This window comes from Mercenaria mercenaria, chromosome 11 (assembly GCF_021730395.1).
Source record: "Mercenaria mercenaria strain notata chromosome 11, MADL_Memer_1, whole genome shotgun sequence".
Classification (NCBI taxonomy): domain Eukaryota; kingdom Metazoa; phylum Mollusca; class Bivalvia; order Venerida; family Veneridae; genus Mercenaria; species Mercenaria mercenaria.
In genome coordinates this window covers 2132462-2196248 of record NC_069371.1, presented here as the reverse complement: position 1 = coordinate 2196248, position 63787 = coordinate 2132462, and the positions used below count along the sequence as shown (strand labels likewise).

The window sequence follows — 63787 nt, the reverse complement described above, 5'->3', positions numbered from 1 at the left end:
TCATTCTCCGGCCGTCGACTACACATGTTAAAAAGAAACTTTATTTTATCTTTATCTTTTTTTTTTTTTTTTTTTTGGATGGCAACAGAGGAGTCAGAATGTAAATATTTGTATCTTATATACACCCGATGTTAACGTAGGAGTTGACAGGTAAGTATTGATAACTAAAATATACGTTTGACAACGAAGGAGTCAAACTTAAAATTTATAGCTTAAAAACACAGGGACTCAGTACCGTAGCCAGACACAATTTTTAACCGAGGCAGTGTAGAGGTTTCCGGGTATCTCCTCCCCTGAACGAAATTAAGATATATGAGCGATTTTCTGCGTTTTCTGGTTGTTTTAAAGATTTATGAAAACTTGTAAGTGTAATTTGTTTTATTTTAAAATTCAAAAGCCAGTGGCCGTTATCCTATGTCAGTGAGAGTACAACACTGAAGAACTTCCAAATCATCAATTGGTACATTTTTCTTAACGATCATTTTATTTTGGCCAAACTTGTCCAAGATTTAAGTTATTTATAAATGCGCACTAAAGCTTCGTTCGAACAAATTAAATCCAACAGCAAACAAAGAATCAGTTGAACTATTGCAGTTAAGAGTGTCACCAGTTATTTTACTTTTTCCACAATTGAGTTCGAAGTGACTGCCTTATACAGTTTAATCCGAATGGCTATGTATATGTCATCCTGCTATTATTTATCTTTATGTTTGTACATGGATAAGATATAAAAATCTGAGCCGCAGCATAAGAAAACCAACATACACTCAGTTCCAAAAGAAAGTGTGCACTTAGTTTTCTGTTATTTTTTCTCGGTTATTTTCATGAAAACTTATAATGTTTGGTATCAAAATTTAAATCAGTTCGTAAACAAATTGGTGTGCATTTTAGATTTTGAGTTATACTTGAGAGTTAGTGTATGAAGAAATGGAACAAAAACGTCGGGGAATTTTTTGAAATATTTAAACTTTCTTTTGGAACTGAGTATAGTGCATTTCCGACCAGCATGGACCCAGACAATCCTGTGCATCCGCGCAGTCTGGTCAGGATCCATACTGTTAGTTTAAATATATTCATTCCCAAAATAAAGAACATAATCATATTGTTACGTATGACATACTGTAGTGAAGACAAAAAAACAGGAAAGGATAAGAATGAAAGACAAGTCTTATAGAAGTCTTCTCCTTCGCGAAATATAACTGTATGAGCATATTAAGCATAATGTTCGCTTTCAAACCCTACTACAATCTGACAGACCGTTAGCAATGAGTATGGATTCTAACCAGACGCTTGCGCATGCAGGTCTGGATCCACGTTGGTCGCAAATGTACTATGTTGGTTTCCTCATGGCGCGGCTCAAATAAGTTAGGCACTTTCACATCTACTATAGTGCTACAGTAGCAGCTGACATGAGCTATGACGGCTGACATAATTCTAAACATGAATTTGTTTATTCATTTATTCATTTTAAATCCTTCGAAGTGTCATCGGACTTAATCTTTACACATAATTATAGCCTTTAGTATGTTCGGCTTGCCTGCCAACTTTGATCTACCGATCCCTATTTTATATTATAACTAAAGATACAAAAATGATAACGAATGCTGTGTATTTTGTTGCGAGCTTCATACATGTATCAGTGTAATGCAAAAAAAAATACGAATGGCGTGAGCTGAAAAGATGGATATTTACATGAAGTCGTTTAAGAAACAAATTATTTCTGTATAAACAGGCATTTTCTTCAACGCAATATTTTTAAATTAAAAAAAAATATAACGACTGGCCACATAGATCGTAAATTAACTTTAAACAACCTTTTGTAAATATGAAATATTTAAGTATTATTATATCGAGCGACAAAAATACCTGGTTAGACGATCAGATTTTTAAAACGTATTGAAGTTAACAAAAGGGTATATATATAGCGAATGATTCAATAAAAGACAACATTCAGCTAAACCAACGGATATCTCAATTTTAATGTTATTGCATACAATGGTATCTTTATAATACTATCTTTTACAACTCTACTTGATCAATTTGTTAAACTACTTTTACAAATCTTTCTATATATTTTTTTCAAATAATGTCAATTCGAAGACTTTCAAAATGCTACGGAGTATACATGCTTATTTCAGAAAACATCATGGATTATTAGAACAGAACAGAACAGAACATAGGTTTATTTTGATTTAAGCATGTACAGCTTATCATCAATAATACATACATATTACAATATTACACAAGCATGCAAATGGCAGGAATTGCATATTAATAAAAGGTGATACCCTTATATATATATATATATATATATATATATATATATATATATATATATATAAAGAAACGTCAATAGCTCACGTCAATACCAAGAAGTCTTATCACGATATAACATTGATCATACTGTTCCGAAGTTGTAATGCCTTGATGGTGTAATTTGCTAAACGGTACAATAACTTTTTATTTTTGCTGCTTAATAGTTCTATAAATTTAATCATACTAGGTCTTAGTGTATAATATGTAGGTATATATTGTTTTCTCACGTCTTTATAAGATTCACATATTAGATTGCAAATCAATTTAGCGTGTTATTAATCAGCCCCGTGATTTGGTCGAGTAAATTTTCATGCAATGAGTGTAATCAGTCAACATTTTGCAAACATTAGTTGTCTGTTTCATCTATTATATCACCGTATACACATATATATCATAGACTTATCGTTAAACTTAAATACACATACCGAGAAAAAGCAAAATACGGTTATATTTCAGTAATTCGGTCGAAAATGTGCTTCCGTGGTATAGTCGGAAAAAGTCTCTAACACATAGATCCTAAATTTTCCATTTTTCGCGCATTTGCGCGTAAATCGGGGGCTAAATGGGCATTATTTCACCCGTGGAATGAATTTTACACTAAAATAGGACACTTTTCATGCTAATATTCGCATGTTTTCGAGTTGTTTACTTGAAAACGAAAGTAGAGTGTCTGCGGACCGCTTTCTGAAATGCGGCAATATGAGGATACCTGACTTCAGACTTCAGTTGACTTTCTATTCAACACCCCTTTTTCTTTACGTTTTCTTGAAGCAAATGTATAGATATCTTGTGGAAAATAGGTCTACGACGGAGTGAAAATCTAGAAAATGTAACAAAATTGTTCTGAAGTAGCTGAATTTTTTATGAAACAAAGAACAATTTCTTTTATTGGTATATCGATTTCTCACCATCGGCCTGTCTGTTTATCGTTTTGATCGGTCGCAGCAGGAAGAGGGAGAGTACAGTCGTTCATAGGTTGACAGTTAACGCACTTTGTATGAAGATATTTAATTCTAACACTAGTATTTAAATCGTAGAAGTTTATGAATACGATTTTCTTGTGTATTTACAAAAAAAAAAAAAAAATGCGCAACATATATGAATTTTTATCTTGTTTCAGTAAAATAATTATGGTAGTGGTAAAACTCTTTTCAACTTCGTAAATACTCCCAGGTTTAAAATCACACATAAAATTTATTAGATTGTTACTATATGATATTGTACAATTTATATGACCTGTCAAAACATGTTCCCGGCTTTCATTATACCCGTACGATTTATTTCCCTTGACATGAATTTGCTGTACATGACTTGTTCAAAGGTTAAATGTGATAAATGAAAATAACTGTTGTACTGTTCATATTTTAAAATGGGGTGTCGAAAAGGCAGATCTATACAGAGATGTTATAGATATACAACTTTATTTCCTCCAAATCAATGAAGAGTCACATATGATAATACAAATACACAAATATCAGTATAAATACAGAGGGACTGTTATTGCATTTATAAAGGAAAAGCAGATCAATTTATAAAGACAGAGTACAGAGCCTCTGTGTTATTTACAAAATTATTTAACGTGGTTATCATATCATACATCAAGATATATATGTTTCATAGTATTTCCTTAAAAATACACACATCTTGAGGCTAAATACTAATGCACATTCTTCGTTAACTACAATAAAGCAATAAAACCCCATTGGCGTTAGCTTCAAAAAGAGCGAAATAGGGACGAAAGCGAAGCTATGATACAGGATTATTACCTCACATGTTTTAGCTATTTTGCTTATATTGTCATTCATACAGATTCATGACTGTAAAACAGTGTACGTATTAAATAAATGTCTTAAATATGATGCTAGAGCACACATGATATCTGCGTATTTCTCAGGGGTAACAACATTTGTCAGTCTATTGTCGACATATCCAAGTAGATACTGTAATTGTAACAATCTGGTTACATTGTCTGTGATCAGTTTATGAAATTCTTCAGAAAGAACTGAAATTTGTCTTAAGAATGTATCACGTATGGCTTTAAGACCAGAATTTTGACAATGAAACACTACATGAGAGATATAGTCATTATATGCTGTATCACAAACAAAACAAGTAGTTTCTATATTTGTAACTGGTGTACAACATAATTGTGCCAGGAATGTCATGAGTTCGATACTGTCTGGTTTCATAAGCGCGACTCGCCAAATGTTTGAAGGCCAGTGTCAGTTCAGAATGCACTTCTCGGAAACTGCTGAAATCTGAACATACATTCATACGCTCCATCCATTTCGATTGTTCATACAAAATCAGTGAATGTTTGCAGGTTTTTTTTCCCCAAGATATTTTCGACGGAAAGCACATAGAATGTTCAAATTCAATCAAAAAGTGTTCTAAGTTGTATTTGGACAGGATACGAATTATATCTGGCACAAAACCAGCATGTTTCAACGAACAGTTATTACGATATTGAAATAATCTGTTTAATAACAATTTTAATACAATGTCTGTGGATTTCATTCTACAAAGTGATCCGAGGAAATTCAGTTTCTGTTGGTCTATGTACGTTTCTATGGATGTGAATCCTAGGAGGCCCTTTACCATGTCTGAACGTGTTCTGTCTGGCAGCGACTGTATACGTTTAAGGCAAAAATGGTGTGTTGCCTCCATATGACGCATGTCGCTTATGTTGATATTGTTCCATAACTCACAGCCAAAAAAAGCTTTCGGAAGAACTGTCGACGTGTCGCGCAGATGTGATTGGATTGACCCCGTATTTATATACAATTAAAACTGAAGAGAGTGCCTCTAGCGACTTGGCGTACATTGTCTACGCTAGTGGGTGTTTTACGAGTTTTGCTTTGGGTAATGCCGAGATGTTTATACTCTGTAGATACTTGTAACGGTGATTTGCCATACATTATGATTGTCTCTTCGTGACGCATACGTTGTTTCTGATTATGGATAAGTACTGCACATTTCCTCGGGTTATAAACATACCGCCATTTGTTCGCGTATCTATAACACACGTTTAGAAGATCAGACAGTCCCTTTTTACTGAGTGAAATCAACACAATGTCATCAGCTTGTGTGGGTGCGCAGACTGGTATATTGTTTATTTTCAATACACCAGAAGATTCGCTTAATTGATTCAGAAGTTCATCAAGGAAAACGGTGTACAGAAACGGAGCACATATACTACCTTGTCTGGTGCCCTGCATGGTGTTGAATGGTTGCGACACGTGTTGGAACGCGAGAACTCGACTTGATGCTCCATTCAGTAAATTTTGAAATTTTCTGAGAGCTTTTCCTTGTATTCCGAAGTTGAATAGCTTATATATCACACCATCGATCCATGTCATGTCAAATGCTTTCATCGCGTCCATAAAGCATGTATACGTGACGTCTCCACGTTCTTGACAGTAGTTAACGGCTTCCTGATAGATAAACGAGGCCATTTTACACGACTTTCCCTTCTGGAACCCGTGAACCTGGTAAAGAATGTATTTATCCGGAAAGATAAAGTATTTCTTGATATGATACAACCGTTGAAATACCGCCTCAGCATCATTGCAACAAGTTGTTCATAATTATTTAGATAGTCCCACCTATTTTAGTCAGTTGGATCGTGAAATCTGCTCGCAAGATCCGGTTGGGGTTCAGTTCGTTTTATATACTGTGATTTTGTTATACATTTTGACAAAATTTGCTACATTATATGTGTATTGAAGAAAAAAAGTTTTATCAAACGAATTTCTCCTGCTATGCCAACGATGTAAACAGGGGGTCATCTCATTTACACGAAAATTACTTAGATAAAGCAAAGAAGTATAAAATTTATTTTAAAGCTCTTTGAATAAAGTATCACTAATCATATGTTTTTCGTCCGATATTTTGGTAGAGTGTAAGATATTGAAAAACATATAATTAGATATACATGTTTCGATTTATGGCAGGCCATAGGCCTACACGGCATAATGTTATAATGTAAGTCTATGGGAAAACTATTGGAAGTTTCTAGGGGTAGGATCCGTACCTCTAGAATCTGATTCCAGAGGTACGAATCCGTACCTCCAGAGGTACGAATCCGTACCTCAAGACAAACCTGTTAGGGGTTTTCTAGGGGTACGGTCCTCCTTTTTCTAGAGATTTAGGGTTATTTATATCTTAAATTTTGTTGAAAATGAAATAACAAATAAGACTTAACCAGCGTTCACTGAAAAACTTTGATCTAAATGGTTTACAGATAGCTCTACCAGTGTTCACCAGATTTAGCAAGATCAAAGAGCTATAAAAATAATTTGTATTCCATAGTTCTTTGGCAAGATATAATGATAATCAGCACGGAACTGATTGATTAATGATCAATTAACCGATAATAAGTAAAAGAAACTGTTTGTGAAAACGTCCCTTGTATTTACCAAAAAGCTATAAAAATAAAGTATTTTTACTTCTTTGAATTTACCAAATGTGTGGAAAACATACAGTAAATACTGTACACTAAGGATTAATTATCATTAAATTTAAGTTCATGTTCAGCAGAATTATATTTGGGGGACTACGGTAATTTACAATAAACATTTAGTATAGGTTAGTGTTTATTAATGTGTATTTACAAAGTTTAATCAGCTACGAGCAGCGCAGCTGCGAGGCTGATTAAGTTTTGTAAATGCACATTAATAAACACTAACCTATTTAGTGTTTGAAATTATTTTTTGTTCTGGATGACGTCAGAGCGAATAAAATCAATAACTCACCTCTTGTCCGTTCTATACACATGACTAACCTGATTAATAAACTACTGCAAGTTATTGCTGATTTACTAAAATAAATTCCCCGAAAATTTGAAAAGTATTGCAATGCCATTGGACAAAAAATAATTTCAAACACTAAAGTTAAAAAATGATTTGATTTATACTACACTGAAACACAACAAAAACTTTTGGTCAATTTGTCACATGATAGGTGCAGAATTAGTTCGCATAAAGTTACTTCCCTTAGATTGAACTTTGCCATTTGTAAGGGAAAAAAACGCGGATCTTTCAACAGATGATGTTTATCAATTTTGTTCGGTACCAGTTTAACAGAACAGTGAACGGCCACTACGGTTAAATGCTTGATGACAAGTTATTTTACCATCCGACCAGTTCAATGCAGAGGATGAAATTGTTGACGGTCTGGTAATAATTTTTCAACAATGTTAGAACAATTGGGGTGGCGTTCCCTTGCAAACAGAAGGAATGATGCCAGGCTACTGATGTTTTACAAGATTGTCCATGGACTGGTTGCAGTGCCAATGCCATCTTACATTTTACCTCCTACCCGGTTCACTAGACATATGCATTCCCTATCATTTCGGCAAATTCAAACACCCTGTAGTTATTACAAGTTCTCCTTCTATCCGGCTACCATCATACTCTGGAATTCTTTGCCGGCTGACATTGCTCAGGCACCTACCCTGGACCAGTTTAGGCAAGGGGTAACCAAGCTGGGCCAGGACTTCTGAGTGACCAGGCTGTTTTTAATCCTTTTACTGTACATTTCGCCTTTTTACTAACACTATCAGCTTTGTCTCAAATTCTCACAAATACATTATGTATTACTTTATTTCTCCTGTACATTCCTGCTTTTAAACTCTTCTGCACTGACTCGCACCTGATAAAATACTCACAAGGGTGTCATGCAGTATTTATAGATAGAGATAAACAAAAAAAACTTCAGCAGTTTTGACGCTAATGAGTTTTGACGCCCATTTTTATTTTGCTGTCAGATAGTAACCAGTGGCCTTTTGTGATGCAAAGTTACACTAGTGTAGTGAAAGTAGAAAAAATCTATAAAAAGATCCTTTGGAAGCAAGGAATGCAACCAAGAATAATAGCAGACTATATAACACAGTCACGAGGTTTAACTCGTTATAACTTTTTAACAGATAAAGCTATTAAAAAATGGTTTTCACCATTGTTTCTCTTAAAAATAGACCTTTCTAACAGTTTATAGTGTGTGCCAATTACTTAAAAGAAAAGAAATCGTTTGTTATTGCTACTTAAAGACAATATACACTTTAAAAAACTATTCTATCTTCCATAGACATGATAGACGTCAAACCCCTTGCGGGAACGTAGACATTTTGCACGTCAAAATAAAAAAGAGAAAGACTATAGTGATAAAAATTTAGAGTGGAAGAAATTAAAAATAACTTTGGTGATGTAAAAATGGTTAAAACTTGAGTTTGCAGGATAACTAGGGCGAGGCATGTTCAAGGCTGCAAACTGCAGCACTGAACTGCTGTAGGGTAGGGAGGTGGGCGGCACCGGGGGGAAGTTGGTTCCAGTGCTACACTGTTCTCGAAAAATAAGAAAACTTAGTCAGTGGTTGCAGAAATTAACCTATAACTTAGGGAATGGCCATAGCAGACACATCGGGTCATTAGGGTCAGGTAATCAACGATTGGGATAGCAACCAGACCATGATAAATATTATAGAAGAGTGATAATATAGAATCTATATGCCTTAAATCCAGTCGACGAAGGTTTAGGGTGTGTAGCATATCTGTTACACTGGAAGTACGGCCGTAGTCGGTCTTGATACAATGGGCGGCTCTCCTTTGGACGCTTTCAATTTGGTCAATTTGAGTTTAGTTGTGGGGTGACCATACCTCGGAGGCATATCGAGCAGAGGTCGGACTAGAGTCTGGTAAGCAGTGGTCTTAATGGTTTGGGATTTGGCCTTAATGTTTCTTCGTAAGAACCCTAGGGTTTGGTTAGCTTTCTTGGTTGACCTGTGTTTGTGATTGTCTCATGATAGGTCATTTGAGATATCCACGCCTAGATATTTAGCTGAGCTGACCGATTCAAGTTGGACTCCATGTAGGCAATACTGGGTAGGGATAGGATGTTTCCTTCTAGTGGCATGGATCTCTTGACACCTGGAGGGGTTAAACTCCATATCCCACTCCAACTCCCACTTTTCTAGAAGTTTTAGGTCATTTTGGAGGGTGACAGATTGGTCTGCAGATGACAGAGTTAGATATATTGCTGTGTCATCTGCAAACAGACGGACTTTGGAACTGATTTTTAGCTTGACTGTTCGAAGAATAGGGGAGCTATCCTACTCGCCTCGGCGTTGGTGTGAACGTTAGCATGAGCGTGAGCGTCACACAAATGTTAAAGTTTGCGTACCACCCCAAATATTTTCAAAGTCCATTGAGATATTGCTTTCATATTTTGCATACTTGTTTACCATCATGACCCCAGTCTGTAAAAAGGAGGAGGCAACTCTATCAAGCATTTTGACTGAATTATGGCCCCTTTTCGACTTTAAATAAATGTTAAAGTTTGCGTACCACCCCAAGTATTTTCAAAGTCCATAGAGATATTGCTTTCATATTTTGCATACTTGTTTACCATCATGACCCCAGTCTGTAAAAAGGAGGAGGCAACTCTTTCAAGCATTTTGACTGAATTATGGCCCCTTTTTGACATAGAATAAATGTTAAAGTTTGCGTACCACCCCAAATATTTTCAAAGTCCATTGAGGTATTGCTTTCATATTTTGCATACTTGTTTACCATCATGACCCCAGTCTGTAATAAGGAGGAGGCAACTCTATCAAGCATTTAGACTGAATTATGGCCCCTTTTCGACTTAGAATATGTTTATTGTAATGTTAAAGTTTTACTCATTGCTTATATTATACTATCAAGCACTGAGAATAGTCGAGCGCACTGTCCAATGACAGCTGTTGTTTTGTTGGAGGTCTTTATGTAAGCTAGGAAGACCAAGTACACGACCCCTGCGGGACACCTGATGATACTGGGATGGCATCAGAGGTAGTGCCATTTAGGACTACTTATTATCTAAGAAGCCTTTGACCCAGCTTAGTGTGTTGCCTCTGACTCCATATTCGTGCATTTTTAGAAATACTTTCTCATGGCTAACCTTGTCGAAAGCCTTACTAAAATCTAATAGTAGCAGAGCTACTGGTGCCGCTTTGCGTCGCATTACGGTTAAACGTGTGAAAAACAAAATTAATAAAATTGTGTATAGAATTACTATCGAGTTGAAAATTCGTGGTACTTTTTTGGAATCGGTGTTGTTCGGGTTTCTTCCAGCACACAATGCTCATAGTAATTAATCAGTAAGACGTCAGTAGACGCTTGTTGTTTACGGTTGACAAAAGCGTTTCGCTTACTGCCTTGAAAGTTGAATAAAAATGTAAATGAGCGTCTCATAATAAGACTTTAGTGCTAAATACATTTTCTACGAAGAAAAAAGAAGATATTCAAAATGCAATATTTTCAATGCGAAACGATTTTCGTCACGCTTCCATAACTGAAATTTATTATATATACTTATATTTGTGTTGATGACGTCATACTTCCACAATGGTGCAGTGGTTAGCGAGTTCGCGTTGAAAACCAAAGGTCGGGAGTTCGATCCTCACCAGATGCATTTTTTTATTTCTTTTTTATTTCAGTTTTATTTATTTATTTATTATGAGTTTTGAAAGCATTGTAAAAAATAAAGTCATTCATGTGAAATTTAACAAGTGTTTTGTTAGTGATGTCAGGTTCCAATGTACTGTCTGTAGATAGAACTTATTTTTGAAAAAGGCTTTGGGACAAAATATACAGGCATTGAACTGTGAAAAGCACAAAATGCTCTTCTCCCCGTTCGCATATATTTCATCCACAAGCTTAAAAATCACTGACCAGAGTTTATTACTAGAAGAAAAAAAACAACTATTGCCTATGAATTATCAATAAACATCAAAAAGGCTTCTACTACCATTCCTATTCGGGACCTCCGTGGCCGAGTGGTTAGAGTCGTTGACTTCAAACCATTTGCCCCTCATCGATGTGGGTTCGAAACCTCATTTGAGGTGTAGAATTCTTCACGTGAGGAAGCCATCCAGCTGGCTTACGGAAGGTCGGTGGTTCTACCCAGGTGCCCGCTCGTGATGAAATTATGCACGGAGGGGCACCTGGGGTCTTCCTCCACCATTAAAGCTGGAAAGTCGCCATATGACCTAAAATTGTGTCGGTGCGACGTTAAACCCAACAAAAAAAAAAATACCATTCCTATTCTATACCAGTAGTGCTAAAAGATTAACCATAAAAATGTCATAGACTGTTAACTTAGCAGTTCAGTAAATAAAACAGGAGTTTTCGAGAATTTCGGCAAACAGTGATTTTCTCTGGGTAAAATTCTCATCACTAACTTTTAAAGATGACTAGTCTTTTGGATTTTACACAAGCTTTGTACATGTAAATGATTAATTTTCATTCTCCCATACCAGATGTCTATCATGGCAGTATTTTGCCTTAAAGTTGGACACTTTCTTCCTTTTAAAAAGAACCGCAACTTTCTTTAGTTCGTATATAGCATATTTGTAGAGTTTTCGCATGTCAAGATTTAAACTTAATGCATTCTAAGATATTCATTCAGAAATCATGAATTATCATCAATTCTTAAAACTTTAATAGATCTTAATGAACATAAATTTCCTAAAATGGATCCATAATTCCAGATAATTCCAGCAGCACTCCTTTAATTTTCAAGGGGCACTGGTGATTTTTCAAGGGAGCTCTGCCTTCTAGGTAGCACCTAAGTTCATATTATAAGATCTACCAGTACTTGTTTCTTATTGTAGACTGAAGTGACCAGATCATTTACTAACATAACTGAGTAACGCATGACCTTTTTTCCCTAAATCCATGCTGTATGTCATACAGAATACCATGGTTGGTGAAGTGCTTAACAATAGATGAGGAAACAATGTGTTCAAGAACTTTGCATAGGACACATGTTAATGAAATTGGCCTGTAGTTTACTGGATTTGACCTATCACCTTTTTAGCTCATCTGATTTTTTGAAAAAAAAATGATGAGTTATTGTCATCACTTGATCGGTGTCGCCGTCGGCATTGCCTGGTTAAGTTTTATGTTTAGGTCAGCTTTTCTCCTAAACTATCAAAGCTATTGCTTTGAAACTTGCAACACTTGTTAACCATCATAAGCTGACCCTGTACATCAAGAAACATAACTCCATCCTGCTTTTTGCAAGAATTATTGTCCCTTTTGGACTTAGAAAATATCAGATTTCTTGGTTAAGTTTTATGTTTAGGTCAGCTTTTCTCCTAAACAATAAAAGCTATTGCTTTGAAACTTGCAACTCTTGTTCACCATCATAAGCTGACCCTGTACATCAAGAAACATAACTCCATCCTGCTTTTTGCAAGAATTATTGCCCCTTTTGGACTTAGAAAATCAGTTTTCTTGGTTAAGTTTTATGTTTAGGTCAGCTTTTCTCCTAAACTATCAAAGCTATTGCTTTGAAACTTGCAACACTTGTTCACCATCATAAGCTGACCCTGTACAGCAAGAAACATAACTCTATCCTGCTTTTTGCAATAATTATTGCCCCTTTTGGACATAGAAAATCAGTTTTCTTGGTTGAGTATTAAGTCAGCTTTTCTCATAAACTATCAAAGCTATTGCTTTAAAACTTGCAACAGTTTTTCACCATCATAAGCGGATGCTGTACATCAAGAAACATAACTCTATCCTGCTTTTTGCAAAAATGATGGCCCTTTTTAGACTTAGAAAATCATGGGTAGGACAATATTTCTATTATACAAAAAAAATCAGATGAGCGTCAGCACCCGCAAGGCGGTGCTCTTGTTTAAAAATTGGGGCAACATATGCGGATTTCCACTGGGATGGAAGTGATCCTTCCTCCAGGGATTTCTGGAATGTGACCTCAAGGATGGGGGATAGTTCTACAGAGAGTGTTTTAAGTATTATAGGCTTGATTTTGTCAGGACCTGACCACTGGCCTTATGGGGGTTTAGGTTGCTGAGAAGTTTCTCAGTACCATCTGTGCCTATCCTAATACCTGGCATTGTAGGGACTGAATTTCCATATGGGGTTAGTTTCATTTTACTGAGAGAGGCGAGGATTAGTGGTGATTTGGGGCTAAAAACAGACTGAAACTGTTTGTTCAGTACTGTTGCCTTAGCATGATCATCCAGATGGAGTTTATTTTCATATTTAAGGGGAGAGATAGAGGAAGATTCCTGTCTTGAGTGTTTAATGAGCGAGTACAGTTTCTTATTGACAATAGGGGTCAAGGTTGAAATACCTAAACACTTTGCTTATTAATCTTAAAAATATTCTGAATTTGGTGATGCAACTTTGCAGAAATTGTTTCCTTCTTCATCCATATGAAAATTTCTGAGAAACTGCTAACTCTTGGAATGATAAACCATGTCATGCTCAATACCTAAACATCTAATTAGAGGAAAAATACAAGAATTAAAATATTTGTTGCTGGAATTAATTAGTTACACCATTTTTTATGAAAAATAGTGACTTATAAAATATAGGAGGCGAGAGTTGAAAGTGCTGTAGTTTTTTGTAAAACAACTTAAACATGTTCTAGCAGTCATTACTAAATAACGAATCCATATGATTGTAAATACAATGTGAATCATATGTAATCAAAAAACATAAATAACCCACAGGGCTTACATTAATCAAATCCCACTATCATATTCAATACATATAGCGGATATAACTCCAATGTTGCACAATTATACAACAACCTAATTAACACAATTCAGTATATAAACAGACAAAGGTAATGACAAAACTAAAAATTTATAAGCAAAAGGGCGGGTAGGTATGGCAAAATTTTTACTATCAAATCAATCGTGTCGGACAAAACTGTGAAAATTCATGCGAAATCAGCTGGTTTATATATCGGCGTAAGGATACAAAAATTACTCAAGCATTAAAAGGCCTCTGTTGAGAAGAGTATTAAAGGGAAAGAAATCGTGTTTACCACATTACTCGTTCTTAAATTTTTCTCTCTCCATGTCTACACTAATCCAAACAAAGGATAACCAAATTTAATCAAAGAAACCTATAAATCTTGTTATATTCTTTAATTAAAAGATTTTATTATCAGAAAATGCTTTATATTATGAAAGATATAATGTTAATGAATACATCTGCATCATTTTTGAAATGAAAAGTCTTTATTTTAAAAAGTCACTGAAATATCTATGCAGACTCAGTTTGATTGAGTCTGTTTATGTTGGGTTAACCCTTAAGCGATGTGGTTGAGTGTCCACCTACAGATCTCTAGGTCCGGGGTTCGAGGCCCAATAGGGACCTTGGTATTTTCTCTCCCAGCGTTTACTTTAATGCTGCCAGAAGCGTTGACAGACTCATGCGGTGTGCATGGAGTGTCATTCTGGAGAGCTGGTAAGCTCTGAAAAGTAAAGGGGGAGAAGTGTAGTGATAGTAGGTTTATAGGCCACTTCCAACAGCCTTGCTGTTGGGTTAACCTTTTGGCGACGTCGTTGTGGCAAGTGGAAGTAATATGTAGTTTTCATCATTTTTAAAAGTAGGTGAAGAGAATAGCACTGAATTAGTATGTTAGAAGAGATAAGGATTTAGTTATAGTCTATATTTTTTCCTTTCAGTTCAAAAGATTATTGCAGAAAGCATCTAAATGTAATGCCAAAAGAAAATACAAACATAATACAAAATTTATTCATGATTGAATTTTAAAAAAAGATGTGTTTCAGTGCATGAGAATTCGATATTAAGCCAAGGGAGTGTTAAGAACTTCTTCAAATAGATAAGGCCCGCCCGCTTAGCTCAATAGGTAAGAGCGTTGGTCTATGGATCTCAGGGTCGCGAGTTCGATCCTCGGGCGGGGCATATGTTCTCCGTGACTATTTGATAAACGACATTGTGTCTGATATCATTAGTCCTCCACCTCTATTCATGTGGGGAAGTTGGCAGTTACTTTCAGAGAACAGGTTTGTACTGGTACAGAATCCAGGAACACTGGTTAGGTTAACTGCCCGCCGTTACATGACTGAAATACTGTTGAAAAACGGCGTTAAACCCAAAACAAACAAACAAATCAAATAGGTAGGTTATGAAGTGGCTTTTCAGCTTAATTAACTCATTATGTTTTGATCTGATGATGCTTTAACATGAAGAAAATTATTATCGGCTTATTTAAAAACACAAAGTGACACACATAAAAAACTTAACTTAGTCTAGATGTATATATTCAGGTACTACACCAGGATTTGGATCTACGGCATTTGGACAGGCAACACATACAGCTGGAGGAGGGTTATTTGGGCAGGGTTTGATGGGGACCGGCACAAGGACTTGTCTCTTTGGTGGAAGTGGAAGGTCAGCTTTTGGGACACAGTCATCAGGATTTAGTAAGAAAATTGTTTTATGTTGCTGTTGGTTTAGAGTGATATGATTACAATGTACATGCAGTGTAAATCCATGGATAATTTTTTTTTGTGATGGCATACTGGTGTTTTTCATCTGGATACAAATTTTAAATACTGGATCTAGCTGAAATAATGGAATTGATACTTATTTTATTTCACGAGGGCTAATTTGCAATATTTAGCAATGTTAATATCTCCGTCGGTACGGTAAATGATGTTATCAACATTTGAATCAAGACTGTTACCAAGTGAAAATCTATGCAGCAACAATGCTATGTTAGAAATGTGGTAATGCATTTTGAAAAGTAGAGTGATTTTTTTATTGCTAGATACTACTGGTTTGATGCCTGCTTCATCCGAAAATAATAACTGCATGAAAATAATTATGAAAACTAAAGTTGCCATGATTGGTTCTTATAGCACATGTCATGCAGAAATTTAAGCTTGCACTGAATTTCTGTGCAAATGTATACTAATGTAAAATGTTTATATGATGATAAAGATGGATGATTCAATGCTTCTTTTTCCACAGATTTCGGTGCAACCCCTAGCAGTACAGGTGGACTGTTTGGACAGGGGACTACAGCCAACACTGGCCTGTTTGGCACACCAGCTGCAGCTAGCACCAGTAATTTATTTGGATTCAGTAGTGCAGGTGATTATTCTCACAATGTTTTGCCATTGCTCATTCTTATACGCCCGTTTATAAAACAGGACGTATTATGGGAACGCCCCTGGCGGCTGGGCGGGTGGCATCCACAGACTTTGTCCGGAGCATATCTTCTTCATGCATGGATGGATTTTGATGAAACCTGGCACAATTTTTCACCATCAAGAGATGGAGTGCCATGCGCAAGAACCAGGTCCCTAGGTCTGAGGTCAAGGTCACACTTGGAGGTCAAAGGTCAAATTCAAGAATGACTTTGTCCGGAGCATATCTTCTTCATGCATGGAGGGATTTTGATGTAACTTGGCACAGTTGTTCACCATCATGAGACAAAGTGTCATGCATAGGTCCCTTCTTTAGAATTACTTCCCTTTGTTGTTACTATGAATAGCTTATATTGTAACTTTTTGTCCCTAGGGAAAAATCAAGACCATATTCTGTATTACAACATACTTGTTACATCCAATTTTAAGGTGTATTTTGACCTATCTCTACCTAGCAAGGATTTTTCTGTGGAATTTTTTTGGGGGATTTTTTTTTCTTTTAGTTTACTTTCCTTTGTTGTTACTATAAATAAAATAACTTATATTGTAACTTTTTTATAATTGACCATAGGGAAAAACCAAGACCACTTTTCTGTGATACAACATAGATGTTACTTTCAAATTTTAGGTGTATTTTAAGGTATCTCTACCTGGTAAGGAGTTTTGTTGTGACTTAGAAAAACAAAAGAATTACAATAATTACTAAAAAACCACAGAATTAAAATTTCATTTGCAAATACAGATGCTAATGCAAAGAAATTTGCTATGATTGGCATATATTGTGACATTCTGGCACTCTTGGTAATTCGTCAGTTTGCTGCACACTTCTTTTACCTTCATGGGGCATAATGGTTCTTTTATAACAGCAGTCAAAATTCAGGGCTTCCTTTTTCTCTAAAGAAGTCTCACAAAGGGAAACAACTCAGCTAGAAAGTTAGCTACAGCTTTTATCTGCCTTCAAATTTTTAATGGCAATAGAATCTACGTTATTCACTGACTGTGGTCACCATGTAATTATTTGTACAATTGTCTGTTTGTTATTTATTCTAACATGACCCAATTTGTTTTCCTATTAAACAAAGAAGGCTAAAAACTGTGTGTTATTATTCAACAGTTCATTTTTCTGACATCACCATTATTCTGTCATGGCGTTAAAAGGCATAGGGGCGTGCTGGAAAAGAAATCAACAGAGATCTGGCAAATATTTGATGGATATCCTCAAAGACATACATAATAATAATAATTAATAACCCTTGAAAACGTGTTAGAATTGAAATAATATATCTCAAAAAGTGATTTGCTTGTTAATAAAATCATTGTTTGGAGTTTCGATTTGTATTATAATATCACTCTGGCTGCACACTCAAGATATGATTTTTTTTTGCATCAAAACTCCAAACAATGATTCTATTCAATGACAAATCACTGTTTGGTATATAGATTATTTCTTAAATAAATCATGCTGTTAACTCTTCACTGATTAATTCATGATACATGTGAATCTGTAAAAAAATGAAGTCTAGAAATAAAATATAAATTACAAAAAAAAATCAAAAAAAATCAGGGCTTCCCAATGAATCTTGACTCATTATTTCCCATTTTTGACAAACATGATTTCTGAATTTTAAAAAAAGATTGTTCCGAAGTTGTAATAGAACATTTTTGTGAACTGCAATACTTCGTTTGAAGCAAAACTTTTTTTCTAAACTTCCAACTGGACAAACATCATGGTGAAATTTCCCAAACTAAAGGCTAGGAAATTTTCCCAATGTTAAGTCAGTATGTTCAGGCCTCAAAGTTCCCTTTTAAACATCAGATGAGTGTGTTACCTATTGTAAATTACTTGGTGTGACGGTTGAAAAAATCACTTCTATGAACAACAGATTTTTATTTTGCAGGGAGGTGACTTTTATTTGATATTTCATTCTTATCTTTTTATAACCATATTTCTATCATAAGCAGGTGGATTTAGAACTACAACAATAAAAAGCAGCACTCATTGGAGGTCTGTTTGGAACGACAAATAGTGCAGACACCGGGCTCTTTGGGGCAAGTCCAGGTAATTTTCAATTGAAGATTCATGTTTTCTTTGGTCTGTAATGAAACTAATGATAGATCAGTAAATCTGAAAACAGCAATAACTTCCATAGTTCAGGTTTTAAAAAAGTGTATAAATAGGTTATTAGCTTTGTATCAGAAATACGACTTTAAGGAGCGCAATATACTTCCGCTGAAGAATTAGTGCATATTTTCCAATGCAAAGATAATAACCTTTTTATTACATACGCATCTACACGTATAAATATAATCTAAATATCATAAATTTGTTCAATAGCTTGAATAGGATTGACAATACTGAACTAACTAGAAAAAAATAGTGCAACAACACACACTGAATTACGTCACGCACCCGATATGAAATTCAGGCGTCAGTGTATGGAAAAATATTGATGTTTCCAGTTCCAGTGTAACTAAACAGGGAAAAGAAATGAGTATGTAATAAGAATAGTAACGTACAGACACAACTACCCAATGAGTGCTAAATAATCATTATTAATGAGGGTCCAATTTTCCTTGGTGGTTTCAGTCCATTGAAATACATCATTTAGAAAAGTGATTATGTTGGTGTCAGTGAAATGTTTAACATTTCAAATGTTAAACACAATTGCAAATGTGTTAACTCTATTTCAGCATTTTCTCAGCAGCCCCAGACTGGCACAGCTGTCAAATTTAATCCACACCAGGGTCAGGATATGATGGTAAAGAATGGTGTAACACAGAATATCAATACAAAACATCAGTGTATCACTGCAATGAAAGTACGATGGGGAAAAGTCTGGAGGTAAGTTGTAGCATTTTGTTAAGATTTGCTCTTCATATGATATATAGAGGATATCTGTTTGTTTTGAGTGAATATGGAATATTTATTTCATGTTTTCCAGTGAATTATAGAGTTTTCTCAGTGAAATAAAAGTGATAATCCACAGTTTTGAAACAGTTGATTATCATTTTTATTTTTCACTGTTTTTGCCGAACTAGTTCCGGTCCTCCGTCACGATTGAAGTCAAATTGTATACCGAACGTTATGAATACCGGGGACCATAATGACGATGGCGTTGTTAAAATGACGTCATTTGTGTTATGCTTTCTGTTGATCTTTCTCGCGATTTTCGACATTTTATAAGTTACGCAACAGAAGTAGAGTTTTACACATGAAATAAAAAGAAAATTCGTTTGTGTCAGTGAAATATCAATTTTATTTCACTCGTGAGCACCAAAAAAAGTTATTTTCACGAGTGGCTATGCCACTCGTGAAAATATCAGTTTTTGATGCTCACTTGTGAAATAAAATTGATATTTCACTGAAACAAACAAATATCCTCTATATCTCACTGAGAAGCGAGAAAATTTCAGATATTTTCATGAGCGCGAAGCGCGAGTGAAAATGTGAAAATTTTCTCACTTCGAGGTCAGATATATTCCATATTCACAAAAAACAAACAAATTTTCTTTTTATTTTATGCTCATTTACGTCAAGATGTGCATTTTGCAACAATTTTAATCTCAGGACGGGGAAACAGACGCGCGTAAACAGACATGACATCAGACGTGTTGTGACGTTAGAAAGACGCACACAACATAATGTTCCATTTTATTTTATTTTTAGCTGCATAACGTTATGAAATTCTCATTAAGTAAAATAATTAGAATCGAGAAATATACTATAAAGAACAAAGTGCGACTACAATTTTCATCCTGTTTTAAGCAAATAATTTAAAATTCATACACAATGTATGTGGGGCAGAGCTAATCTCTTTGTGTGAAAATATAGATAGTGTGAGTGATGAAATATAAAAATATTAAACTTATAGAATACAGTTTTTCATTTGTTAGCATGAAATAAAATATTTGTATTAGAATAATGTTTGCTAAATCAATGTTCTTAAAATTCAAAATTTGAGTGACCACCACACAATCTGACTGAAACATGAAGCTTGACTGGAAACATTTAGAACTGTATCAAATTATCCATTTACAATTCAAGAACTAAGTACTGTGGTAAATATTGGGTATTGTATGAAGTACTGAATGTATGTATGAATATTGACAGTGAACCATACTGAAAACTGGACACCAAAGTATGTCAGAACAGAATAATAATATCTGTCATGTGTTTACGAATCAGATAGAAATATCCGTCCCGAGGGCAACGAATTACCGCCCATGCGCAGGTGGCCGAGTGACGGATATTTCCATCCAATTCGTAAACACATGACTGATATTTCTTTTTGCATATCGTATACATGCTAGCATTTTATTCTGGCAGATTATTTTTCTTGCATACCGTATTTTACAAATAACAGGTAGAAATACTTTTTTTTATAGCACTCTTTCTTATAGTAGAGAATGAACACAAAGCGCGGGAAATTAACATCCATAAGTAGAAGTGACATCATGATGTTTTGCGTTACGCACAATAACAAAGTTCCACTTTAGTTTTATCGTTTGTAGCGTAACGTTATGTTCTTATGGTAAACTAAGGTATTTTGAATTGAGAAATATACTATAAGAAACGGAGAGAAACTATCAAGGTACTTGCTTTTTTCGCATTTTACAGAAACAATATATTATCGTGCATGAACCACTAGTTGTCATTAACAGCACGAGAGTCATCTGGCATGGGGGGTACCAGATGGGTTTTGCCGGCATGGGTAAAATCACCGGAAACGCCAGTCCGATGTGCAAGAAAGCCTTGTTGCTACCAGTTACTCAAAATATAGACGTCTTCTCCAGAAAAACTTCAGGGCTTGGATTTGGAACCCCTGCGGCATCAGCCACACAAACCAATGGGCTTTACACAGGCCAAGTCATCAGGGTTTAGAGCATGATGTAAGTGACCTTTAAAACTTGTGTTTTATTGTTTCCTTCAGAAGTTGAATCTCCAAATAATTCTGCAAGGTTGGAATTTTATGAGATAAAATGATTTATTGTGCAAATAAACTAAAATGGATTTCCTAGATGTAAGGTAAGTGAAAATTCTTAACCCTTACCTAGTTAAATTTCTAAAATGGACTGGCCCACCATTTACTTTGGGCAGTGTCACTTACCTTTCAAAGGGATGCTCACTGAAAATTTACTGACTGAAAATAGCAAACAGTGCAGAACATGATTAGCCTGCGTGGATTTGCAGGCTGATCTTGGTCTGCACTGGTCGCAAAGGCAGAATCGCTTGCTGCCAGCAGGTTAAAGGTTAAATGGTTTTGAAGAATGAGCTGATGAATCCAGATTGTATAGGTAGACAAAGTCTCCAGATACAGTCAGATATTTCCTAGTAAATCTGCAACATGCATCTGCATCTTGGGCCAAACAAAAATTGTGAAACAATTTACATGAATTAATATGAATTTATTCTTAACACAGTTAATTTAGATCATAAATATTCTTTCCAGAAGTAAAAAGTAGATATTTAAATTTACAGCTGGAATTGGAACAAACACCTCAAGGTTACACTCTACCAGTTCAGTTCCTTATTTATTTCATATTAACATTAAATATTCAGACCTCATTTTCAGCACTTTAAAGCATTTCATTGATATGAAAACCTTATATGGTCATTTAGTATGACGTGTCTTCTTATATAAAAAATAGAAAAATATTGACATGTTATGTTGTATGTTGTATATAAGAAAAATAATCTGTTCTGAGAAATATCACCCTCTAAAATTGCCCCCATGAAAACAGCCGTTTAGCAATTACACATAGATAGACATTTTTCGCAAAGAATAAAACTTATTCCAGGAAATTCACAATAAAAATGGTCTAGATCTTTTCTAAATACAATAAGCAATAAAAATAAGCTAAATATTTAACTGTCACCTTCTCATGTCACTCATTATACCAGATTTCATCCAAAGCATGGAACTACATTTTGGACTACTTCACATGTAACACTGAGTAGTCACTTCCGGTTTGGTGTAATCCATCCTAAACAGGAACTAGTAATCTGTTTGGTCAGCCAACCGCCCAAGCATCAACTGATGGGAACTGTTTGGTCAGAACAAACCTTTGTTTGGCAACACAACCTCTACTACAGGGTTCCCACGGTCAGGGAAAAGTCAGGGAAAAACATACTTTTTTCAAGGTCAGGGAAAAGTCAGGGAATTTTGTAATTGGTCAGGGAAATTTGGAAATTTAGCAAAAGTCAGGGAAAAGTCAGGGAAATTTGAAACCAAAAGTCAAAAGCAGGAAAATAAAGTTGTGAAAAAAGTAAAAATTAGGATGAAAATAAAAGGCAAAAGCAGTTTCTTTTCATTTGGCTAAACCAAACATTTAAAAAAAAAAATACAGTCTGTTAAACAAAATTATTTTTAACTTTTAACAGAATTAAGACTGTATGAATGAATGCTATGAACTGTGTAGTCCTGCATAGTTGCAAATTAATTTCATCATTTTACTATATAAGCCATAGTAAAACTTTTCTGTTATTTATGTTTGTATGGAAAAGTTATTTAAGAAAACTTAGTACATACCATTCTTACAGTCATATTTACCATTTTCTTTACTCAGATTACTGCTTACAGATTGTAATGTGCAAAACAATGCTATTTTGATTTATTTTATATCTAAATAGACCTTAGTCTTCTGGTCAACTCTTCTTAGTAAATATCAAAACTAGTTTTCAAGTGCAAAAGTGTTTATGGAAGTTCAGTGTTTAATAAGTTTGAATGGTTATTATTGGTGGATTTTGTTAAAAGTAAAAGTCTATTTTAATAGAATTCTATGCAGCATCTTAATTTTACTCTGTAATATTTTAGAATTCAGCTAACAGAGAAAGACTGAAAGATTAAGAGATATAGAAAAGATGCAAACAAATTGCATACTTAGGGTGGATATTAGGACTTATTTGGCATCATAGAAAAACAATTAAAAATGGAAAGTTAAACAAAAAAGAAATCAAACACTGATACCATTGTACATATAGAGGGTTTAAGTGAAGTTAACTACAGCTGGAAAAGTAATTCAGCATGGTAAAAATGTGTATAGTATGATTTTTATAAGTCATTAAATACTGATGTGTTGATGCATTTAAAGCTGTATACTCTTTACTGTATTGAATTTTCAACTTTCGAAAAATAAACAGGCATTTCTGCTTTTAATGATTCTATCTCAGATCTTTAAATATATTTGTAGAATGCAAACTCAAATACTGTAATGTAAAAAGGAAACAAACAATTTCTAAATATATTGCAACATACATATGCTATTAAGTCTACAAGAAGACTACCCCTATTAATTATGTGTAAAATGCCATTTTCTACAAAAAATGTATGAATAAAGGCAAATTTTCATAAAATGTTGTACATTTGTCAGAACAGACACAGTAGAAAAATCCAAAACTTGATCATAGGTAGTCTTTTAGTGAATAGTATGGACCTTTCTTGTTGTCTGTTACATCACACTAAAATAATATAGCGATCTGTTAAACTGGAACAAACTTTCTTTACACCTTTAGTTATCAATGTAACAAGAAATATGGTAAGGCTTGGCTGATGGTGAAAATGGAGGCCACATTAATCAATAGATGACCGGGTAAGCGTCCCAGAATGCGAAAGTTTTGGTCAGGGAAAATTGGAGTTTGGTCAGTGAAAAGTCAGGGAAAAGTCAGGGAATTTTATTTTCTCTGCTTTGTGGGAACCCTGTACTACACAGAGTGGGTTTGGATTTGGAACCCAGACGAGCACAGGAACTGGTGGTCTTTTTGGTCAAGCTACACAAAACAAGGTTTGATTTATGTAAGGGTTTTGTTATACATTTCAACAGTTCTAATGTGAATGTAATGGGAAAGACTGATTAACAGACAAAATGCTGAACAAGTGAATGTATTTATTATTCACCTTCATTTCTTCTGTCATACAGCTATTAAAATGAATTCAGAAGTTTATAAAAAAAAAAAAAATTATTATGTCTCCCACCACACAGTGGTGTGGGAGACATATTGATTTACTCCTGTCTGTGTAATGTGTGTGGTGTGTGTGTCTGTCTGTCACAAAGCTTGTCCGCACTCTAAGTCGAACATTTCTCACACGATCTTCACCAAACTTGAACAAAATGTGTCTGACCATAAGACCTCGGCCAAGTTCAATAACTAGCCAAATCGGCCCAGGCACTTTTGAATTATGGCCCTTGAAAAATCCTCATTTCGCATACGCTTTCCTGCAGGCAAAATATACCCCATACTACTAATTAGTAGTATAGGGTATGTTTTGCCTGCAAGGAAGTGCATGCGAAATTAGTAGTATAGGGTACGTTAGTAGTATAGGGTACGTTTTAAATAAACAGTATATAAAGACTGACTTACTATTTAGATGATTAGGCAGTTGTGGGAGACATGTGCTTTTCTCAAAAGCATCTCTAGTTCTAAATCTAAATTATTATTGTCAACAATTTAACTATTTGACTAATGAAAATGATTTCTATATGCATTTATCTGAATTTCTAAACTATAAATTCCTTGATCAGAGATTGTGGAACCTGTAATTATTGCCAATCCAACTCCATACAAACCTGTAGCCTATTGATTTTAAAGCTTTTATAGTCCACACTACATGGTACTGTACACTGGTTTATTTTAATGATGGTTTTATTTTCACTAATCTGAGCTTTCAAGTAACATATGAATTTAAAACACTGAATGTGAAAGAGCATTATGGACAGATTTACAACTGGCTAGGAAACACAAATTCTTATCTGTTATCATGCTGGACACAATTGATAATGTCTTTGCGGCCAGTGTAGATCATGATCAGCCTGCACATCCATGCAGTCTGATTAAGATCTGCACTGTTGGCCATTCAGTCACTATCTTTTTGGTAAGCATCCCTTTTTATGCCCCCCTTCAAAGAAGGTATAGTGTTTTACAGATGTCGGTAGGTCGGTATGTGGACCAATTGGTTTCCGGATGATAACTCAAGAACACTTGAGACTAGGATCATGAAACTTGATAGGGAGGTTGTCATGACTAGCAGATGACCCCTATTGATTATGAGGTCAGTAGGTCAAAGTCCCAGTGACCCGGAACAGTTAAACGATTTCCGGATGTTATCTCAAGAACGCTTGTGTATAGGGTCATGAAACTTGATAGGGAGGTTGGTCATGACCAGCAGATGACCCCTATTGATTTTGAGGCCAAAGGTCAAGGTCAAAATGACTCAGAACAGTTAAACGATTTTCCGACAATAACTTGAGAATGCTTGGGCTTAGGATCACGAAACTTGAGAGGGAGGACCAGCAGATGACCCCTATTGATTTTATGGTCAGTAAGTCATGGTCAAAATGACCCAGAACAGTTAAACGATTTCAGTATGATAACTTGAGCACACTTGGGCCAAGGATCACAAAACTTAATAGGGAGGTTGATCATGATCAGCAGATGACCCCAATAGTAGGTCAAAGGTCAAGGTAATATTGACCCAGAATAGAGTAGAACTTTTGTGTACATTTACCAAATAATTTCTGTTCCTTGTGCAATTACTTAAAGCATCAAGGGAGGCATTTCGTGTTCTACGAGCTCTTGTTAACAGTTAATGGTGCTGTCCAAATTGAACGATGAACAATTAAGTTCATTATAGAAATTTAGCACTGTAAGGGCTAACAACATGAATATGTTTGTGTATCAAATTAAAGTGAAATGAAAATTACTCAGTCAGCAGAACCTAATGATCTTTGTCTTCTAAATTAACTGAGAAAAGTCCTTGCCAATATGAAAAGAGCATTTTATTATTGTGTCCAATTTTGTAATCTTTTTATGGAATGTACTTTGGATAATTAATTTAATATATTTTTATAATATTGGTGTTATGTATTTTTCTAATGAAAAAAAATAATTACGCTATTTCAGTCTCTGTTTAGAGCCACAACAATTGACATAGCCAAGCCTGTTTGGAACAGGAGTAAACACATTTGAGCAGACTGCTGCCAGCTCTGGTTTTGACGGTTTTGGAACATCGCAAGGTGTAAGTTATTACCAAATCAGGCCCCGCACAGTTAGCTCTATAGGTGAAGCACAAGACTTCTTCCAGTCAGGATGTCATAGGTTTAGAATCCTGGTGTGATGTATCTTCTTCATGATAAGTGACTTAAGGCATTAAATCAAAGGTCATTCATCTTCCAGTTGTTTTTATTAGAGAAAGTTTTTACTTGCTTAAAGAGGAAAAAGAAAAATTTCACATGTATAAGTTTGCCACATTCTAAGTTACTGCAAATTAAATAATAAAATTATTGCCATTGTTAAATTTAAGTCTTGAGGTTTAGACTTAAAACGTGAATGAATATGATCCCCTTACTCACTGCCTGGGTAAATGAGCTGAAGATAAGTACATATTGAGACTGAATTTCTGTTGGATGCATAAAGATACTTCCATGGTAAGGAAGAAAACTTTTGATAATCTAAATTGGTTAATGATAATGAGAAAAAGTAGTAAATCAAATCTAACCTTACACAGAAAATCTATTGTAGTAACTGCATTATCTGTCAGTATCTTTGTACTGGGATATTTTATGATTTTATTATTTAAATCATAACTTGACATTTCAGGGTGGATTGTTTGCAAGCAAACCTGTGTTTTGAGCCCAGACAACCTCAGCTGGTAAGTTTGGAGGATTTGGTACCAACTCTTACACAGGGCCAACCTTTTTGCTACATCTATACATAGAGCTCTGAATTCAGCATGTCAGTACATGCGATCAGCTGTTTAGACGGAATAGAAGCTATGACTACCTTTTTGCCAAACTATTCTCTACACCCCATACAGGTTTTTGATTCAACACTGCAACCACTTCATCTTGATTTGGTGGAAGTAAGTTCTCATATGATACATGGTTACAGCCTACTTAAAATTAACATCAAGCTAAAAATAGATACATAAAAGATATTGTATGCAGGTATTTAGTTTGGGCCGATTTGATTTAGCTCTTTTATAAAGAAATTTTGAAGCATACATCAATCCAACTTAAGTCCACTTTTGGGAAATTTAGTTGTGGTGTCATATGTGGATATATGCATTCTTATACCAAGTGAGCTGCTAGAACCTGTACCACCAGACCGTGGTTTCCCAGGGATATATGACTGTGTTAAAGAGAAATTTACCTAGAGCTGCTTGAAAATCAGTTACAGATGAAATAAAGTTCCATTTATGGCGAAGTTGACAAACAGAGGCTATTCTCAGCAATGACCTTTTTTGTCTTTACCTTGTAGTTCTGCAGGGGGATAAAGTTTTATGATATTGGCCTTCAGGATTTTGAATATTGAAGAAAGTGCAGTCTTTCAACATTCAAAATTTTGTGGATTTGGTGATAACATATATTTTCTGATAATACAAGTTTGAGAAGACCTTGACCTTCAGACATAAAAGTATGGGAATTTTACTGCACTGTTGCGATTAAATTTCATGGGTTTACAGCGTTCGACACTAACTTTTTTGCCAGGTATCCCGAAGGAATACCTGCTGGGAAATTTAGGAATCCCTGCTGAAAATTAGGAGTCCCTGATAACAAAATGTGGTAAGAACATGAAAAAACTAAAATCTAACAAACACAACTGTTTACAGTACTACATGTATTTTATTTCCACTTTAATTCCATTTTACATCAATGACAACAATAGCTTGTATGACTTTTGCTGTAAAAGAATAATGTCATTTCTGTGCAAGTCCTCTTCCCCCTCATCTTCACTACCATCGCACTCCTCTGCCATTTGTTGTAGTTCGTCTAAATGTATGCCGCCTAGTTCATTCCCCCTTATAACCCCCTTACTTGTAATCATTTTTTTTGACATAAAAAAAAATTCCGAAAGGTCTCCCTTAAATAAAAAAAAAATTCAAAAAAAAAAAAATGTTCCGACCTACCTACCCTAATTTTTTGAGCATGTTACCAGATACAAAGATTTTTTAGGCCTTATTAATGCAACTCCCACAGACTTTATCTAAAACTAGTACATTGGTCATAACAGATTTTCTTAAACATTTCATATTTTAGTTGTTTTATTTTGCACATTGCCTAAATGTGGGTGGGGTTTAGTGTTTGCATGCTTTTATTATCAGCAAATTCTTCTAAATAAGAGCTGCTTTGGCAACAGTGATCATATTTTTCATAAATGCAGACGTTTTATTGGCTTTTTATTTTAGTTTGTACTAGAAAAATCTTGTAAGAAATAATAAAAATGTTCGAAAATGTCGGTCTAGAAAACGAGTGACAAATACGAAAAACAAAAGTAACAGTTAAAGTTCTTGAAAAGATAACTGTTTTAACTTTATTTTCTCATCATACCACGTATAATTTCTGCTTATTTAATTTGTTTTGCCCAAACAAAGCCTCGGCAATGATAATAAATTTGTTATAGACCGGCTCATGTAATCGTATCGAGCACACAAAATAATGGTACAAACACGATAATCTAAGGCTGCATTGTTTATCAATTAACTTGTAAACATTGATCAATAAACACCTTTGATAATGACAAGGCATATTGTACTAAATACCGCGAGATAAGCACGTGTCATTTGGCGCGTGGCGTGACTGACATCTGTCGGTAGCTAATTAACATACGACGCTCCGCCTACTGCCATATTTCCGCTTGTGCCGGCGAACAATATGGAAATTCACTGGGATTTTGATTGACAGGGGGCAGAACTATCGAACTTGGAATGCATCTAAGTAAATTTCCGCGAGTCAAGCCGACGCACGTGCCGTAATTTATGCGGGTAAAATACGAGTTTTTCTCGATTTTCGCGGGTCAAAACCGGGGACCTCGGGTTAACTGAACACACTGGCTTAGCAAAAGACCGATGTTTGAGCGAACAAGACTGGGGAATTTCATTTTTTTAGAATCATATTTTATCTGAAAATCAAGAGTCCCGACAGAACACCGAAATTGTGAACTTTAGGATCCCTTGCGGATTTTTGGTGTCCTTGGGATCCCGGGACACCGTTAGTGTCGAACGCTGGGTTTACTCAACCATGAAAGCCATGAAAATTAATCCCCTACAAGAATGCATGATTTCACAGTATACGGGGGGAATGAGCTCGGGAACCAGTATGTTCGGTGCTTCTGGCCACAGCTGATTAAATGAGCTTGGGAACCAGTATGTAAATTGATGTAGTTTAACTGACTCAACCAGCAAGTTTCCTTTTTTGAAAGAGTCAAGTTTCATGCTCATACAGGCTTATTTCCTAAAACAAGCCAAGATGTAATAAGTAATATTTATATGATGATGTGATGAAAAACTGTTAATTTCTTGAGGTCAATGTAAAATGTAAGTTTGTCTTGTAATTTCAAATGTCTGGAATCAGATGTGTTGATTATAACTTCCAGAGATAAATGAATACTACAACAAAGAAACTTTATATGACAGTTGGGAATTAAGTTAAAGAAGATGAAAAAAATGATACACATATCTTCTTGTTTTATCTTCCAGATTTTGGGTCATTCAGTAGTGCAGCTTCTGATCTTGGCAGTACAGTTCCCAAACTATTGGACGATAAGTTCATCTTTCGTATTTCTACTTTTCATATATTAAATATATATGACTGAAGGCTACTGACTTTTAACCACTTGCCCTTCACCATCCTGGACTCGGAACCCCTCGATGGATTGTAGAATTTCCTGTTAGAAGTCTGGATGGCTAACAGAATAATGATGGTTCTGTCAATATACTAAACCAGGTGATCACCAAGGTAACCATGCCTGAAAAACTGCTGGGAAGGGTCCCCTTTTGCTTTTCTTACTGCTATTAAAATCTCTAATGCCACCATATAACCTTATCAAAGAAAAAATATATAATGATGACATAAGATAGTTGAATCCAACATAATTATCATTTAAAACTGATATATATGTACTGGATGCAAAGCATCTATTCCTAGATACCTTCCGCAGTTGTAATGTAAATTAAAACAAATTGTTTATAGGCGATACTATAGATATGGCAATTTAAACCTGGTTTGACATACAGAGTACAATTATTTTTTGAATGACTGCTTAGTTTTTAGCTCACATGTCACAAAGTGACAAGGTGAGCTTTTGTTATCGCGCAGTGTCCGTTGTCCGTGCGTAAACTTTTGCTTGTGACCACTCTAGAGGTCACATTTTTCATGGGATCTCTAGAGGCCATACTTTTCAGTGGATCTTCATGAAAGTTAGTCAGAATGTTTACCTTGATGATATCTAGGTCAGGTTCAAAACTGGGTCACGTGTCGTCAAAAACTAGGTCAGTAGGTCAAACAATAAAAAAAACTTGTGACCTCTCTAGAGGCAATATTTTTCAAAAGATCTGTATGAAAGTTGGTCTGAATGTTCATCTTGATTATATCTAGATCAAATTTGAAACTGGGTCAACTGCGGTCAAAAACTAGGTCAGTAGGTCTAAAAATAGAAAAACCTTCTGACCTCTCTAGAGGCCATATTTTTGAATGGATCTTCATGAAAATTGGTCAGAATGTTCACCTTGATGATATCTAGGTCAGATTCGAAACTGGGTCACATGCCATCAGTAACTAGGTCAGTAGGTCAAATATTAAAAAAAAAACTTCTGACCTCTCTAGAGGCCATATTTTTCATGGGATCTGTATGAGAATTGGTCTGATTGTTCATCTTGGTGATGTCTAGATCAAGTTTGAAACTGGGTCAACTGCGGTCAAAAACTAGGTCAGTAGGTCTAAAAATAGAAAAACCGTGTGACCTCTCTAGAGGCCATACTTTTGAATGGATCTTCATGAAAGTTGGTCAGAATGTTCACCTTGATGATATCTAAGTTCGAAACTGGGTCACATGCCTTCAGAAACTAGGTCAGTAGGTCTAAAAATAGAAAAACCTTGTGACCTTTCTAGAGGGCATACTTTTGAATGGATCTTCATGAAAATTGGTCTGAATGTTCACCGTGATGATATCTAGGTCAAATTCGAAACTGGGTCACGTGCCATCAATAACTAGCTCAGTAGGTCAAATAATAAAAAATCTTGTGACCTCTCTAGAGGCCATATTTTTCAATGGATCTTCATGAAAATTGGTCAGAATGTATCTTGATGATATCTAGGTCAGGTTCAAAACTGGGTCACATGAGCTCAAAAACTAGGTCACTATGTCAAATAATAGAAAAAATGATGTCATACTCAGTTCAAAACTGGGTCATGTGGGGACAGGTGAGCGATTCAGGACCATCATGGGTCTCTTGTTTGTATTGATCATACATTTATATTTAGTCACATTTCAATGTATTTCTAGGAGCATGAACTTGTATTCACTTCTTCACTGAGTGACAAACGAGTGACGTGAATTATGTTCATCAGACATTTATGTTGAAGTAACAAACAAAAACATAAATATTTTATGCCTCCAAACAGATAGGTTAAAGTCATTGACTTCAAATGACTTGCTTCTGACATCTTTTGGACAGAGTCCTGCTCTGGTCATCATGACTTCTTATATGACACCAGTACTGGTTTTTCCAGGAAGTGGACTCAAGAGTGGTTACAATAAGCTTGAAGCTTTCATTACAATTGAGCTAAAACAAATTAGTATAAACTAAACTAAGGAAATCATCGAGTTGGCTTGCTGGAGCCTGATGGTTTCACCCATGTGTCCACTTATGCATAAATAGTGCCTTGACATGCTCCCTTTTCTTCCTACATTTACGCTGTCGAAACTTGAAAGTTGCTGTATGACCTGAAAAGAAGTCAACAGATATATGTCATAACATACATGTAATTACAATTAAATTTCCACAGGACAGCAAATCAAGCTGCAGTCAACCAGACAGCTCAGCTACAGCAGACAGTGCTAGCACTTACACATTCTCTTTACGGTGATTATCCACTTTTCTGGAACATTAAAGAGAGTCCAAACGGTAAGATGTTCTGAAACCCACAAACCTGGTGGCACAGAAAGCCATTCTGACTAATCAACAAAATGAGTCCAAGACCTATGGCAGAGGTATAGTATGTTAGTAAATTATGAAGTAGTAATAAAATATTTCCTTGATAAAGACACAAAAAAATGATTTTAGAGGACAATGTAAGGATTGGTGTATTAAAAAAATGTAATAAAAGTTTGCAAATACTGCCAGTTTCAGAATAGCGCGCCGATTCAGTGTTTGCATCATACTTATTTAGTGACTGACTGATATCGATTTTTTTATTGTGAGTGGCTAATATTGTAACCATCATTTATATAAACTCCGCCCAAGACGCGAGTCAAATTAAACTGAAAATGTATTTATGGCTTTTAAAATGGATGATATTAAAGTTTTTAGCCATATCTCAGACTTCAAAACAGACGATTTTTACGTGCACTCGGACTGATTACATTATGGGACTGATTACATTATGTCTGTAAAACTGAACTTGATTAATTCTCCTGATCATTTCACGTATACATTAGAAGTATTTTTTTCCTGTCACCAATGTACATTGATTTCCTTGTAACAAGTCGATAAAAAATAATGTGTATTTTTAGCTCACCTGAGCAATGCTCAGGTGAGTTTTTCTGATCGCTCGATGTCCGGCGTCTGTCGTCCGTCGTCTGTCGTCTGTCGTCTGTCGTCTGTCAACATTTAGCTTGTGTATGCGATAGAGGCTATATTTTTCAATTAATCTTCATGAATATTGGTCAGAATGATAACCTTGATGAAATCTAGGCCGAGTTCGAAAATGGGTCATCTCGGGTCAAAAACTAGGTCACTAGGTCAAATCAAAGAAAAACCTTGTGTATGCGATAGAGGCTGTATTTTTCCTTTAATCTTCATGAATATTGGTCAGAATGATAACCTTGATGAAATCTAGGCCGAGTTCGAAAATGGGTCATCTCGGGTCAAAAACTAGGTCACTAGGTCAAATCAAAGAAAAACCTTGTGTATGCGATAGAGGCTGTATTTTTCATTTAATCTTCATGAATATTGGTCAGAATGATAACTTTGATGAAATCTAGGCCGAGTTCGAAAATGGGTCATCTCGGGTCAAAAACTAGGTCACTAGGTCAAATCAAAGAAAAACCTTGTGTATGCGATAGAGGCGGTATTTTTCAATTAATCTTCATGAATATTGGTCAGAATGATAACCTTGATGAAATCTAGGCCGAGTTCGAAAATGGGTCATCTCGGGTCAAAAACTAGGTCACTAGGTCAAATCAAAGAAAAACCTTGTGTATGCGATAGAGGCTGTATTTTTCAATTGATCTTCATTAATTTTGGTCAGAATGATTGCCTTGATGAAATCTAGGCCGAGTTCGAAAATGGGTCATCTCGGGTCAAAAACTAGGTCACTAGGTCAAATCAAAGAAAAACCTTGTGTATGCGATAGAGGTGGTATTTTTCAATTGATCTTCATGAATTTTGGTCAGAGTGATTACCTTGATGAAATCTAGGCCGAGTTCGAAAATGGGTCATCTGGGGTCAAAAACTAGGTCACTAGGTCATATCACGTAAAATCCTTGTGTATGCGATAGAGGCTGTATTTTTCAATTGAACTTCATGAATTTTGGTCAGAATGGTACCCTTGATGAAATTTAGACCAAGTTCGAAAATGGGTCATCTGGGGTCAAAAACTAGGTCACTAGGTCAAATCAAAGAAAAACCTTGTGTATGCAATAGAGGCGGTATTTTTCAACTGATCTTCATGAAATTTAGCCAGAATGATTACCTTGATAAAATCTAGGCCGAGTTCGAAAATGGGTCATCTGGGGTAAATAACTAGGTCACTAGGTCAAATCGAAGAAAAACATTGTGTATGCAATAGAGGATGTATTTTTCAATTGATCTTCATGAAATTTGGTCAGAGTGATTGCGTTGATGAAATCTAGGTCGATTTTGAATATGGGTTATCTGAGGTCAAAAACTAGGTCACTAGGTCAAATTAAAGAAAAATCTTGTGTATGCGATAGAGACTGTTTTTTTTTCAATTGATTTGTATGAAATTCGGTCAGGTTGATTGCCTTAATGAAATCTAGGTCGAATTTGAATATGGGTTATCTGAGGTCAAAAACTAGGTCACTTGGTCAAATCAAAGAAAAAACTTCTGTATGTGATAGAGGCTGTATTTTTCAGTTGATCTTCATGAATTTTGGTCAGAATGATTGCCTTGATAAAATCTAGGTCGAGTTTGAACATGGGTCATCTAGGGTCAAAAACTAGGTCATATCTAAGAAAATGCTTGTTTTATCGCAAGAGACCAATTTTTTGGTCCAATCTTAATGAAAATTGGTCAGAATATTTGTTTCCATGAAATCACTAGGTCAAACATGTTTTACACTGTTACGGAGTGTTTCTTAGGTGAGCGACCTAGGGCCATCTTGGCCCTCTTGTTATCGCTTGGTCAGGGATCTAAGTTTTCAGTAGTAATTCATAGCCTGATGGGCATCACTTTTCATATTGAAAATTATATTTTTAGATTTAGACATCAATGCCCTGTTTACATACATTACTCAGGTTATAAAGGTGATAGCTCTAAGCATTTCTGTGTGTTTGGTAATCCAGCAAACATGCGATTCTGAAGACATGCTTGAATTAAATGAAAATTTTTTTTCGTACTTTGAACATGTATTTAGGTCCTACGTATCAATGATTCAAGTTCCGGTCATGTAGCCATTCTTCATGAAGTTAAAAACCTTAAGTGATGGGTTGCTTCATTTGGCTTTAATAGCAAATTGAAACTTGATTCGGGATTCATGACCAAGTAAGTCTCCTTGCCAAGAAACTTGCTCACGATGGAAATGTTATTTTCTTGGGTTTAACGCCAGATTTCAACAATTCTTCCTTGATGTCGGATGGTTAGTTTACTTAATTAAGCATCACTCTTGGAAGAACCAGTACTAGACATCATCTCCGTAAGAAACTGCCAACTTTCTCACATAAAGAAGTATGGTCGGTAGGAAAGCTCGAACCCGTACCCCCAACACAATCATTGAGAGGTAACATTGATTTCAAGACAACGACTTGGGAGCAGTCAGACTATGGATGGGTACTACAATTTGGATTCTAGAAATCACACGGCAGAAGTCGACATAGAACTCTCAAGTTAATTAAGGGCGATGGAATCAACTGACAGCTTAGTGTTATCTCTATACTTTTTCCATTTGACTTGAGTATTCTTGACATCGCATACCACATGTAATAATATATATTTTTACATATTGAAAACTTTTCCAGTGAAATTCTAATCGATTTCCATCCTTTGCTTTGGTATTTTACAGATTATGTTGTAAATACAAAATAGATTCTATAAAACTTACATGTCTCAAAAGATTTTTTGATTTAAAACTGTGATAGTAAAATTGAACCTCTATGTTCACAGCGTTTGTAAAAGGTGAACTTGCTTATACTTTGCCTGTCATAAATACTAGTTTTTAACGATCGTACCATCTGACCATAATATGCATTTAATCAGAATCACATGTGCTTTTTAACCATTTGTGGTGGTGGTGGGGGGGAGGGGGAGGGTTATAGGAATGGTCTCCGTCCGACCTTCTGTCCATCCTTCCATCTGTCCGTAACACTTTCGTGTCCACTCCATATCTCCTAAACCTCTTGAAGGATGATCATGAAACTTGGGTCAAATGATCACTGCATCAAGACGATGTGCAGAACCCATGAGTCAGCCATGTCAGTTCAAGGTCAAGGTCACAACTGAAGGTCAAAGGTTTGAGCCTTCGATTTTGTGTCCGCTCTGTATCTCCTAAACCCCTTGAAGGATAATCATGAAACTTTGGTCAAATGACCACCTCATCAAGACAATGTGCAGAACCCATGAGTCAGCCATGCTGGCTCAAGGTCAAGGTCACAACTCAAGGTCAAAGGTTTTAGCCTTCCATTTTGTGTCCGCTCTGTATCTCCTAAACCCCTTGAAGGAATTTTATAAAACTTGGGTCAAATGATCACCTCATCAAAAGGATGTGCAGAACTTATGAGTCAGCCATGTTGGCTCAAGGTCAAGGTCACAACTTAGGGTCAAAGGTTTGAGCCTTCCATTTTGTGGAATAAACAGCATCCAGGCAACCTAAATTAACCCACTTGAAACCTGGAAGACTTGATGTGGTAATCAGACTCAGATGGAGGTATAATTATAGTGACCACATCACTTTGTATTTTTACTGACAATCAGATTACATTGCATCGTAGGAAAGGAAATGTGTATTAGATTTTTGAAAAATGGCTGCGTGTTTATCAGCCCCATTTAGTAATTTTTGAAGCAAAAATGAAAATAAAAAAAATGCCAAGACTACACGTGATTTACTCGGTCGCACTCAGTGCACATTGCCCTCTTTACAGAATTGTCTGATACATATGTGTAGAAGAAAGGAATAACTGAACACAGGCTCTCCAGCCGCTCCTAGTTTTTCCTAGTTTTTCTAAAATGCTCCTAGTATTCCTAGTTTTTCATTTGCAGCACTCCATTACTTATTTATTTATTGGCGTTAAAAATCAATAGCATAAAACACAATAACAAAGACAATAAATGTAATATCACAGCATATAAAAACTACCTCAAAATTTTGACCTAAAAATGCACCAGAGGCCTCCATTTCGTGCCTGTATTTCAAACATTTCCAGGGGTAGAACCCCCTGACCCCCACCCCCTAAAATGAGGGCTGTACAGCCACAAATAAATGGAAGCAGAGACCACCATTTCATACCTGCATTTCAACAAAATTTCTTAACCCCTTTAATATTGGTAAATGCACCCCTCCAATACCTCGCTAGGGTTCTCGGCGGTGATATCTTCATTCTAGACTGGTGAACCCCCACCCCCACCCAGTCAAAATTTCTTTATATCTTATATGTAAGGTAATTGGATAGAACAACAGCAGCAATGTAACACTTTATCTGATAATACCTCCTAGTTTTTGTTTCAGTATTCTTAGATTTTCCTAGTTTACTGCTTGAAAAAATCATAGTTTTCTCCTAGTTATTTCAAATGTATTGCTGGAGAGCCTGTGAACAAGACTTAGTGCTATAATATAACAGTGACCTGAAAGCATGTTCAACAGAGTGACATCGGTCATAATTGGCGTACTAAAATAGCAATCAACATGACATCTAAACTGGACAATAAAGATTTTTATTACAAAATCTAGTGCATGATCTTAGGTTTCTATTCTCTGTGTAACAAGAACGAAATGCAGCAAGCTGCGCTCTTAACCCTTGCCCTGCTAAATTTCTATAATGAACTTGTCCATCTTTCAATTTGGACAGTACCATTAAATGTTAAAAGGGGTGCTTACAAAAAAGATACTAACTGAATGGCGAACAGTGCAGACCATGATCAGACTGCACGGACATGCAGGCTGATCTTGGTCTGCACTGGTCACAAAGGCAGAAGCACTTGCCACAATCAGGCTAAATGTTGAAATAGAAGAAAGGCATTATACATACATGTACTAGGTATTACCAGACATTCACGATTCTAGGGACAAAACTTTTAGTTGTATTTTAAAAAGATACTGCATGTAATTTTAAATAAATATTGCCAAGTTTGTTTTGTCACAATTGAAAGCAAAATCATCATAAAGAACCTTATAGTTCAATGTGGAAACAAACATCGATAATAAGCGGTATTTTCCACGTTTGAAAAAAAATCCATGACTGACATCCATAGATATAATACGAAGACTAGATACATCAATTCAAAATAAATACATGAAACCAGCTGTGTTGTATTTTGTGAAGAGTTGCTATAAATACAAATCATACACATCAATGTCGATCTTCAGACAGTTCAGATCGATAATGTAAATAGTTTTAAGTGTATATGTTGCGTATGTGTACATGCACGTAAATATATTGTAATGATCATGCAGGATTATCCTGAAATAAACTCCCGCAATATTTCACTTTTGTAACTAACATTTTACAAGGTTGTTTTCCACAGCAACCAATAGAAATATACGTTTGGGTGGAGCGAACTACAAGCATCATCAAATTACCCTCTCAGCGATCACTAGTGACAGCTACGTCATTTACTACCTGGGTAGTACTACCCATTTACTACCCATTCGGTGAGCTTTTCTGAAATTGGCAGTATAGGTTGTGCGTTTTCTGTCAACACTGTTAACAATCTAAAGGCCACATTTGTGTCTTTATGAAACTTGGTCAGAATGTTTGTTTAGATGATCTCTAGGTCAGGTTTGAATCAGGGTCATGTGGGGTCAAAAACTAGGTCACCGGGTTAGATCAAAGGAAAAGCTTGTTAACACTCTAGAGGCCACAGTTGTAACCCATTTTTTATGAAACTTAGAATGTTTGTATAGACAATCTCTAGGACAGTTTGAATGTGGGTCATGTGGGGTTAAAAACTAGGCCAGTAGGCCAGATCAAAGGAAAATCTTGTTAACAATGTAGAGTTCGCAGTTTAACTTGGAAATTCATTAGATTTAGTCAGAATGTTTGTCTTGATGACCTCCAGGTCAAGTTTGAATCTGGGTCATGTGGGGTTAAAAACTAGGTCATCAGGTCAAATCAAAGGAGAAGCTTGTTAACACTCTAGAGTCCACAGTTGTAACACAAACTTTTTGAAACTTAATCAGAATGTTTGAATAGACGATCTTTAGGTTAGTTTTGAAAGTAGGTCATGTGGGGTTAAAAACTAGGTCAGTAGTCCAGATCAAAGGAAAATGTTGTTAACTTTCAAAATTCCACGGTTTAAGTTTGAAACTCTGAGAACTGGTCAGCCTGTTTTTCTTGATGACTTCTAATTCAAGTTCGAATCTTGATCACAGGGGTCAGAAATTAGGTCACCCGGACAAATCAATGGAAAAACTTGTTAACAGTCTAAAGGCCACAACTGTGACCCAGTCTTTATGAAACTTGGTCAGAATGTTTGTATAGATGATCTCTGGGTCAAGTTTGAAACTGGGTCATGTAAGGTCAAAAACTAGATCAGTAGGCCAGATCAACTCTGATGAGGGATATAGAGCCATCATGGCCCTCTTGTTTGAAGTGTGAGACTACTTTGCATGATGCAAAATTAGTGTGTAAGGGAAAGGAGTTTTCTTAAATACTCCTTTGTTTTATTTTCTCAGCTGTTTTACAATAGAAAACACTGACATGTGTGTCCTCATATACATTTCTCTGACCAGTAAAACAAAATATAGCATGACTTTATGATTTTTTATGAAAATGTGTTTTAAATACTTGCACTGAGTCACTCTTGTAGTGTTAAATATCTGATATTTTTCAGTAACTGCAGTCTCAGATATTTGAAGGCTTGGAAGAAGATGATTTCAGTTTTGGAAGCGACACATTCCAGCCAAGGAAGAGTGTTAAGAAACTGACAATTAAAAAGGTGGGACAATATTCAAGTAACCCGAGCAGAGCCTCATCTATGAGTGGTGAACCACCAAACATAAGGGAAGAAGAGAATTAGTTTGTATTTTGTCTCCAAGTTATGCTAACAACTGGAAAAGGATTTTATCCATAAAAAGGGATCAAATAAAAAAAAGAGGAGCATATGTGGTCAAATGGTTGTGTCTAAAATCTCTTGCCCTGTCTTAATGTGAGTGCAGACTATCTTATGTAAGCAATCCAGCTTGTGTACAGAAGCTTGGTGATTCTGCCCAAGGTCCCGACCATGCCACTGGACCTCCACCATCAAAAGCTGGAAAAGTCACCATTTGAACTAATTTGTGTTGGTGTTGCTCTAAACCAAACAAACACAAAACTCAAAGGTGAACATGCACATTAACGATACCATTTGTTTTCATAAATCCTTGTGAAATCTGGTTGGTGATTGTCAGTTTTCCTTCAGTCCAGCTGATTATTCAAGGATGCAAATCTTCATATGCAGAATTTCCTCAGCTGAGAAGTTTTGATGTTACAAAGTTTATTGAATTTCAGCAATTTGTTTAGTACAAGCATGCATAAATGCCTTAATTTAGTCAGATTTATTAAATGTGGACCTTGTATTTTGTTAAGGTCCTCTCCTGTTGCATACCATGAACAGAAGACAGGAGGCTGATGTTCCAGAAACTGAGAATATCATCAGAAGTAAAGGCATCTCTGATCAGATGGATACACCAGATAGAAGGTTAAGTTTAGAATAAAGCTGCTGTATATAAATGTATTACTGAAATATAATTGAAATAAAATGGCATCAGGGGAAAATAAAGAATAATATAAAATTGTTTAATTTTGCTGGCGTAAGATTACTGTTTTGGTTTAAACAGCTTTGTGGAGACAAAGGTTTGTAAATTTAGTAGCATAAGGGTTAAAAAAAACATAGTTGGGAAGATCAGCTTACTTTGATTATGGGCTCCACTGCTGTTACTTCAAGCCTTGTTGGAAATAGGAGTGTTTGCTAGCTCTACCCCTTTGTCTACCACTTATGCCTTAAGATGTTTTAATAATTATGGTTCATTTACCAGTGATAAGTGACCTTTGCATCAAATGTGATCTTAGACCAAAGCATTCTCTAGTTATTTGGAAAGAAAAGTTCTACTGTTCGATATCACTGTGATCTTGACAGACTGATCTCAAAATAAATAAAAATACTGTTATGTTAATCTTACTTATTGATATTTTACAGAGTCCTGAGAAGTTGAAGGCAATGACAAGATAAGATAAGAAGAGAATTCTCTTAAAGCCAGTGCCATGTTTATTGACAGGGTATTGGGTGTTTGAGTATATTGCTGTACTATTTTGAAGATGTGTTTATTACTTTTACTGATGTACATTTCTGTTAGAAATCTCACTAAGGGTATTACTTTAACTACTTGTAGCCTTCTATATTCCTCTAAAGTTACTAAAATTACACAATAACTAAGCTGGCTTACAAAAGAAGGTTATATCCTTGAGTTGGCTTATGCCTGAAACAATGACCCAATCTTCCTTCACCACTATCAAAAATGGAATGTTGCTATATGACCTAAAACATGTCAGTGATTGAACACAACAAAAAAAAAAACCCAAAACAAATAAACTAACTTTCTTTTTTTGGTCAAGAGGGAGAGCAACCAAAAATTTATACTATGCAAGTCTGACTTATGATTTGTGTTTTACAAAACATTTTTTCTCTCTCAACCTTAGTGTGTTTGGACAAGTTGTCAAAGGGAAATGTATCATTCGGAGTTCAAGTTTAAAAATTAAAGAACTTCTGAATCGCCATTAAGTTCTGCAAAAATACTGAACTGGTAGATGTACATATGACTTAGAAATAGACAGGTTTCTAAAGTTTTTAAGAATCCCTCTTTAGTATGGTTAAGAACTGATATTTGCTCTTTACAGGTGAAATATTTCTTAAAGTATGGTCTGGTTGATGACTCGGATGAGGAAGATATACCGTAACAGGACAAGAAACGTTTATTGGTACATCTGGCACAGCAGCAACAGGTAGCTGTACAGGTTGGTAACTAGTGACTGTTGATAGAGGGATGTCCTTGTGGAAACTGGGCAGAATTTCTTGGTTAAAACTAAGGAAAATACTGATGGACTCATCCATCAGACTTATTTTCTGAGGCCCTGGGTTCTAGTCCTGGTACCGCTGCACATTTTTCTCACCCTGTGACATAACATAAACTGGTTACTATCTGTAAAGATAAAGGGAGGGCTCCTAAACTACATGAATTAGGGAAATTGTCAGCAAATCAGTCTTACAAAATTGTGCAGATTAATATGAAGGCAATGCATGTATTTTATAGAAACTTTTGCTGCAGTGAGGGAGAATGTAAAAAAATGGTGTAAAGGCTAAACACTAACATTTTAGAATAGGTAAATCTTATTTTGATAAAACAGATAGAGTTAAACATGAGCAGGATTTAGTGTTTTTCTTTGAAGACATAATTACAGACAGTGAAAGAATTCTTCATCATAAATAATCCAATTTCAAGGTCTCTCAATGGGGAACCACTGCATTAGCAAGAAACTTAGGTGCGTTTGGGAAAGCAATAATTAAATCTCAGTCTCTCAATGGGGAACCACTGACTTGATATTTGAAGGATGCACTGGTACTGTAAGAACAAGTTCCAGTTGTGAATTGTTAATATCAAAGACCTCACATTATGGGGAATTCATGAATTAGCAGGGGACCTAGTTACTGTGAAAACTGAGGTTCCAACAGCAGAGAACCATAATCAGATATCATAGGCCACGTGAAAGGATTAAGTGAAAAAGTAGAGAGTTAAGATGAGTTAAATGAGTTTTTAGCTCAAGGGGAGCTATCCTACTCACCCCGGCGTCGGCGTGAGCATGAGCGTCACACAAATGTTAAGTTTGCATACCACCCCAAATATTTTCAAAGTCCATTGAGATATTGCTTTGATATTTTGCATACTTGTTGACCATCATGACCCCAGTCTGTAAAAAGGAGGAGGCAACTCTATCAAGCATTTTGACTGAATTATGGCCCCTTTTCGACTTAGAATATGCTTATTGTAATGTTAAAGTTTTACTCATAGCTTATATTATACTATCAAGCACTGAGAATAGTCGAGCACGCTGTCCACTGACAGCTCTTGTTGTCAAGCCAGCTTGCAGGTAGCTCGATATAAGCATCCCTTTTGGCGGGTTGGTGTATGTGTGTGCATCCATGCGTCCTTCTGAATTTGTCCAGACCATAAATTATCATGCATGGACCAATCTTGTTTATATTTGGCATGAATCTTTACCTCAGTGAGAAAGAGGTTCATGTGCAAAGCCCATGTTCCTATCTTAAAGGTCAAGGTCACAGCTGGACAGGGATCATCCTAGGTCAAAATTTTAGGGAGAAGTGACTTCTCCCTCCGCAGAATTTAGGGAGAAGTTGAGGAATTTAAGAAGAAGAATCGGCATAGCATTCAGTTTCCTGCCTATATATATCCACTTTCTGTGGGTCTAGCTGTAACTTATAAACAGTAATTATTTAAGGAAATTGATTTTTGCATTATCATTTTCATGAATTTCTAAATAAAGTATAAACTTAGCTATGAAAAAGTCGTCTTAAATTTTTATCCGAAATTTACATGTCCGAAACTCGTAATTTAACAGGTGCACGATCAAAACGCCATATTTCGAGCCTCGTGCTTTTATAAATCCTGATTTTTGCATCAATTTGTTCGGATTTATACATTTAAGTCATTTATTTTTTCGAAAATAATACCAAACTCGTAGGTAATGGCGATCTTTTTACAATATTTTGTACGGCAGTTCTGACGTCCGCGAAATCATTTTTTATCCACAGTACCCAAGCAATTCATTTACAGAAATTGACCGTAATCATGGTAATTGAAATAAATTTTGAAGTAATCTTTAATAAAATGAAAGAATAATATGCAATTGTTGCATAACAGCATGCTCTCGTTAAGTTTACCGGCTTTTTACACGCCGACTGAAAATTTTCAAAATGGTGGCGGGTTACAGTATTATTGATTGACACTGTGAGATATTAATGCTACGATTGGCTGAAGTTTGACAGGCGAGTAGGCAGGGTTGACTATGGATTTATCGATAATTTAACCTAGAATATGCATAAAGTTTTACAACTTTAAGTAAGCAGATAATAACTCGCTGAAAAACTCGGCGATTTGGATTTCGCCCGGAGGCGATAATTAGGCAAAGTGGCCGACTTTAAAGCAACGATATCGCTCAAATCGCTTGTAGGATGATCCCTGCTGGAGATCAAAGGTCAAATTGAAGTTTGTCCGAGCATTTCTTTTTCATGCATGGTGGGATTTTGATGTAACTTGGCATGAATGTACACCATTATGAGATTGAGTGTCATGCGCAAGAATCAGGATCCTAGGTCTAAGGTCAAGGTCACACCCAGAGGCCACATGTGCTGGCTTGCTTGACATTCTGCCCATGGGCATGCAGCATCTAGTTTAGTAAAGAATAATGGGAACAATTCTTTTTTGATTGAGGTATGGTAACAAGCTAGTAGGCCTTTGCAGAGGTAGTGACCTAATTAGTAGCAATGGTGTTTGAAAATTATATTCCAATGTGATAAAAGAAAAGTAAGGTATGAGAGACCATGCAGGGAGAGTTAGTAAGTTATCAGATGTGCCCTCGTGATATAATCCCTTCGCATCTGAACTCCAAACAATGATTTATTCAACGACAAATCACTGGATGAGATATATTATTTCTTAAACAATAGCTAATTTTAAAACAAAATGATCCAATAAGTTTAAGCAGGGTTTATTATAAAATTTCACGTGTAGACTAACTGGTAACATGCGTAGAAAAAGTATCTTCTGAGTTAGTCACACAGTAAATATAGGAGAAATGTAGCTGTAATTTTTTTCAGATTCATAGTTATTATCCTAACTTACAGCCCATTTGTTTCTTGATTAATGGGATTTTGGCATTGCAGGTGAACAATGTAACCAAGCCAGAGCCAAGTGTTCTTGTGAGTGTGATTGCGGAGGGACAGACACTAACAGTAAGCACTTTTATTTCTCCATATTACTTGTAAAATAGTGTAAACTGGTCTAACTTAAAAACATTAAATTTATGCTTGTATTGGAACTCTTTTTAGCTCACCTGTCACATAGTGACAAGGTGAGCTTTTGTGATCACCCTTTGTCCGTCGTCTGTGCGTCCGTCAACAATTTCTTGTTGGCATGACAGTGGTTCCATGATTTTATTTTAACCAAACTTGCACACAACTTGTATCACAATAAGATCTCGGTTCCTTTCTTGAACTGGTCAGATTCCGTCATGGGTTTTAGAGTTACGGCCCCTGAAAGGGCCAGAATTAGCAATTTTGACCTTGTCTGCACAATAGCAGCTTCATTTATGACATGAATTTAATTAAACTTGCACAAAACTTGTATCACCATAAGATCTCGGTTCTTTTCTTGAACTGGCCAGATCCCAGTATGGGTTCCAAAGTTATGGGCCCTGAAAGGGCCAAAATTAGCTATTTTGACCTTGTCTGCACAATAGCAGCTTCATTTATGATTTGATTTTAACCAAACTTGCACACAACTTGTATCACTACAAGATCTTGGTTTACTGGCCAGTTTCCATTATGGGTTCCAGAGTTATGGCCCCTGATAGGCCCAAAATTAGCTGTTTTGGCCTTATCTGCACAATAGCAGCTTCATTTATGATTTGAATTTAATTAAACTTGCACAAAACTTGTGTCACCATAAGATCTTGGTTCCTTTCTTGAACCGGCCAGATCCCATAATAGGTTCCAAAGTTATGGCCCCTGAAAGGGCCAAAATTAGCTATTTTGACCTTGTCTGCACAATAGCAGCTTCATTTATGATTTGATTTTAACCAAACTTGCACACAACTTGTATCACCATTATGCCCATAAGATCTTGATTCCTTTTTATACACCCGAAGGGACATATTCTGTTATCACCTCGGTGTCCGTCTGTCTGTCTGTCTGTTGGTTAGCAATTTCCCTTCCGCTCTGTAACTTTTGAACCCCTTGAAGGATTTCAAAGAAACCTGACACAAATGTTCACCTCATCGGAACAATGTGCAGAGCACATGTTTCGGATGGCTCACTTCAAGGTCAAGGTCACACTTAGGGGTCAAAGGTCATATGAATTTGTTTTGTGTGTATGTTGCTCTGCATTTGCATTGCATTTCGGTGTTGTTGGTTTTTATTTGGCAGATCCTTACTTTGTTCACTTACAATAATTTTTTTTTATCACTTCCCTTTTATGTTAATATAAATGGCTTATTTTTTTAGCTCACCTGAGCCAAAGGCTCATGGTGAGCTATTGTGACCGCTCAATGTCCGGGGTCCGTCGTGCGTTGTCCGTCCATCAATATTTCCTAAAAAAATCTTCTTGAAAACCACTGGGCAGAATTACACCAGACTTCACAGGAATGATCCTTTGGTAGACCCCTTTCAAAAATGTTCAAAGAATTGAATTCCATGCAGAACTCTGGTTGCCATGGCAACCGAAAGGAAAAACTTTAAAAATCTTCTTGTCCAAAACCACAGGGCCTAGGGCTTTGATACATGGTGTGTAGCATCATCTAGTGGTCCTCTACCAAAATTGTTCAAATTATCCCCCTAGGGTCAAATATGGCCCGCCCCAGGGGTCACATGGTTTATATAGACTTATATAGGGAAAACTTTGAAAATCTTCTTGTACAAAACCACGTGGCCAAGGGCTTTGATATTTGGTATGTTGCATCATCTAGTGGTCCTCTACCAAGATTGTTCAAATTATCCCCCTAGGGTCAAATATGGCCCTGCCCCGGGGGTCACATGGTTTATATAGAGTTATATAGGGAAATCTTTGAAAATCTTCTTGTACAAAACCACACGGCCTAGGGCTTTGATATTTGATATGTAGTATCATCTAGTGGTCCTCTACCAAGATTGTTCAGATTATCCCCCTAGGGTCAAATATGCCCCTGCCCCAGGGTCGCAAGTTTACATAGACTTATATAGGAAAAAAAGTTAAAAAATCCTCTTGTCTGAAACCACAACTCTTAGACCTTTGATATTTGGTTTGTAACATTGTCTTATGGTCCTCAACCAAAATTGTTCAAATTGTACCCCTGGGGTGAAAAGAGGCCCTGCCCTGGGGGTCCCAAGTTTTATATAGACTTATATAGGAAAAAGCTTTAAAAATCTTCTTGTCAGAAATCATACGACCTAGGCTTTTGATATTTGGTATGATGCATTGTCTAGTAGTCCTCTACCAAAATTATTCAAATTATGCCCCTGGGGTTAAAAGAGGCCCCACCCTGGGGTCACTTAGTTATTATGTGAGTTATATAGGAAAAATACTTAAAAAATCATCTGATCTTATTTCCAAGACTATTTAATTATAATTACCTGATGACCCCAAGTAATATGATGTCACTTGATTGTGACCTTGACTTACTGACCTACTTACTTGTTTTTTAAGACACAGCCTTGAAATTTTGATGACTTACACAGTTTTGCACACAAATCGTAAAACTGAATTTTATGGACCATGAATGTTATCTACTGACTTTCTTAATATTTTATTATCAGTTTGACATTTGAAACATGTAGCTCATATTACTCAGGTGAGCGATCCAGGGTCATCATGACCCTCTTGTTTCTTTTTGGTTAAAGCAATGGTACTCAGGTGAGCGATATAGGGCCATCATGGCCCTCTTGTTTTGTTTATTTAGTATCCTTACAGTTCCATTTATTCAGTTTAGAATTTCATATTCGTAGAAAGAATTAATTAGCTATTTACCCTCCTAGCAACTTGTTTCAATATAAAATGTATCAAATCAACACCGCAGAGGCTTTGTAGACAGTTTTGTAAAAGTATGAACTTGGGAACTAAATTAAAGAAAACATTCATTATAATCTGGGGGTTCCTGAAAGAATAAAATGTTGGAATTCTGAAACATCTCGAAGTATTGGTGAGTATACAGTCCCTTTTATTTTCGACATTGAAATCTAAACTAAAGGAGGCAACGTGTGTACGTGTGCATTACAGGCTTAGTCTTGAAAAATGTAAATTAGAGTTGTATGATCCACATAATCCTTTTAGGTTTTACAAGTATATGTTTGTCATGTACGGGTAAAATGTATACACATTGCTGATGTTTGTCACTTAAGACATTCATGTAAATAGATTATTAAATCATATGTGTATCTGAATTAACCAATACATTTTGGTTGAATATCATTGTGTTGATACGGCTTTCCCCGTTTGTTATGTTGTTAGAATTATTATGTTAAAGTATGTTTTAAAAAAATATATATAATGCAATGAACTAACTGGAAACTGCCAATAACAGACATATGGTTTCGAACAACAACTGGTATTGGCAAAGACTCTGTGAAAGCATGGACAACTGGAGATGGGGCAACGAACGATGTAGGATGCCGAAATGTCAGGAAAGATGGTTGCACACTTCACTACAGAGATCCACGGATAGACACGTGGTCTGAACAGAAAATTTCAAAGGTTTCTAAAAGTAATTTTCTTGTCATTTAGTGCAATTTTAAAAAGCAACCAACCTTGCAGAAAAAGTCAAGTTACAGAATGGAAATAACATCAAAGTTGCCATTAACAATTACTGTTGCCTTTAATAATTTGTATTAAACTTATTTAAAAAAAAGCTAAATACAAAATCATAATTGAACAATTACCAGATCTATTTACAATTTATACATTTGCTTTATATCATCTAATGTTACCAGTTACTTTTCTAAATTAGATACATAGACTCCAGTTACCATACATACAGTTGCCTACATATTTAGTAAAAAGACACGTCTTAATACACGCCCACAGTGATAAATGAATGCAATTATTGTTACAGCAAAACATTAACATATCATATATTTAATTAAAATATGTAGTCCAAACCTTTCTAAAACATAGTTCAGGTTGTCCTAAAACGTGAGCCGAGCAACTATTTCTATGCCTTTGCTTCAATTTTCCAAGCATTTTCTTATGGAAAATCTACCAAGATTCATTCTGATTTGTTAACAACCCTATATTTATATAGTGGAAACTGCTAGCCAATTTGAAAAAACAATGCAATTTAGAAAATCAATGGTGTTTTGATTGCATTGTTTACAGAAGTATGTTTTATGTGATCCTCTTCTAAATTTGTCCAAGTCATTTTGATTTGTCAACAAATATGGTATCCCGGGTATGGTGCTTGTTTATCACAATCTTGCCAGGATACAGTGAAACATTCTCCTCTGTATCAGCATTCCCAGTTTCCACAGAAATGTTTCTTGCAAGACTGTCTACCCTAATTGTTCAAGCAGTTGTTGGGAAAATAAGGCCACCAGAGGATAGGGCTCTTTTCCTCTATAAGTATTGGTAGATATTGGAATAAATGATTATTCAATAGACCGTTTCACAATATTTGATTTGCAGAAAACAAGGCTTGTAAGTGGGCATGGCTAATTTCAAAGTCATATGTGTTTTTATACCTTTTTGAGCTGAGTGAGCTAGATCATCATGTTTATTTAAGGTCCGATATTCAATCTACAAAGATGGACAAGAGGTTGCCTGGGTGTTGTTCAATGCTGTTGATAGCACGATGGATAACTGGTTTGACAAGAGCAGAGTAATTGATTCTAGTTACACAGATCTTACATCTTCGGCGAAATACAACTTTTTTGCCATAAACGACCCAAGCTCTGTGTAAGAAACATAAATATCATAAAACCAATTAAAAAATTATGATTTCATAGATAAAAAGTGTGCGAATAGCTAAACTTGCAAATAAAATCTTTCTCTTCATCCTGATCGTTAATAGTTTTAACTTCAACTCAATTCATTTTAGAACTTTTAAAACTTTATATTACCATAAACTCTGGAATTGTTGTGATGAAACCAAAATTAATTCTTGTTAAACAAAACATGTGATAGCAGTAACTTTGAATTGTAGAACAAGGTTATCATTTTAAACTGTAGTATGCAGTACTCAAATCACAATGGGTTTTCTAGAAACAGACTGAGTCAATACCACAAAAGACCATCATTTGCTGAATGTTTCAGAAAGTTCAATTTTTTCCTAAGCTGCAACTCATATAATGGATCCCTTTTTTGTATAAAGCCACATTTGTTTTCAGACTTCACCTTGTGACAAGACATTGGTATGTCTCTAACAATTTCGCTGGTTGTCCTAACGACGACTACTGGTTTGTAACAATGGAAGGATCAGGAAACTGCGACTACGACAACTTTGCACAGTATCCATATATACTGTATTCATTGAAGCGAACGATGGCAAACACTGGTAATCAAGGTATTGAAATGGGACACCTCTTGTTTACTAGTCGCAATTATATTTGAAATAACACTTAAACCAATAGCTGCTAAAAAAAGATATTTTAAAATGTGTCAAGTGTTGATGATTACATTATTTATCATTACTATTTCTATGGAACCCTCTACAACTGGACATACACAGACAAGACTGTGGTCTCAGACTTTTAAATTGTACATGAATTTTGAAAACCTCATACTGCATAGGAGCTCAGGTTTCATGCTCTTTTTAAGGGCTTACAGCTCTATTTTAAAGTATAAATAGGAACAGTTAAGTGCGGTGTGATAGAAATGTATGACCATTTGAGCTGCGCCATGAGAAAACCAAATTAGTGGCTTTGCGACCAGCATGGATCCAGACCAGCCTGTGCATCCGCATACTCTGGTCTGGATCCATGCTTGTCGCAAAGCCATTATGTTGGTTTTCTCATGGCGCGGCTCATTTGGTTAAATTATCAGCCAGATGCCAGTTTGTTTGAGTTGCGCTTCTCAGTTTAAATAAAGACATGTAATAATTTGAAAACTGAAATAAATTTTTTTATGTTTCAGCAAATTTTGGCTTTGGTGATGTTGCTGTGGTGAGAGTAATACAAGAGATGTGACCCTTTCGACTGACAAAATATATAGGCCTATAGTAGACTGCTTCACATGCTGTTATATATATATATATATATTGAGGAACGTAAATGTACATCTTGTAATGTCCTGGAGGACAAATTTCATTTCTGTCATGGAGTGCAGTTTTTTTCTCATTTACATAAGCAAAATATAAGAAAATACTTTTGGCAAAATCCAAGTAATTATTACTGAAAATGTAACAGAAATCCAAAATCTCTTGATTTACAAGCTTTTCAATTGAGAAACAGGAAGTCACATGAATATTATTGTTAGAAACAACATAGATATTTACACCTAGAAAATTTTATTAAAGATCTCGACCCTTGTCCTTACAATATAATATTTTCTGTCATTGTTATATTGTATTGTGAAAGGCAAAACATTTTCATGTTAATTTGTCTCTCCGACAAAAAGCAATTTCTGCGATTTTGATACATAGTAATTGTGGGTGTTTTTACTTACAGGGTATTAAATCGGAAATGTTTTGCCATCTTGCCATGATTTTGATATAAACTGGTTACATGTATTTATCATGCTATATTCACAGATCTTGTAAGATTTCATGCATAATAAAGCTTCTTCTGCCATATTACAATTAATTGGCTTTTAATGGCTTGACAAAAATATATCACTTAAACTAATAAAATATTAGAAACACTTTTGAAATTATACTTTACTCCATTAAAACACAAACTAAACTTCTATCAATAATATAGACATTAAGCCTGCTGGCGGCAAGTGATTCTGCCTTCGAGGCCAGTGCAGATCAAGACCAGCCTGCTGGCAGCAAGTGATTCTGCCTTCGAGGCCAGTGCAGACCAAGATCATCCTGCACGGACGTTCGCTATTCAGTCAGTAAATTTTCAGTGAATACCCCTTGGAATAATAAGAGGTACTGCCCTAATTATGTCTCCCACCACACAGTGGTGTGGGAAACATATTGATTTACTCCAGTCTGTGTGTCAGTGTGTCTGTCAAAAAGCTTTCCTCACTCTAAGTCGAACATTTCTCATCTGATCTTCACCAAATTTGAACAAAATGTGTTTGACCATAAGACTTCAGCCAAGATTGATAATGAGCCAAATCGGTCAAGGCACTTTGGAGTTACAGCCCTTGAATTACAGAAAAATCTGCCTTTTTACTCTTGTCCGCACTCTTAGTTGAACATTTCTCATCCGATCATCACCTAACTTGAACAAAATGTGTTTGACCATAAGAACTTGGTCAAGTTTGATAACTTTGGCCAGGAACTTTGGAATTATGGCCCTTGAATTACCGAAAATCAGCCTTTTTATTCTTGTCCACGTAATCATTTCTCATCCGATCTTCACCAAAGTTGAACCAAATGTTTGTGACTATAACTCCTTGGCCAAGTTGATTAACTAGCCAAATTGTCCGAGGCATTTCAAAATTATAGCCCTTGAATTACCCAAAATCAGCCTTTTTACTCTTCAAAGGTATATTTGTAGTGAGTAAACAGTAAATAAAGACTGACTTGCTATTTAGATGATTGTCAGTTGTGGAAGACATTGGCTTGTCTCAAAAGCAGCTCTAGTTGAATGATGGATCAGTCAATTTTAGAAATTTAGCAGCATAAAGGTTAAGGTTATATATAACACTTCACGATATCTCTAAATCAGATAAATGAAATCTTATCGAAAAGATTATAACAACATAACTATAGGCCACATAAGGAAATAAAAAATTTAAACCTTAGGAAATGTGGAAGTTCTAAGCACACACTTTAAGACCTGCATTGACTCCATATCAAAGCCAGGAACAGACTTAAATTGTTCTCTTTTATTTAACAACTGTTGGAAATGCACCAATCTATTCGACTGAGCTTGTATCTCCATATTGTTCCAATAGATCAGGTTTGAGGTCTTCAGGTACTACAGAGTTGTATTATGCTATTCCACTGAATGAAAGAAAGTGTTCTAATGATGGAAGTTTTAGTACTGTAGGGCCAAGACTGAGGATTAATACATATGTTACTATATATAGTCACAAAAATGAATGTGTTTTCAGCAGGTCATAGCTTTCACGCATTGATTATCACTTATCAGCCCGGGCTGAAAGCCACCAGGTGAACACATGCAGGTGGAACCAATTGGCACAATAAACGTCATCACAGACAGTGCGCTTTCAACATGATGGTCACAATAAACGTCATCACAGACAGTGCGCTTTCAACATGATGGGCACAATAAACGTCATCACAGACAGTGCGCTTTCAACATGATGGGCACAATAAACGTCATCGCAGACAGTGCGCTTTCAACATGATGGGCACAATAAACGTCATCGCAGACAGTGCGCTTTCAACATGATGGGCACAATAAACGTCATCGCAGACAGTGCGCTTTCAACATGATGGGCACAATAAACGTCATCGCAGACAGTGCGCTTTCAACATGATGGGCACAATAAACGTCATCACAGACAGTGCGCTTTCAACATGATTGGCACAATAAACGTCATCACAGACAGTGCACTTTCAACATGATGGGCGAGTGTATATTGTTCATTTTAATGTTTTTATTAAAGACCCATCACAACCTAGTGACCTACTTTTTCCTCCCACATGAACTTCATGGAAATCATTCTTGTAATACGGGTATTATACAGCTATTCTACAAGATGACAGGTGGTCAATTCAGGCCCTCCCTGAATTAATGTCTTTTTCACAACTTCATCTGCAAACTTATTCAGTCATTCCCTTTACATTGATTATAAGTACTTGTATCTTATACTGTAGAAACAAAGCATGCTCTAAAAATGTAAACAAAACAAGAGGGCCATGATGGCCCTATATTGCTCACCTGACTACCTTGGCTGTTAATGATAAGATCAAGTTTTGACATAGATCACATTGGCATACACTATAAATATCATCAGGACAGATATTTTCTTGCAACAGTCCCTTTTGACCTATGGATCACGTACTAGTCGGGGCCAATCTCCATAATAAGTCTGAGGGTCCTAGGCTCAAATGATGCATTTTTGTACTAGCATGACTATTCCTTAACCTGGAAGACTTAAATAACATTTAAAACCAATCTCATTAGATGCTGATGAGGTATATTCATTTACATAAAGGGAGGTAATTTGTCATAAATTCAGTCAAAAGCTAACTACCCTGATTGTCCAAGACCATCTGATGGCATAAATGACATTTCAAATCAGTATCTTCATTGTTTACTGAGATACACCCATTTATATTTGAAACAAAGAGGTAATTTGACATAAATCAGTCCATAGTTATCTACCCTGATTGTCTCAGTCAAACTTCTGACAATAATGAAATTTGAAATGAGTCCTATAAATACTTACTGAGATAAATCCATTTTTATTAAATTTAGGGGAGGTAATCATGCATTGGTATATGCATGTATAAGATACAGAGTACAAGCCTTTACAACAATATATTAGAAAAATAACTAAAAGTAGAAATTTCTCACCATGGAAGACATAAATAACGTTTCAAACCAATCTCATTTGAAGCTGCTAGGTATATTCATTTACATAAAAAAATAAATGGAGGTAATTTGTCATAAATTCAGTCAATATGTATCTTCACTGATCGTCCAAGTCCATCTGATGGCATAAATGAAATTTCAGATCAGTGTCTTCATTAGTTACGGAGATATACAAATTTTAATTTGAAATAAAGGGAGGTAATTTGACAAAATCAGTCCATACTTATCTACCCTGATTGTCTGAGTCCAACTGATGACAATAATGAAATTTCAAATGAGTCCTGTAAGTACTTACTGATATAAATCCATTTTGATTAAAATCAGGGGAGGTAATCATATATATAACAAGACAGCCATAATGGCCCTACATCGCTCACCTGTTATCATTGCACTTAAGGACAAGAAGGTCAAAAAATCATAATCAAGATCAATCAGAAGAATTATGAGAAAATATAGTTGAAATTTTCTAAAAGTTACTTCAAATAAAATTATTTTCAAATCAGGCCAGTAGTTTCATGCCCGAAGGATTACATCAGAGGAGGATAGGAGCAAAATTTTGACTGATGAAGCCCAAAAGGCCAGGAACAACAAAGGGAAGAAATTAAAAATAAATCTAAGTCCTCAGAAAAAATATCTAAGTCCAAAGGACAGGAACAACAAAGAGAAGAAATTTAACCAAAAAAAAAAAAAAAAGAAAAAAAAATCCTTACAAGGTACAGATATGTCAAAATACACCAAAAAATTGGAGGTACCATCCAGGTGCCCCCACCTAGGTCAAGTACATTTTAACATACATGTTTCACAAACTTTTTTTTTTGTTGAGTAAGTCTGGACAAGAAGTCTGGTCTTGTGTAATGAAAAAACTTAAAAAACAAAATAAGTCAGGATCCATAACTCCTACAAAACTGAATGAATCTGGACGCGAAACCCCATGTGCACAACTGCACATGCTGACCAGCATTCCTGTAAACTCCGGTGACTCTAGGTCAAATACTTTTGGAGATACGTGCGACACAAAATTAAAATGACCAATTTTTTACTAAGTCAGGGGCCATAACTCCTACAGGACTGAATGAATCCAGATGCAAAACCCCAGGTGCACAACTACACATGCTGACCAACATTCCTGTAAAGTTTTGTGACTCTGTCAAATACTTTTGGAGCTAGGGCTAAGGCGCGACACAACACTAAAATGACCAATTTTTACAAAGTCAGGGGCCATAACTCCTACATGACTGAATGAATCCAGAAGCGAAACCCCAGGTGCACAACTGCACATGCTGACCAACATTCCTGTAAAGTTTTGTGACTCTATGTCAAATACTTTTGGAGCTAGGTGCGACACAACATTCTCGGAAGGACGGACAGACAAGAGCAAATCTATATGCCCCCACCACTCATGGGGGGTGGGGGGAGGGGGAACACAAAAATATTGTAAGAGAACAAGAGAAGGATCTGCCAAATAAAAACAAGAGCACTGCAATGCAATGCAAATGCAGAGCAATATACACACACCACGTCATTTCGATGAGGTGAACATTTGTGTCAGGTTTCTTTGAAATCCTTCAAGGGATTTAAGAGTTACAGAGTGGAAGGGAAATTGCTAACCAACAGACAGACAGACAGACGAACACCAAAGCGGTAACAATATGTCCCTTTGGGCGTATAAAAAGGAATCGAGATTTTATGATGATACAAGCTGTGGGCAAGTTTGGTTAAAATCAAATCATAAATGAAGCTACTATTGTGCAGAAAAGGTCAAACTAGCTAATTTTGGCCCTTTCAGGAGCCATAACTCTGGAACACATCATGGGATCTGGCCAGTTCAACAAAGGAATCACGATCTTATGGTGACACAAGTCTTGTGCAAGTTTGATTAAATTCAAATCATAAAGGAAGCTGCTATTGTGCAGACAAGGTCAAAATAGCTGATTCTGGCCCTATCAGGGGCAATAACTCTGGAACCCATAATGGAATCTGGCCAGTTCAAGAAAGGAACCATGATCATGTGGCGATACAAGTTGTGTGCAAGTTTGGTTAAAATCAAATCATAAATGAAGCAGCTATTGTGCAGACAAGGTCAAAATAGCTAATTTTGACCCTTTCAGGGGCCATAACTCTGGAACCCATAAAGGAATCTGGCCAGTTCAAGAAAGGAACCATGATCATGTGGTGATACAAGTTGTGTGCAACTTTGGTTAAAATCAAATCATAAATGAGCTGCTATTGTGCAGACAAGGTCAAAATAGCTAATTCTGGCCCTTTCAGGGACCGTTTCTCTGGAACCCATATTGGAATCTGGACAGTTCAAGTTTGGTAAAAATCAAATCATAACTTAAGCTGCTATTGTGCAGACAAGATCAAAATAGCTAATTTTGGCCCTTTAAGGGGCAATAACATTAGAACCCATGATGGGATCTGGCCAGTTTTAGAAAGGAACTGAGATATCATGCCGATTCAAGTTTTGTACAAGTGTGATCAAAATTGCTTGCAAAATGTGGTCTCTATCGTGTTCACAAGAAATTGTTGGCGGATGGACGGATGACGGACGGCAATTACAAAAGCTCATTCTGTCACTATGTGACAGGTGCGCTAAAAATTCCAGAACCTGTGATTGGTTCTGACAGATTCATCATGGAATCCAACAGTTATTGTTGCTGAAGATATTTTGCAAGTTTGTATCTTCTTCTTCAAATCAAACCATTATGAAGTCTCTATATGGCTGCAAAAGCCAAAATAGCAAATTTTAGACTTTAAAGGGGCCATAACTCTGGAACCCATAATGGGATCTGGCCAGTTTTTGAAAGGAACGAAGATATTATGCCGATACAAGTTGTGTGTAAGTTAAGTTTAAAAAAATAAGATAATAAATGAAGATGCTATTGTGCAGACAAGGTAAAAATAGCTAATTCTGGCCATTTCAGGGACCATAACTCTGGAACCTTTAATGGAATCTGGCCAGTTCAAGATAGGAACCAAGATTTTATGGTGAGTCAAGTTGTGTGCAAGCTTGGTAAAAATCAAATCATAAATGAAGCTGCTATTGTGCAGACAAGGTCAAAATTGCTAATTTTGGCCCTTTCAGGGGCCATAACTCTGGAACCCATAATGGGATCTGGCCAGTTCAACAAAAAATCCAAGATCTTATGGTGATACAAGTTGTGCGCAAGTTTGGTTAAAATTAAATCATAAATAAAACCACTATCGTGCAAACAAGAAATTGTTCAGGGACGCACGGACTGACGATGGACGAAGGGTGATCACAAAAGCTCACCTTGTCACTATGTGACAGGTGAGCTAAATATCAGAGTGGGATTAGCATTGCAAGTGTAACAACTTGGTGACATTGACCTTGGGTATAATGGGACCAGCCCCTGCACATATTTTGTTTGTATGCTGGACAATGTTTATGTGAAGTTACAGTAAGATATAAGCAATAGTAAGAAAAACAAGCAAATTCGATGAATTGGTATCCCCCGCCGAAAGGGTTTGTGGTGAGGAATGGTAAAAAGATATATCCGGCAAAAAGTTAAGTATGTTAATAAGAAGCAAATAATTTCATTAGTCAAAATCAATTTAACAGAAAACAAATGTTTAATTAAAGAGTACATAATAAATGTATGATACTTTGATCCTGACTAAAGAATTTATTTTGAATGGGATATGCTTACTGTAATAAGCTCAGCTTTTAAAATTGAATGCAGTTAATTGAAATGTGAGCTTATAGTTTAACTGGAACGAAATATTGTCTTTGAGTGGTTTGGCACCAGGTGTTGCTGTTTAACATGTACATTTGAACTTAAAAGAACAGATGTCCTTAAGAGAACACAGGTAAGATATCTTGAACATGGCTGAGGGCAAGGTTTGTGCAGTCACAACTTAACATATTGAAGGTTTGAACATTTAAAAAAAAAAAAAAAAAAGGAATGGAAATATATATATATGTATAAAGATATATGTATATATTGATTTTTTTAGGGGGTGGGGGTGCAGGGGAATGGGAGAGGAAACAAAATTTCACATGTTGATTATAAATATTGATTGAAAATGAAAATTTAAAGAAAAAAAAAAGGGTAAAAGGGTGATGTTGGTGGTGGGGGGGGGGGAGCAGAGGATGCATGATCAGTGGTGGGCATGACTGGGTGGAGAAGTGAGGTGGGGGAATGGTACAACTTGGAAGGTTTGAAAAAAAATCTAAAATAAGAAATGAAAAAAAAAAATATTTTTTTGGGGAGGGGGTGTGACCAAGGCAAGTGGGTGACCAGGTGTGGGTGCGCAACTTCACATGTTTATAATAAATGTTCACAGAAAAGAATGAAAGAAATTTAATGAAATTCTGCCAAATTGTAAGTTTGTTATGTACAAATATGTGGATTTTTAGACAATTAAAGGGCAATAACTCTGAAGTTACAAAAGAAATCCGTAAAAAATTGTCTGTGCACAACCACATTATAGTGCTCTAAATTCTGTTAAAGTTTCATAGTTCTAGGTCAAATATATCAAAAGTTATGATGCAGAAATTGCCATATCTATAGATCTATAGTACCCTATATAGTTAACACTAGAAAGTTCTAAGGGCCATAACTCTGGTGTTACTTGGGCAATCTGTCTGAAACTTGATGGGCCCCATAACCTCATAGTGGTGAACATGTATATGAAGCTTGTTTGAAAAAACTCTAAAATAAGGATGATTTTTTTTGGGGGGGTGGAGGGGGAGGTGTGTGATCAAGGTAAGGGGGTGACCAGGTGTGGGTACACAACTTCACATGTTTACAATAAATGTTCATGGAAAAGAATGAAAGAAATTTAATGAAATTCTACCAAATGGTAAGTTTGTTATGTACAAATATGTGGATTTTTATACAATTAAAGGGCAATAACTCTTAATTTACAAATAAATCCGAATGAAATTGTGTGTACACAACCACATTATGGTGATCTAAATTCTGTTTAAGTTTCATAGTTCTAGGTCAAATATATCAAAAGTTATGATGCAGAAATTGCCATATTTATAGTACCCTATATAGTTAACACTAGAAACTTCTAAGAGCCATAACTCTGCTGTTACCTGGGCAATCTGACTGAAACTTGACGGGCCGCAAGAACTCATAGTGGTGAACATGTATATGAAGTTTTAAATAAATATTCCCAACCATTTCCTAGATATGGCTCCGGACGGACGGAAAGACGGGCGGAAGGACGGACAACGCCAAAACTATATCCCTCCGACTTTTGTCGGGGGATAAAAAACAAAGGTTGCCGAAAAATACGGAATAGCATCTCTATTCTCCGAAAATATTACTTACAGGGTACTATTTATTTTGTTGGGTATAATGTCACATCAACACAATTATAGATCATATGGCAACTTTCTAGCTTTGATGGTGGAGGAAGACCTCAGGTGCCCCTCTGTGCATTATTTCATCATGAGCGGTCACCAACTTCCCTTTAGCCAGCTGGATGGCTTCCTCACATGAAGAATTCAATGCCCCGAGTGAGGCACGAATCCACATCGATGATGGGGCAAGTCATTTGAAGTCAGCGAAATTAACCACTTGGCTACTGTCCACTTTAAGCTAGATCAACAAAGGCATGGTCTATTAGCAATATATCTCTCGAACTTATTTCCTCTATATATAAGACGTATCAAAATTTATTCGAAATCAGTGACCCTCTCTTCTATTAAACTATGGAATAAACTGGACCAAAATACTCATCATAAAGGAACCATTTTAAACTACCTAATGTACCAAGATATTTTCTAAGTGGTGAAAGAATCTCTTCTGTTTACCATACTCGAATCAAAAACCAATGCAGCAATTTAAATGCAGATCTGTTTAAAAATCACTTAAGACAAAACCTTACATGGGACTGTGATAGTGTTATTGAAGATGCTGAACACTACTGTTTCAAGTATAAACAATTTACTTTACACAGACTTCATTTATATTTGGCTACTTTCATCCTTTGAGTACAGAAAAGCTATTATTTGGAAATGGACAACAAGAAGATGCTGAATATGAATATATTTTCAAAGAGACTCAAAAATTCATCAAACATACGGAAAGATTCAAATATTGATAGAAAATACAGGAATCAATCAGTCATTAATGCAGAGCAATTAAATAACAAGGAGTTGCGTTCAATAAACGCTTGATGCCCCCGGGGGCATCCTTGTCGATACAAAGCAACCCAAGTCCAAAACGAGGTCAAGGTCAAACTGAGGTCAGGTGATGTTTGAAGATGAGGAATGGTCACAGGTTACATCTGTATTAGTATCAATTCATTCTTGTAAGTGGTATTAATGCTAGACGAAACGGTCCCATTTGGTTAACCGAGAGATGGCCCATATAAAGCAACCTAAGTCCAAAATGAGGTCAAGGTCAAGGTCAAACTGAGGTCAGGTGATGTTTGAAGATGAGGAATGGTCACAGGTTACATCTGTATTAGTATCAATTCATTCTTGTAAGCGGTATTGATGCTAGACGAAACGGTCCCATTTGGTTAACCAAGAGATGGCCCATATAAAGCAACCCAAGTCCAAAATGAGGTCAAGGTCAAACTGAGGCCAGGTGATGTCTGAAGATGAGGAATGGTCACAGGTTACATCGGTATTAGTATCAAGTCATTCTAGTAAGGGGTATTGATGCTAGACGAAACGGTCCCATTTGGTTAACCTCGTACGGACGGACGAACGAACAGACGGACGGACAGGACGATCACTATATGCCTCCCGCATCAGTAGATGCCGGGGGCATAAAAAGATAACATGTGGCCAGATCAGGACTTGAACCTGAGACCTTCCTATAACTATGCTCAAAGTCTAGGCTGCTCTTCCATCTGAGCTACCTGGCCAACTTGAAATCTGTTGACAATCTACAAACTTAAGGTATTAGAAGCCTAATAGAGTACCTCCTTTTTGAAGAGTAATCAATGTCTACCGTAAACCTACTTCAACTGGGGGCGTAGGTTCAAGCCCTACTAGGACCAATTTTTTCCCCTTATTTTCCTTTTTCCTAGTAAGATTTTACTTCTTTCAAGACTTATAATTGATTTATTGTACAAAAATGGGAAAAAATTAATTTGATAAGCGATTTCTTGCTCTTCAAAGTGAATTTACTACTTAAACAGAAGGGGTAGAGTTACACATCTTTAAAAATATTATGTTACTTGTGGTAAAAGTTCTCTATTTTGCTTTCACTCTATAGATTACATATCGTGGAAAAAATTTAGGTAGGTTTAACGTCTGCCTTAAGGTTTTTTTTTTAATGAAGTCTGATAGTCTGATGTTTCTTATATTAAAATTAATGGTAAAATGAGTTCTCTGCAAACGTTTTAGATAGTGGCCATCACTTTGAAATTTGTCTCTACTTGAGCTTGAGGAGATACCGTAAGTTATACAAAATTTATAAAAAAAAAACAGCATGGTAAAAGTTGTTTAAAAATTGCAAAACAGTGCAAAACACGGTCACCTACTTAAGAATATACCAAGCAAATGCCGATTTGTAAACATTACTATTAGGCATCTAATACCTTAACATTTTATTATTTTATTTTGTTGACGAATTACAAAATTAACATTTTACTTGAAGTTATAATGTAACAACAAGAGCACCGCCTACGGATGCCATTATGTAAGAAAAGAGTTATACTTCAGAATTTCCAAATACAAAAGGGCCATAATTCTGACAAAATGCAAATCAGAGTTCTGGTTCTTGGCCTACATAGTCAACTAATGATGATAAATAAGTGTGAAAAGTTTCAAAGATGCAGCTATTATAGTTTTTGAGAAAACTCACAATCAAAGTTCACTTCGGTACACAAAGCTATGCATGTGGGCCAAATTTGAAGGCTGTAGCCTAAGAAATGTGAAAGTAGGTCACTAGGTCAAAATGAAGGTCAAATTTTAAAGCCTGTACCTTCAAAAATGTGAAAGTAGGTCACTAGGTCAATAACAAGGTCAAAGTTTGTTTTGGTACACAAACCTTTGCATCTGGTCCAAACTTGAAGGCTACAGAAATGTGAAAGTAGGTCACTAGGTCAAGATCAAGGTCAACTCATGTCAAGGTTCATCTTGGCTCTTAAAACAATACATGTGGTCCAATTTTTAATGATGTAGGTTATAGACTTGAAGACTCTAAGATTTTCCCTATATAAGTCTATATGAACCAAGTGACCCCCGGGGTGGGACCATATTTGACCCTAGAGGGATAATTTGAAAAAACTTGGTAGAGAACCACTAGATGATGCTACATTACAAATATCAAAGCCCTAGTCTTTGTGGTTTGGACAAGAAGATTTTCAAAGTTTTTCCCTACATTAGTCTATGTAAACCATGTGAACCCTAAGGCAGGGCCATATTTGACCCTACGGTAATAATTTGGGCAATCTTAGTAGAGCACCACTACATGATGTCATATACAAAACATCAAAGCCCTAGGACCTGTGGTTTTGGACAAGAGGTTTTTCAAAGTTTTTTTCCTATAAAAGTCTATATAAACCATGTGACCCCTGTGGTGGGGCCATATTCGACCCCAGGGGAACAATCTTAACAATCTTGGTAGAGGACCACTAGATTTTGCTACATACCAATTTGGCAAATATCAAAGCCCTAGGCCCTGTGGTTTTGGATAGAAACTGTTTAACTGTTCCTGGGAAATGTGACCTTGACCTTTTGACCTAATGACCTCAAAATCAATAGGAGATATCTACTGGTCATGACCAACCTCACTAACAATTTTCTTGACAATAAGCCTAAGTGTTCTTGAGTTATTGCTCATAAACAATTTTACTGTTCATGGTCATTGTGACCTTGACCTTTGACATACTGACCTCAAAATCAATAGGGGTCATCTGCTGGTCATGACCAACCTCCCTATTAACATTCATGATCCTAGGCCCAAGAACTCTTGAATTATCATCCGGAAACTGTTCTACTGTTCAGGGTCACTCTGACATTGACTTTTGACATACAGATCTAATAGTCAATAGAGGTCACCTGCTGGTGATGATCAAAGTCCCTATCAACTTGCATGATTCTAGGCCCAAGCGTTCTTGAGTTATCATCTGGAAACGGACTGGTCTACATACCGACCGACGGACAGACATCTGCAAAACAATATACCCCTCCTTCTTTGAAGGGGGGCATAAAAAGGGGCATATCTCTGTCAAAATTCAAATCAAGAGTTATGGGAATTGTTTCTCCTGATGTAGACTTTGATAGTAAATAATTTTTCTATGTTTCAAGTCAATATCTTTGATAGTAACAGAGATATTTGACTTTATCAAACACTTTAACCAATGGCAACGCTGGGGCGAGTCCAATAGCTCCACTTTTTCTTCGAAAAGTCGAGTTAAACAAGAGGGTCATGATGACCCTGGATCGCTCACCAGAGTAATATGTTTCAAATGTCAAACTGATGATTTTTAGAAATTTTTTGGAAAATTTTCCGATGTACAATCAAGTAACCCCTGGGGCAGGGCCAATTTTACCCCGGGGGTCATGATTTGAACAAAGTTTGTAGAAGTCGACTAGGCAATGTTACACATCGAATATCTAAGATCTAGGCCTTCTGGTTTATTTTAAGCAAATTTATGAAGATTTCCCTATGTAAAATCAAGTAACCCCTGGGGCTGGGTCAATTTGACCCTGAGGGGGTCAAGATTTGAACAAATTTTGTAGAGGTCCACT

The 63787-nt window shown here is 36.0% G+C and overlaps 1 protein-coding gene and 1 long non-coding RNA gene across 3 annotated transcripts; both read left to right on the top strand.

The window, feature by feature from the left end:
* The first annotated feature begins 5866 nt into the window (after positions 1-5866).
* LOC123531898 (uncharacterized) lies at positions 5867-41548 on the top strand. 2 transcript variants are annotated; one of them, XR_008366237.1, is made up of 13 exons: positions 5867-5964; positions 15409-15564; positions 16115-16237; positions 18253-18352; positions 18985-19135; positions 20912-21183; positions 23807-24075; positions 26192-26306; positions 26888-26939; positions 29766-32278; positions 39514-39618; positions 40248-40359; positions 40858-41548. It is a non-coding gene; the product is annotated as an uncharacterized LOC123531898 (long non-coding RNA). The 2 variants fall into 2 exon arrangements; XR_008366236.1 differs by lacking the exon at positions 5867-5964 and adding an exon at positions 7220-7493.
* Positions 41549-41605: 57 nt separating this feature from the next.
* Positions 41606-51274, top strand: LOC123544905 (uncharacterized; the record flags this gene model as incomplete). The annotated part of the gene is made up of 6 exons (XM_053518358.1): positions 41606-41672; positions 44617-44685; positions 48006-48175; positions 49200-49372; positions 49804-49979; positions 50549-51274. Coding segments are annotated over 6 exons (708 nt in total), but the record flags the coding sequence as incomplete, so codon positions are not given.
* Between the last annotated feature and the right edge of the window lie 12513 nt (positions 51275-63787).